Here is a 72,089-nt window from a genome sequence, read left to right as displayed (position 1 = left end):
CATCCTTCTGCCACTGACGTAGGCTGATGCTCGCCATAGGACTGAACAGAGGATGAGGTGAATGGAAGAGTTGTTCTAGGAAAGCTAAACTTTTTACTGTTGCAGATCACTAAAAAAGAGACATTGAGACAACTCAGTGATCAAGAAGTCAATTTCTACTCTCCAACTGGCAAGTACAGCATCTTCTGCAGACCTCTGGAGAATAAGAAGGAAAAAGAATATTGTCTTCTTTAACAGCAAAGCTAAGAGTTGTGCTATCTAAAGCAACACAAGAAAACTATGTGACTATCCACATCCTTCCACCCCAAATTCCCTCAGACTACATCCAATGATACTCTTGGGCAGAAAGAAAAATAAAAGCCCTGTTGAATCATGTGCCAGGCATAGCCCTAGAGGTTGTAGGCATCAGTCTGTATATGTCTGTGGCTTTTATTTGTAAGTTGTAATAAACATTTAGTCATGTATTAGAGGAGATCTCAGTAATTTGATGTTTGGTATCAATATTTATGCAATAATTAGATGGGTTCTTGGTTTGATGACTCATTTTTCTATTAAAATCATACTAAATTTTTGTGTTTCATAAATCATTTTCCTAAGATGATTTCCAGTAAATAATTGGAAGTGTGCTCTCTTTTCTACATAGTTCAAAGCGATTCAAGAACAATTTTCAGTTTTTCAACTAAACATCCTCCTCTGAAATAATATAGAATGAATGCCATATATATAAAGAAAATGTAAATTCTTAGCCTAGCCATTTAGGTAATATATAATCAAAATTCTGAGTCACTATAGCTGGTTGGTAACAATAAAGGCAAGGTAATAGTAACTCATCACTTCCCAGAGGTCATGGTGGACTTTTGAACCACTTTGTGTAAGGTCTCTGAGTTGTATTTAATATTATTTTCTCTGTGCTTCCTTTCAGGAATTTTGGAACTTGATTGGTTTAATAGGAATAGTAGAAAATAGGAGAACCAAATTTTACTGTTACAAGGTCACAGAAAGGCCTCAATCCTGTCTCTTCATTCCTCCATACTTCATACTTCCTGAAAGTAAGGAAATGTTCTCCGAAAAAATGTCTTAAATGAGAGAAGTAGGTCTTCAATTTTACTGTTTAGTCTGGAGTCAATTAAGTTCCAAATTTCTTGGTTCTAGATCCAATTTTCTCTTGGCTATTATCCTACAAAAAAATGTTACCCCCTGCTTCAAACCGCATACATGCCTTTTATGCTGCCAGAGAAGGAAAGAAAGATACATCAGCGAATGCTCTCATACTCACAAAAACGTTATAGAGTGCATTATTCAAACCTATTATTTGGAAAAAAAGGAGTTACTATTAGTAATTGTACCAAGGCAATGTCCCTAAACAGTATCTTAAGAAAACTGGCATATGTGTTTACTCAACTTATTAGGGATAAAAACCTTTCCTAGGATAGTTGAGAGTTGGAAAGGCAGTCTCTTTCCCTGAGCAACTTGATGTATTCTGGGAACAAAGAAGAATGTGGGTTGCTGTTGTATAGACAACAACTGTATCTGTCATAATTCAGCCCTCAATATATGCCCATGATTTAAAAAAAAAGTGAATTTGCTCTGCAGATGTTAGAAGTAGAAAAGGATGCCTGCTTTTCTGAGAACAAAACTGAAGATGTAGAGCTGCCATGGTGTTAACCATCCGGCCCCCAAACTTACAACATTCACAGATCCAGTCATGAGACACCACACTATCCACAGTCTCTTTTAATGAATACAGAAGATTGCAATCCCTAGCAGGAGCTTCAATTAGCTATTTAAGGAACAGGTATTCTCTGCCCTCACCAAAGCCTGTGCATCCACATGCAAGTAAACATGTAAACATGGAGAGACACAATTTAAGCCAAGTGACCAGGTGAGTGAAATTTACCCTTTCCAAGTTAAGAATTCCAGAATGAATGCCTTCAGACATTCTTCTAGATTCACTCTCCAAATCATAACAATGAAACACTGTCTCATACAATCTAACCATCCCTTAAACCGGAAAGCTTCAAAATCTGCAAAGATTTATTTAAAGGCTCACAAAGAGACATCTAATTAAAATCTTTGTTTTATTCCAAGACTTCGGCTCTTCTGATGGGAACACATGTAACTGCTGTCAGGCAGGAGAGCACTTACCTAGCATATACAAGATCCTGAGTTCAATCCCCCAGCACTACAAAACAAGCAAAATCCCTCATGGGTGGTGATGCTGAATTACTTCAAGTTCATTATGTTTCCAACTAAAAGGGAAATACTCACTGTCCAATCTCAACTTTCCTGCTTGTTTGTTCACTATAATGACTAATGTTCCCAAACTAAGACTTTGACATTCAGCATGAAAAAATACTCTTACTATATTTCTATAATTGAATCTTCATTTCTAACTGGAATAATGGACAATGAAGAAAGGGGAAGGGGATAGATAACTTTTTATATTTACTTAGGTCTGGTGTCTGGTTTAAGGGACAGGGAGATGGAAAAGACTAACACTGGGGAAATGATCATTTGGAGAAGGTACAGGATATGACTACATGATAGTTGTCTTGGTAGAGGAGGATGCTGGTCACTCAGACAGAACTCAGACACCATCACTTAGAGCCTCAATTCCAAAGTCACCAAGGAAAGGAAATGAATCCACATCTCAACTTTTTTTTCCATTTATTCTAGAGAAATTGCATGTGCTTTGTTGTATATTCTTTTTTATTATTATTGTGAAAATACCGTGCTGAGGGGTTACAGTTACATGGGCAAGATAATGAGTACATTTCTTTTTTGGGGGGTGGGGAGTCCGGTCGTGGGGCCTGAACTCTGGGCCTGGGCGCTGTCCCTCAGCTCTTCAGCTCAAGGCAAGCGCTCTACCACTTGAGCCACAGCACCACTTCCGGCTTTTTTCTTTTTGCTTATGTGGTGCTGAGGAATCGAACCCAGGGCCTCAGGCATGCAAGGCAAGCGCTCTGCCACTGAGCCACCTTCCCAACCCCATGAGTACATTTCTTATCAAGCATTGTAGCCTCCTCATTTGTTTCCCCTTCCCATCCCTTCCCATCTTCCCCTCACACTCCCACCACCACTGCTATCCCCTACTCCCTACCCCCCACCAAAGTTGTAAAGTTCGTTTTTCAACATAAGGACTTGTACATCTCATTGTTGCAATGAGTCCACCTGTATCCCTATTTAAATGATTTGGTTTTTCCCTTCCCCTCCACAAATTATACCAACATCAAATACAGTGAAAGCAGGGGTTATACCGTGGGAGAGGGACATACAAAGCAACAAAGAAATCATCTTATAAATATGTTAGAAACAATTGCATGAAAGCAGAAACATTTGAATACTCATCTTGGGGTTCATTTCACCCAACATCAACTCTGACTTTTTCTGCTTGTAACTAGTATATGTCTGAGACAAACATGACAACTCTTGATCCTCTTACCTTGGGAAAAATTGAACACTTCTAATTATGTAGAAGATAATGGGAATTAGACAAGATTTTCAATTTTTAACATAATCAAGAATAATCCCAATATTTAAAAGTGATGGTTTCTAATCCTTTTGCACATGTATTAGAGAGGCACTTCCCTTCCCACAAATATATAGTGTGTCTAGAAAAGAGACAGATCTAACTCTAGCTCAGACATTGGCTTCTACCATCATTTACTAAGCTGGATTTGTGAATCCATAAATGTACTTCCAGAATGACAGAACACAATCTCTCCTAATTAATCTAGCCTATTTTTAAATAAAGCATTTGGATTTGATCCATATGGCATTGATCATATTAAATGCTGGACGCTGATAGCTCATACCTGTAATCCTAGCTACTCAGGAGGCTGAGATCTAAAGATCACAGTTTGAAGCCAGCCTGGTCAGAAAAGTCCCTGGGAGACTCATCTCTAATTAACCACTCAAAAACCAGAAGTGGTGCTCCAAGTGGTAGAGTACTAGCTTTGAGCAGAAGAGCTCAGGGCCAGCACCCAGCCCCTGAGTTCAAGCCCTATGAGTGGCACAACAAAACAACAACAACACAAAAAGCAATTTCCAAAAATCAACTGAAACTTTTAAAAATTGTTTTTATTTTCTTTGCAAAATGAACAGGGGCACTGTTTCATAGTGATCCTTTAGTGGCTCGTGTCCTTCATGCAGCCACAAAGACATGATGTCATTGGAACATAGTAGAGTGCTTTCCAGGAAAAGCAATTTTATAACATGAATTATTGTAAGTGAGAACCATTTTGAACAGTTTTGTAGCTGTCAGATAAAAGGATTTTAATGCAGCACATCGCAAAGAGAATTTGCAAGGAATTCCACGTTCCTGAGGTCTCCTAAGATCTCAGATGAGACCCCATTATCACCACATGATGTCCACCTTCTACTTCAAAGACCTTGCTGATTTCTCTTCTTTGCAGGTCTCCTGCAAAGATCACACACCACATCTAGAAAAGCATCAAGGTAAACACAGTTTTAGGGTCCCATCTAAGTGTATCAAAAAACTGATGAACAAACACAGATAAAATCTTGATTTTTCTTCAATCATTGCCTCAAAAAGCCACAAGAAGCCAAACACCAGTGGCTCATGCCTGTAACTATAATTCTAGCTACTGGAGAGGCTGAGATCTGAGGATATAGTTCAAAGACAACCCAGGCAGGAAAGTCCTTGAGTCTCTCATCTTCAATTAACCACTAAAATGCCAGAAGTAGAGCTGTGGCTCAATTGGTAGAGTGCTAACCTTGAGAAAAAAAGGTCAGGAGCAGCGCCCAGACCCTGAATTCAATCCTGTGGACAGGTGCAACAAAAGGAAAAAAGCTACCAGGATATCTTGTGTTGTTTGCTTTGATACACCTTTTGTATCTAGACTAAAATTGTATATTGCTTGACAAATGGGCAGGTAATTTTAGTGTGAGAACAATTTTCACCAGACAATAGATGATTTGATGCAAGCAATATTCTGCTCAACAGTGGTTCTCAGTGCTGTAAGATGTAAGTCAGGAAGGTACTTAAGGCAGAATAAGCCAAATAACTCCAGTAATAAAGATCTCATTCCCAAACTACCTCTGCACACTCATATTTAAAAAAAACTAAATAAGCAAAATTTTCAACATACAAGTTCACGTTAACCAACTTGCTCTATAGGATTAGGTGGGGGTACCCACAGCTAACAACACTAACCTATCCCATTGTCCTTCATCCCAAGTCATTCTTCACATTCACAGTGTTGAAATAAAGCATCCCTACTGCTGGGGAGCTCTCTATTCTAGAAAGTCCCTCACCCTGCATTACACAGTGACATGAAAATATGTTAATTTAAAAAACAGAAATATATATGATACATTCAAACAAGGTTATAAGACAATAGTAGACATTACTGATTTGTGAAACTGTAGTACTCATATTTCTATTTTTCAAGTATTTCTAGAGCTCTTCAGTCAGTTATGTGCATAAAGAAAAATAAATGTATAGAAAACTAATGGAGTAATTTAATGTTTTGCTGCATTCTCGGAGATCAAACATCTAGATTTTTCTAAATGCAAATTTTATGCAGCTCTTTCAAGTAGATTTACTTCCTATTTAATTTCCTTTTGTATCCATTTCTTTAGAATTTTCAGGTTTACTTTTAGCTAAATAAGATTCTGCTTGGTCCTCTTTAACAAAACTTATAGACATTAATTGAGTGAAGACAGATTAAGCATAATGTGTTATACACAAACATCTTCCAAGTTTCTATTGGTAGCTACTTTACAAAGTGTTAAGCACAGAGAAATTATTTATCTATGCACTGTGTGCAGATGTAACTGTGAAGGCCTAAGTTTTATTTATTTGTTATCTCTTCACATACACCCAAAACAAATCAGCTAAAGGCCCAGAGTTCTGTGTGGAGATGTCCTAGATATGGTAGCTTTTGAGGGCAGGGTTTATCAACTTTCTGCCTCTTCCAAAATATAATATTGTTCCTGTAGAATACTTGATTTTTTGGAGAAGACTGAATACCAATGAGCCTGGCAGGTCAGTTAGCTACAAAACATATTTCCAGTTAAATCACTTAGCCATCTCCTCTAGCATGCTCAGAGCCTACCTATGATATCAAAATAATTCATATATATCTCTATCATACCAAGATAGTGAGGGCTTTCAAGAGTAGGAATTTTCTCCTTCACACAGTCCTTATTAATGTGCTTAGTTCATAATTAGTATGTCTTAAGTATTTGCTCAATGACTCACTAACAGTGTATTGATTGTTTGAATCAATGATTGAACACAGAAAACTATTACCAGGAAAAATGCTTTTTAATAAGGCTGGCATGATAGATGCTGATTATCTAAGGCACCACACTCAACATCCTCCTCTGCCTGCTCCTACTCCTTCTTGCCTTCCTTTAGCAGATATTGATCCCTGAATAACACCATGCACCTTAAAAACTGTTTCAGCCCCTGCTTCTGGAGGATCTGACCCATGACTGGTGGGGGGGGGATACAAGATAAGCCAGATTTAAAAGCAAAATAACTTTATAGCCTCTGATCAAATATTGCATGCCAAAGAGGCCTGGGCTGACCCTGCTCTTCAAAACAAGACCACGCTCCCTTCACCCACAAACACTGCATTGCCCTTCTGCCATTTTACTTTTCTTCCTAGCAAGATCTCTCCCTGGATTGTCCCCTTGCTTACTGATTCCTGTACTAGAAGACAAATTCTATAAAGCAAAGACTTTGACTTGTTTATTGGTCATATCTGAGAGTAACAGTCTAAAATATAGCAGGCATTCAAATTTTTTTACTGAGTGAATAAACTATTATGGATAGATTATCTGGGAATTATATAGGGAACACATAGGAGTCAGATTCTTCATAGTAAAAATTTAATAAGAATTTCTGGTTCCATTTTTTAAAATATTAAATGTACCAAAGTCTGAGAAGCTAATTGAACTCAGTGCCTATATCTAAGAGCTTTTGTGCAATGATGGAAATAATTGTTATATCATAAATTCTGAGCAAATAAAAATTTTAGGCAGATGTAAGAGTTTCACCTTCCACCTTTCTTTACTTCTATTTTTTTTGTATTGGTTTCCTTGTAACTTTTTTTCTGTTTGGCTTTGTTTGGCTTTTTGGGAAAACTTCAAAGGTGTTTGTTTCACAGTCTCTTTTCTGATAGACTAGACAGGGAGTATCTAACAGAGCAAAAATGAAAAAGTCAGGAAAGAAAGATGACAGTGCTCAATGAAGATTTAGCCTGCTTATTACAGCCCCTTAAAAGTGTGTGTTTTAAAGTATAGTAACATAAGAGATGACTTACAAAGTTTTGGAAGTAGATCAAACCATCTAGGAGATAGTTTAGGACAGGACATTTCACCCTTGTCTGTTTATTAGTTTATATTCTAAAACATCACATTCTACCTCTGCATTTTGCACGTCTTACCTTTGATTTTCTACTTCACACATTATGTTTCCCAATTACAGCATAAACTTTGTAGTACTATAATTCTGCTATAATTCTGTTGGCCTTCCCTGTCATTTTGTGTATACTGTTGTCATAACTGTTACTTCTACATTCATTAGCAACAATGCCTTACAATGTTAACATTTTTGCTTTGCAATAATAAGAAATCTTTTATGAAAATAAGAAGGGCAAACCCATATTCTTTCATATTTACTAATTTGCTATTTTCGTATTTCTTATTACTTTCAATAAATCCAATTTACATGCAGTTTCATTTTTCCAGCCAGGAGCTTTCAGCTTTTCTTCTTCTTTTTAAATATTTGTAGGATATAGTATGACATTTCTACACTATAAAGTATTCAGGGTCAGCTCCGGGTAACTGGCGTTTTCATCATCTCTAAACATCTATCATGTGACTGAACACCCAAAATCCTCTCTACTTTTGAAATATGCATTTAATTATGATCAACCATAGCCACTCTGCTCTAAGATGTTAGGAGTTATTTCTCCTCTCCAATCTCACCCATGTAACCATTAGCTATTCTTTTCCTATCTCTTCTCTAGTGCTTCCTAGTTCCTGCTAACCACCGTTCAACACTCTCATTCGATGAAATCGACTTTTTAAGACTCTGTTATGTGCTAAAGGCTCAGCTGGTAGCCTTACTGAAAAGAGACTGACTACTTAGGGCACAATTCACCAATAGAGGGTAACTAGTTAGTAAAGTTGGAGTCTTTAAATATATATCTCATCCCAGCCATCCCCACACCCCATCTGTCTGCCATGAGTTAACCTGTTTGTTCCACTATATGTGTACCAGAAGCAACAGAGTCAAGTAGAGTGGAAACTATGAGCCAAAATACAATAAAACTGTCATGTATTTTGTTACAGGGATAGAAAACTAACACTGAATCTCTTCTTTGTCAGAATCTCTTTACTACTTGAGCCACATCTCCACTTCTGGCTTTTTGCTAGTTAATTGAAGATAAATCTCTTGGCTGGCTTTGAACCTCGAATCTCAGATCTCAGCCTCCTGAGTAGCTAGGATTATAGATGTGAGCCACTAGCATCTGGATAACTGCCTGCTTCTCTGCCTGCTCTCCCATACTCATTTCTCAGATCTCTCCATTCAACATGTTGTCATTTCTTGTCCCACCAGTTTTAGTAATGTATTCACTAGATAGAGAATATTGAGTAAAGCTACCAGCATAACTATGTTTATCGCAGCATTATTCACCATAGATAAGATATAAAAACAATCCAGATGCCCCTCAGTAGATGAATGGATCAGGAAAATGTGGCATATATATATGGGGGGGGGTGTACACACACACACACACACACACACACATACACACTGGAATTCTTGGCTTTCGTCAGAAAGAATGACGCCTGCCTCGTTTGTTAAGTGAAGTAAGCCAGACCCAAAGAAACATAGGTCCCATGATTTCCCTTATTTGCAATAGATAGTATACGTCTAGGATAATCTTCACAGATGAGTAGAATAGCTCAATAACTACTACATATGACCAAATAAGATGATGGTAAGTGAAATGAAATCCAAGACATGGACACAAGAGGTTTTTCTTTATTGTGTTGCCTTCGATGTACACCTGTGATTTCTTGTTTCATTTGTATGTTTTCCCCCCTATAGTATATCCCCTGTTGTCACTATATTTGATTTTGGTACCCTGGTATTGTATATACGTTTATCTGAATTAGGGAAGGAAAGGGGAACAACAAAATGGTGAGACAAAGGACAAAGGATGAACCAATGCAACAGTAGTACTCACAAGACAGTGAGTTGGAAATGGTCTGTATAACTTGTGGGGGTGGGCAGGAAAAGTGGGAGAAAAATACTTATTACCCTACTTATGTAACTGTAACCCCTCTATACATCACCTTAACAATAAAAAAATAACAATGTTAACCAGGTATAGTGGTGCATGCCTGTAATCCCAGAACTTGGGAGGGTGAGATAAATGGATCGTGAGTTCAAAGCCAGCCTGGGATACATAGTGAAACGTGGTCAAAAAACAAAACAGAGGGAAGGGGAGACATTGTCCAAAAAGAAATGGACTCTTTACCTGACTTGACCTTTATAATTGAAAAAGTTTTAAGATAATGAAAAGCATTTTAAAAAAGACAAAATGAAAAAAAGTTCTCTCTCTCTCTGTCTCCTTTTTTAATGTCATTTCATTATCAATGTTCTATTTTTGTGGGTGTCCATCCATTGTCATTTTCTATGTAATGTGGCAATTTTCTCTGGTTCGTTTTAAGATTCTGTCTTTGTCCTGGATCCTAACATATTGACCACATCATGCTTGATGTGGAAAAAAATTTTGGGGTGCATTTTCTGCTTGGGGACCTAAGTTTTTTTCATGTGAAAGTTGAGATTTTTCACACTTTGAGGCACATCCGATTATTACTTCTTCAATTTTCATTCCCTCCTCCTCTGAATTTCACATTAGAGCATTTGCTATTTTCCATAGCTTCTCAAAGTCTTACTCCCTTCTTCTTTGTTCTCTGTGTTTTCCAGATTTAATGTGTTGTATTGACCTGTGTTCAATTCCACTGAGTCACTATTCTTTTTTCCCCCATGGGAAATCATTACTTCATTTCTTTTAAATTTAAATTTTATTGCAAAGGTGATACAGAGGAGGTACAGTTACATGAGTGAGGTAATGAGTATATTTCTTTTTGAGCAGTGTCACCCTCTTCCTCATTCCCTCTCCCAGTTTTTCTTCTTCCTAACTTCCCCCCCCTCAAAGTTATAAAGTTCCTTTCCAACATAATGTCTATTGAGTATCACTGCTGCATTGGTTCACCCTTTGTCCCACCGTTTCTGTGACTCTTTTTTCCTTCCACAAATCAGATACACTTATAGACAAGACAAAGGGTACCAAAATCAAAAATAATGACAAAAGAAAATGAACCAAAGGAAAAAAAAAAAAGAAAGCAAAGAGAAATAACTGAAAACCGTACAATAAAAAACCTTTTGTTGGAAGTGGCGCTGTAGCTCAAGTGGTAAAGCGCTCGCCTTGAGCTGAAGAGCTGAGGGACAGCGCCCAGGCCCAGAGTTCAAGCCCCACGACTGACCAAAAAAAAAAAAAAAAAAAAACCTTTTGTTTCCATTTCTTGGAGTTCATTTTGCTAAGCATCATTTTTACATGATCATATGCACATAGCTATTGAGTCATTGTGATCCTTTCCTAAGAATATATTCCTTTGTTCTCACTTTGTGCTTACAATGGTTTTAACTAATCATGCTCAAGTGTAATTATTTGTCTTTTACTATCCATTGAATTAACTTGCATATTTATAGACATATTCTAGTTATTACAAATAGGGAAACCATGCAGTCTATGTTTCTTTGGGTCTGGCTTACCGAGTCTCTATTCTATCATCTCCAATCTGCTATTAAATCTACCCAGTGAAATTTTCATTTCAGTTAATAATGCTTTTTAGTTTTGGAGTTTTTGAATTTTGTGATGAGGAGCAGAGATAGAAGGTGCAGAAGTGAGAAGAAATGTGGAAAAAGAAGACAAGTTTAGTAAATCTATAATAAAAGGAAGGAAGAGGACAAGTGGCTTCAAATGAATATCAACTTTTACATTGTGGAGAAATACCAAAAACTCTACTAAACAATGTCTTACTTCTCTGTGTAATATGAAACATGTTTTCAAATGAGACTAAGAATGAAAGTGAGTAAAAGGCTTTAGGAGGATGAGAATACATTGTTATTGTAAAGTGGTTTTATTAAGGAAATGAGTAGGGGTTATTTGGCATACTTATATGTAGACTGTTTTCATGATTTCTTCACTATACAAATGGAGATGGATGGAAGTTTTGTCAGATCAGTGAGAATAGGAAAGCACTGGTGTGAACTGGACTCTCAGTAGACGAGGAACCACTAGACATATAGAGTGGAAAGTGACGGCACAAAGGAATTGAGCTCTGTGAGAGTGTTGGGGCCACTGAAGTGAAGGTCATGATGAGTTTGTTGTGCAGTGAAGGTAGATGCACCAGTGAGCCTGGTGTAGAGTTGGGAGGCATTAAAGCATCAGATGTTATAAACTGAAGGTTTCAATTTGACAAATTCTATACTGAAGAAACCTTTATACTCTAAATATAGGAGGAATTTGTGGTTGAGAAGGCCAAGGAACAGATGTTCAGGTGTCTAGGGAACGTAGGACTCTGGGCTGGACAAAGTCTATGCACTAAAAGGTAGATTGGTTACAGAAGAAGAACTTTAGAGGAAAGAGAAAAGGAAAAACTAGTATGAAGAAAACACCAAGTAATGATGGACACCTGGAAAAGATAATAGGACCTTTGGAAGTACCTGAAATAAACAGAGATAAAACATGATAGTACACGTTTTGAAGGTCTGTTAGAAGGTGAGAATTCAGTGCTAGAGTTATAGACCCGAATATTTACCTCCTTCTGGCTCAATGCTTCCTGGCAGGAAAATGATTTGTGAAAACTGTGTGCAATTCTTCTGAAGGTCTCTAACATAGGCTTAGGTAGGCGGATGATAAACTTCACCTCAATGGCAATATCTAATCTGCCAAAATCTTTTTTTTTTTGGAAACTCATGCTATATATCTATCAGCCTTGAAGTTCCCCACCTATTCTTAAAGCAGGCCAATATAATAACGTCCTTATTTCTTATATTTATATTGCTGTATATGAAGTATATAATGTTGATATTTCATTATGGCATTTCTACTCATGAATATATGTTCTTATAGTCTTGTCCACCCCCTTTATTACTCTTCCTTATCTTTTTTCCTTCATCACCTTTTTGTCTTTGTTGTAACCTTCTAAAAATCAGTTTAATTATGACTTTTAATACATGTATAAATTGACAAAATTCTCCTTCTGCTCACTCTTTTTTCTCACCTCCCTCCCAATTGTACCCCCAGTATTCTTCCCATTTATAAGTTCATATCATTTTGAATGTAGCTCTACTTCTACATATGATAGAAAGTATTCAATATCTTTTTTCTGATGCTAGCTTATTTTGCTTAATAGTTGTATTTTCTTGCAAAAATATAACTTGTTCTATTATATGGCTAAATAATACAGCACAATGCATATATTGGAGATCTTTTCCAATTTAGATAAGAAGTTAGTTTGGGGGCTACTCTGCCAATCATAATAAATCTGAGTTTGTTTATGAGTAAAGCAGAAGCACCTACTCAGAAGCACTTTTACAATGGGATTATCATGGACAGATGAAATGTATCAATGAGGTGTGAAGAAAGTAACTGTCATCTTCATATTTTGGACTAAATGTAGCTGTGTTGAAGATGAGAATATATGTTTCAACTTGAACTCAACCTGGCCAGCACAGCTTCTTAACAAAGCATCTCAGCCTTCTTCATGATTTCAAGGTAGACAAACTATAGCATGACTTTAAAAGAAAACACTCTTCATTACACAAGATAAGATGCTAATATGATAATATCATATATATTTGCCCCCAAAGGACCCTCGAAAGTTGAAGCCAGTTATGCTTGTAATGTGTTGGGCCCATTTCTTTGGCTCTGATTATTTTTCACAATTACACATTATGACATACATATTCTTTTTGGGGGGGGGTCCAGTCGTGGGGCCAGAACTCTGGGCCTGGGCACTGTCCCTCAGCTCTTCAGCTCAAGGGTAGCGCTCTACCACTTGAGCCACAGCCCCACTTCTGGATTTTTTTTCTTTTTGCTTATGTGGTGCTGAGGAATCGAACCCAGGGCCTCAGGCATGCAAGGCAAGGTTCTACCACTGAGCCACCTTCCAAGCCTGACATATATATTCTTTTTGATCTTCACTACTGCTCTTAAGGTAGGCTATCTGGATAATATGACCAATAAAACCTTGTTTATGCTCTCAGTAACAGGTGCTCAAGAAGGATATGTTTCATGAATTGATGTAGGCAGCATCAGAAGACCGCCAATGTAGTCTGGCAAGAAAACTAGAGCTGTAACTCCTTGAATCCAGGATCTATGACAGAATTATAGTCTATCTTCTCCATTCTGCTTCTCATAAAAAGGAAGAGTTAATATAACACCATGAGTAATAAAACAGACTCACTCTTTAAACTGAGTTTGGAATAGCATTTCCCTGGAAAAGAGAGGCATAGTACTGCTAGGACAGAAAAAATAAAGAGAATTCATTGTCTCACGGTAATTTGCCGAAGTGTTGACTAGATCCAAAAGAGATGCAAGTTTTTGGAGCATTTCTCAAAACACAGGGGCTTTTGATAGTGGTTCTACTGACACTAAACTGAGTACAGTATGCATAGACACAGAGATTCATTCTGTGCACATGGAAATCTATGCTTCCATCAGAAAGAATGACATTGCCCCATCTATAAGGAAATGGAAAGACTTAAAAAAACCGAACATACTACTAAGTAAGCCAGACCCAAAGACACATAGGCTGCATGGTTTCCTTCATTTGTAATAATAGAATATGTCTATGAATCTACAAGTAAACCCAATGGATAGTAAAAGACAAATAATTACACCTGGATACAATTAATTAAATAGCAGTCTAAACATTCATACAGTGAGGACAAAGGAGAATAATCTTAGGAGAGGATCTCAAGTGCTCAATAGCTATGTGAATAAGATCATATAAATTGATGCTAATTGAAATGAACTCCAAGAAATAGAAACAAGAAGTTTTTGTATTGTACTGTTAGTGGTTCTTTTTTTGTTTTTTATTTTCTTCTTTCCACTTTTCTTTGGTTTATTCCCTTCTGTTGCTGTTTTTTTTTATTTCTGTACCCTTTGTCTTGTATATAAGTTTATATCTGGTTTGAGGAGGGTAAAGGGAAGCACAGATCTGCCATCACCAGTCTTCTGTGCATGGCTCTCTGCACTCACAACACTTGCATTGCTTCTTACATTTCCTTTTAAATATGAAGACATTTTTTCATGTGAATCCTAATTTTCTCATTAAAGACTTAGAAAAAGAAGTGCTTTTGCATTTTCTTCTTTCCTCTGTGTCTCTTCCTTCCCTTGTGATTATCTGTCCAGCTTTCTTCCAAGTTTTCTTTTCATTTAGTCTCACAAGAGGTCTTCTCAATTCCTCTGTCTCTGTCCTTATTTAGCATTATAGCTCCATATTCACCATTTGTCCTATGCTCTTTCACAGTCTCCTAACTTCACTAGTTAAAAAGAAAAGCATTCAAGTGCTGGTGGCTCACACCTGTAATCCTATCTACTCAGGAGGCTGAGATATGAGGATCATACTTCAAAACCAGCTGAGGTAAGGAAGTCCTTGAGATTCTTAGCTCCAATTAACCACCAGAAAACCAAAAGTGGAGCTGTGGTTCAAAGTGGTACAGCACTAGCCTTGAGCAAAAGAGCTCAGGGACAGTGTCAAGGCCCAGAGTTCAGGTATGGGAAGATGGCTCAGTGGTAGAGTGCTTGCCTTGCATGCATAAAGCCCTAGGTTTGATTCCTCAGCACCACATAAGCAGAAAAAGCCAGAAGTGGCACTGTGGCTCAAGTGGTAGAGCACTAGCCTTGAGGTGAAGAGCTGAGGGACAGCACCCAGGCCCAGAGTTCAGGCCCCACAACAGACAGAAAAAAAAGGTCCTGAGTTCAAGCCCCACAACCAACCAAAAGAAAAGAATTCACTGAGGGATTAGTCACCATACACACATGCACACACACACACACACACACACACACAATTTCTCTTAGTGCCACACAAGCAGCACTCACACCATCTACATGAAGGGAAACAGTTGAAGCCAAGTGCCTCTTCTTTCCACACAGAAACCTTCCGCAGCCTGGTGACTAGAGAAACATGCTTAAAGAGAAGACAGCTATGACAGGGGAGAAATGTTTGAGACTCAACATTGAAAGATGGGAACTCCAAACATTATTCCTATCCCATATTTCTTCCTCTAATTTTTTATTTTCTGATCTATGTCTTTCACGTTCCAAATTAACTCTAAGAGGTCAAAGAAGAACCCGGTATCAGCATTTTCCTGTCTTCCCTAGTACCATTTTTATATAGTTGTACAAAGGTAAAAGGCCATACTGCATCATCAGAATGGGAAGTGGGTTTCTCGAATGAGGTAGATATTCCTGTGCAGACCTGCTGAGAGGAGACAGTTTCTAGAACAGAACAGAGGCCTGGGACACGGGCTATAAACCAAAAAGGGAGAAAAACTTGGCCCTGTCTATGTGCCAAGAACAGATGGATCATTCAATAATTAACCTTAAGATACACAATGGACATGGGACTAGGCCTTGTGTGGCAACTGAGGGAAGATAGGTAACACTGGCTGCTGGCACAGAGAGACATGGATGGTGAGTACAACAGTGCAGCCACGGCAAATATCAATGATTGGTTACTCTGTACTCTACTTCCTCCACGTGGGATGAAGAGAGAGAATCAATGTAGGGAGCATGCCTGATGTCTAAGTCCTGAACAGTGATAAGAGGAAAAAGTAATAAGAGAGCAGAAGAGTTTGTCCTACTTGGGGGAGGAGAACAAACAGACAGAGCAATCAGTTTCTACTGAAAACAGACTATAGGAGAGCTTATTTTTTTAAAAAGAAATATTGATACTCATCCTTTGATCCTGGACTCCCCAAATCTCTTTCATTGAAGTCCTCAGCCCCAGTGCAGAGGGAACCTGTTTGTCTTGTCTGATTCTGAAGGCTTCACATGTCTTGAGATCATTCTCTAGCATGCTATCCAGAAGTAACCAATTGCTATTCTAAGTGGCCATCAGAAATATTACCCAGACATTTCTCATCTCCCAACTATTGGGCAGGGAAAAACAAATACTACTTATTGATGGCATTGCTGGTTTATTGCAATGGCCAAGGTTAATGATTTGTTCATTTAAATGACTGCAATGAATTTATTACTTTTACCCATAGGGTCCAGAAGCAAAGTTTAAGAGATCTGAATTTTCAAATACATACTCAAATTTCTTCATGACCTTCAAATGTGAAAACATAGTTCATCCATCCATGAATTAGTTTTTTTTTCAGTTTAGTTATTAGCTTGTAGGAATTTGCCCTGTAGTGTAAATCTTAGGCCTAATCAATGAATCTTAGCTTCTCTATCATTTCCCTTTCTAGAGCCCCTTTCTCTAGGCTAGCTAAAACAAAATCCCCACTTAGATCTTGAAATCTATTGAAAATTGAATGTTGAATGAGACTGTTTCTGAAATTTTTATCTTGGGACACTTTTCTAATGAAACTGTAATACATTGGTAGTCTAAATATCTTGACCTTCAGGGAACCCAAGAGACAACCCTGTAGGCAGCCCTTGGCCTGATTCAGTTGAGTCCCAGAGCTGACATTATTTATGGAAACATAAGCGATTGGTTGGATGAATGCCCAGGGACCTTGGCATTGTAGGTACTTAAATAAATCAAATGATCCAGAAAACTGGTATTATGTGAGACCTCCACTTGAACTGCCCCCTCCCCCATTCCCACTGGCAAATATAAAGGGCAGGGAGAACTCTCATCCATTACACTGGAGAGAGCAGAAGTAGGGAACAGAAGGTAGCCCAGGAAGGCAGGCCTGGTGTCTAGAGACATGAAGGCTGTTTAGATCTCCATAGTAGGATACAGAAAGAGTCCAAGCCCCCCAGAAATGAGAAATGAGAAATGCTGCTTATATAATTTCTGGTACCAACTTGGCTTCTAGAACTCAGGCTGCTTCCCAGGACCTTTCCCTGAAGATTTACTGAAGCATACTTGCATTTTTAATAATGTTTTGATTTTTTACTGTTTCTATCATTTCACCAAATAGCTTTACCCTGTGGCTTGGTTTTCAAAAATCTGCTCATCTTGCAGTCTCAAAGATTTCTCAGAAATTTGCCTTCAGGAAAAATAAATCCTACTTGAATGTATTAAAGAAATGCAACCTTGCCACCTACAAACTCAGGATAAAGACAAAAAGATCTAATTGAATATTGACCAAAGAAAAGCTATCTTGCTTATTCTTTACTTTAATATTCTTTCTTAAAACAAATTTAAGCAGTCTACTCTCTGTTTTATTAAACAGATCTTCCAGCAAGATCAGCAGGAAATAGGAAAAGCCGCATTAGGATATTTGGATTGTAAGTCTCCAAAACCAGAACTACATCTGTTTTCTGGTGCAAGAATGGAACCTTGGAGAGATTAGGGATTTTTGTATCAATTATCACAACAGCTACAGATGCTGGGATTTAGACCCCAAATGCTTTCAGGGTGAACTCCACCTCCTTAAGAGTTAATTAGATGTTATGCACATAAATAATCTCATGTACTCTAATTCCTAGCCCTGTCGGGGTAAACCTGGACTTGTAGCCTCATGCTCTGTTTCATCACTAGGTGTTGGTTTGAAAACTAAGAGTAGCTAATGAAAGAGTCAGCCCCAAAAGAAAGCAAGCACTCTGTCTGTCACCTCTCTGACCTTTGTACCTCTGCCCAGAACTCTGAAACAAAGAATTTCCCACCTGCACTTACCTTCAAAATATCAAGCCACAGACAAGGTGATAGTTGGCAAGTTATGGTCTTTTTAATTGAAATTCAAATGCTGATGAAGTAAATTCACGGTTGCAGAATGGTGGGGGTTATAAGTGAAAAAGAGTAAGAATGAACAATGTCCCATATTGTCATATTTGGTTTTTTTAATGGCTCTAGGGTGTATCCCCATGTATTTTTGGGATGGTGGTCAATCACAGCACTCAATCCACTTTTGGTTACTTTTTTTTATTAGTCTTTTTTATTATTATTATTTTTATTGTGAAAATACTGTACAGAGGGGTTACAATTACATGGGCAAGATAATGAGTACACTTCTTATCAAGCATTGTAGCCTCCTCCTTTGTTTCCTTTTCCCATCCCTTCCCATCCTCCCCCCCCCACCTAAGCCTCCCCTACACCCACCAAACAAATCGTTTAAATAGGGATACAGGTGGATCCATTGCAGCAATGAGATGTACAAGTCGTTAAGTGGAAAAACGAACTTTACCACTTTTGGTTACTTTTAAAGGAAACTGCCCTTCTCCAGTGGCCATGCAAAAGACGGGCACTAGGGAATCTCATGCTATCTCATCTGTGAGTCCTACTACCACAAGCATGCCACAACTCCCAGGGGCCAGGTGAGCTGACCTTAAGGTTGCACAGAGCCTACCTCTATGGGAATCTGGAATGGAAATGCCTTCCAAAACAAGACAGGATTGAGCAAATAAAATTGTGCAGTAGAAGCAAATGTAGAGTAAATGTGTAATCAAGAAATAACGGGACCCAGAGAGCCAGTCAGGAATGATTCAAACATATGAGTAAGCATAAGCTGCACCACAGAGAGAAAGGGAGTCATGAAGCCAGTTCTGAGGAGAAGGGATATAATGAAAAGATGCCAAAACAGGAATAATTGGAAAGTCACTGTGAGGGTATTGAGGTAGACAAGAGTTGCAATCTCTCTTACTTTTTAAGGGCCTTAAATCTCAGAATCAGGTAGGAGATTCTGTAGGAGGTATAGTTCCTATACCACCTTTGGCTGAGAGACTCTTCTCTCCTCTCCCCTCCTCTCCTTTCTTCTCATATCCTTTGCTTTCCTCTCTTTCCTTTCCCTTCCTGCCTTGCTTTGCCTTGCCTTGCCTATCTTCCTTTCAACATTCAAAAATCTCAGGCACAGATACACTGGGTTAAAGCTTTTCTGATGGGCCCATTACTATGCCCTTATGTGACAAGAATCAAGGACAGTGTAGGAACACTCAAAATGAAGTTACTTTTAACTGTCAAGTATAATAGAAGTGGTCATCATCAGCATCGTGAGATGGAGGCAAAAGAAGGATAATTAAACTGAGCCTTGAAAATAAGCATTGTTGCAAAGGTTACAAATGCTGCAGTGTTACCAAACTTGGAATCAATTTCTATTTTGTTGCAGATTGTGTCGTACAGAGATTGCTGAGATCTACAAAATGAAAAGCATTAATAATTGGTATTAATAGCTTGGATAAATTAATTTGCCTATTTGCCTAAAAGAAAATTAACCAAACAATTCATTAAATGGAAACCTTGCAAAATAGATAATACAAAGCAGATACTTCTTATTGTTTGCAAAAATGAGGCATTTGAAGTTGAAAAAAATCTAACCAGTTAATGCAAACTAAATGAAAGTCTCTATATCAAGAAAATGAAGCCAATTTAGTAAGGTGCAGAAGGAATATCTCAGAAACCATAGGAAGGAGAAAGGTTAGTGCAGAAAACATAGTAATTGACTTGAAATGAAAGTATGAGGTAATACAAATTCCTATTTGTTTGTTGTACTTACTGACTACCAAATACTAAAAAATGTCCTTGCCTGATACTCTCTGGATGCTGAGGAGGTAGGAGAGGAATGAATAACAAACTCAAACCGAAAATCAAATGCTGGTGAGGCTAACAACTTTATTGGATCCAGTGCAACAACCATTCCCCACTGGGGAAAGCGATGGCTTGCCTGTGGTGTGCGGTGTGTTCAGAGCAGGCAGTTAAGGATCCTTTGTGCCACTGTTTAGTTTACAATCAAATCTGGTCACATGCCCAGACCACATTCAGTTTTTCAAAGACTAAGTCAGAAGCTCTGATGATGGTTAGACTAGAGGCTTCTTCCTTTATTTTCCCTCCTCTCTGCCTATTCATTTTTATTAAAAATTCTGCCAGAGACTAGTATTTAACTGCTCTCTACAAAGGATGAATACATACCAGCCTTAGGAAATTATCCTAAGAAGGCAGGACTCTTGATTACCCAGGAGCAAAACAGGGAGTGGGAAAAACTTGATTTCTAAGTGGGATCATATATTAGTCAGCAAAGTCCCTTTCTGTGCCACCATATAAACTAGTCATCTTTACCCTGCATGAATGATCTGAGCATCAACCACAGATGCTCCATTCAAGAGAAATGCAACCAGTAACAGCCGGTCACAGTTACCAACCTGGGCTCATGTCTCCTCTGGGCCAAAAGTCTGTGTGTAGGACAAAGCCATTTCAACTCTGGCTGCTTACAAATGCTCAAAGCTGCAACAACTAAGGCTCTCAATGTGTCACCAGTTATAATAAACTGTATGCCCATATTTAGGGTACTGCTAAACCCAGCAGAGCAAGCATTGAGAAACCCTTCTTCCTGTGTTGTTTCTCTTCTGGGCTGTTTAAATCTCAGGTTATGCATCCCCTCAAGGCACTGTACAGACTTCTCAATGTAAGAGAAGTAAATGCTCATTAGAATTCTGCACATGTGTCCCGGGAGCTGCATCCCACTTGCACACAGCACTGTCCTTGCATCGTTAGCACAAACACTTATCCACATCTGACAAGGGACATCAAACTACTGCAGGTAATTGCATTTCCAGAGCAGTAGATAATGAAATGGGAAAGATTCGGCCTTGCCCCACGCCTTGCTCAAAAAGTAGACACATAGCATTCTTCCTTTCTCATCCTTCCCTCCCCTTCCCCCCCCCCAAGAAGTTGGATCTCAAACTATTTTTACTATTTTCTTGCTAACATGGGTTAAGTTTTTACCATATTCCTCTCTTTGCCATAGGTACTTCATTATCTTAATCATGGATTATGTTTCCATTTAATTAAACTCACTTTTCACTTGGAGACTTTGCTTTAAAAAGAAATATACAGATGGTGTGTAAAATTATTGCACTAATCTATTATATCAAAGAGCTGTTCTCTGCCTCAGGTTACAACTGAGATATTGTTGCAAACATGACCAAAATCTGTCTTGTCTTTTTTTCAAATTCCTGAATTTTTTATATGGTTTGTATTGTAAAAATACTGTACAGAGGGGTTACAGTTACATGAGCAAGGTAATGAGTACATTTCCTATCAAGCATTGTTACCTCCTCCTTTGTTTTTCCCCTACCATCCCTTCCCTCCTCCCATCCCCTCCCACCTCCACAGATACACTCCTCCCATCCCCCACCTAAATTACAAAGTTCGTTTTTCAACATAGTGCATCTCATAGTTACAATGGGTCAACCTGTATCCCTATTTAAGCATTTTGTTTTTTCCCTTCCCTTCCCCAAATTAGAGAAGTGCATATACAAGATGCAGGGCACATACATCAAATACAGTGAAAACAGGGGTTATACTGTGGGGGAGGAACATATAAGGAAACAAAAAAAAAACACATTGTACATTATAAATACGTTAGAAACAATAGCAAGAAAGAAAAAAAAACCATTTGTGTCCCTATCTTGGGGTTTATTTCGCTTAGCATCATCTTATATGGTCATATGTACATAGCTTTTGACCTTTTCTGCTTGTCCCAGACATATACTAGTTATTGCAAATAAGGGAACCCATGGGACCAAGTCTTTCCATTTCCGAACAAATGAGGCAATGTCATTCTTTCTATGGAGGCATAGAATTCCATGGTATATATACCACATTTTCTTGATCCGTTCATCTACTGAGGGGCATCTGGGTTGGTTCCATATCTTAGCTATGGTAAATGATGCTGCCTAAACATAGTTGTGCTGGTAGCTTTAGTATGGTCTTGTTTGTGATCATTTGGGTAAATGCCCAAAAGTGGGACTGCTGGGCCATAGAGGAGCTCTCTGTGGAGTTGTTTGAGGAAACTTCATACAGCTTTCCAAAGTAGTTGAACAAGTTTACACTCCCACCAACAATGCAGTAGGGTTCCCTTCTGTCCACATTCCCTCCAGCATCTGTTGTTGTTAGAGTTCTGTACGGTATTTTCACAATAAAAATTTTTTTAAAAAAAGAGTAAATTGAAGAAAGCTGAAGAATATATGAACCCAAATATATATATATATATATATATATATATATATATATATATATATATATGCTTTAAACACGAGACCAGTAATAACAGAACAACAAAAAAAGAAAATACACACTAAAAGAAATGTGAGTTTAAGCTGGGCACGGGTGGCCAGGAGATCGAGATTTCAGGATATAGATTCAAAGCCAACTTAGGAAGAAAAGTCCACAAGACTCAATTTCCAATGAATACCAAAACAGCTAGATTGAATACATGCCTCACATAGTGGAAAACCAGCCATGATGGAAAAATCTGAGCAAGAGCTCAAGGACTTGCATTCAAGCCCTGAAAAAGAATATGCTTACCTAAATTTGGCAAAATGCATTATTATTTTCTTTTTCAATATTTTGTACCTCTTTTTATTCAGAACCTGGGTGCTATCTTTGAGTTTTTTGCTAAAGGCTAGTGTTCTACCATTGAGACACAGCTCTGTTTCTAACTTTTTGGAAGCTCTTTGGAGGTAAAAGTCTTCATGGACTTTCCTCCTATGGCTAGATTTGAACCTGAGTTCTCAGATTTCAGCCACCTCAGTAGCTAGGATTACAGACATAAACCACCAGAATTATTCTTTTAGCGTACTTACATCTTCATTTTCCTTTGGTGGCTAGGATATAAAAGTACATTCAGCTGGGCACTGATAGCTCACACCTATAATACTAGTTACTCAGGAGAATGAGATCTGAGGATCATTGTGTGAAACCAAACAGATAAGTCTGTGAGAGTCTTATCTCCAATTAACCATGAAAAAGAACAAAAAAGGGAGGCCAGGGGGTAGGCAGGGGAAGTAAAGTTGCAGCAGAACACTAGCCTTGAGCAAAGAAAAGCTCAGGGACGGAGCTCAATCCCTGAGTTCAAGCCCAGGACTGGCACAGACACAGACACAGACACAGACACAGACACAGACACAGACACACACACACACACACACACACACACACACACACACACACACACACACTTGAATGTTTTTCCAGACTTCTGTGTGTCCAAAAAGGCATTCTCAGCCTGTTAAGTAATTCTAATCTAACTTCATTACTCAAAATGAGGATAAATACTTATCATTCAGGACCAACACATTTTTCTGACTCAAGATTGATTTCATATTTAGACATAACAAATGACTATTTCAGGGAATTCTGCAGGGGACACACGTTAAGACAGGAAGAGAAAACAATCTGCAGACATTGCCTTCTTGATTGGTTTGCACTGGAGCCTAAAGGACTGGTGCTCATGACTTGGATTATAATCAGGATACCACATACTCAACAGAGATAAGAACAAAACCAAAGCAAGCAGATGAAGCTCCCTCACTTTGAAAGCAGTTTCCACATTTGCTGCCGCTGCTCACCTACAGATGCTAGCAACATGTCTGCACACGACAGAGGAGCCTTGAATCTTGGATAAATATTTCTGAAGGTTTAAAACTCATTCATCCAGCATGCATTTATATATTTTGTGTTCTATGAGTCCGTTTCTTATGTATTCTTATGTTTTTTGTAGTTTCGCCTCAGATCTTTCAAACTTTGTAAGGCAGTGTTGGCTACACAAAACTAGTTCTGTAAGCCCCAGACTCTAGACTCCCAGAAAAGGCTCTCTTGGAGAATAATTTGGGAAGCACTCCATACTCTCTCCCCTCTTTGCAGATTTACAATCAACATGAATCAAAGAGGGAATGATGGGAATTGCACTCAGCAGGCAAGCGACTGTGTCTGGCTCTGCTTCTAGCTGGTTGTGTGCCTGGGCAAGTCTATACAGCTCTAGATGGCACAGCTTTCTTGTCTCTCGCTTGATAGCTTTGCTCTGCCACCTTCCCAGCTGCCTCCCCTCACAGCCTCACAATGTGAGAATGGGTAGCAGATTTCTGGTGAACCACCCATTATCATAACCTGTGTTCTTTCTCATTTCAGTTATCTCCCCTGCAGTATTCACCACCACATAGCCCTCAGGAGACATGGTGCTCACCTTCTGGGTTGCACTAAGACAAGGGTGACCACATCTTTACTGCTGTATCCTGGGTGAAGATCTTATTTTCTTGGAGAGTTTCCAGCAGCATCCCTATTTCCTTAAACTCTGGATAGGCAGCCATGGCATCTGGTGACCAAAGGACATGCAGGAGATGACAGCCAAAAGAATAGCAGAGACTAGAGCTAGACTTACTGGCTTAAACCCTACTGAAACCCAGTCTCCCTCTGAACTTGCTGTTGTGTGAGTCAAGAAATTTATATATATCATCTTGGTAGAGAATCTCTGTAACCTGTAACTGATGTCATCTAATAGATATGGCACTGTATGAGACATCTTCTTTGACTGAGGTTCATATCCTAGAAACCATGTCTCTAGGTACTATTTGGGACTGGGGAGGGGGGGAAGGCGGGGACTGATTTTTCCTCTATGCTTAGACCTGTTTTTGTCCTTTGCTTTGTATCACTTCTTATTGCCTTACAAGGCCAGCCATGATATCCAGTGGCCTTATCTGGGCTTATCCTGCCGGCCCAGCAGGGACCCTGGTCTCCCTTCTCAGAGCTGCCACCTGGCTCAAGCCTCTCAAGAAAACTCTTCACCCACAGCCCCACTATGCTGCCATGTCTTTCAGGTTCTTTTCAACCCCTTAGCTAGGACTGATTTTTTTTCTTTCTTTTTTTGGTTTGTGGTGGAGCCTGAACTCCCTCAGCTCTTCAGCTCGAGGTTAGTGCTCTTCCACTTGAGCCACTTCCGGCTTTTTCTGCTTATGTGGTGCTGAGAAATCAAACCCAGGGCCTCATGCATGCAAGGCAAGCGCTCTACCACTGAGCCACCTTCCCAGCTCGGGACTGATTTTTATTTTTAAAAGTCCTCATGAGGAGGTTTAGGAGATGTATGATGATTACAGCCTAGAAACTGTACAGTCTTGTTAAAATACAGATTCTCAGACGTGACAAATGGTATTTCTGGCATTGAGGTGTATGAGCTTGATTTTTTCATAGCTCAGACCATAGTTCTCATACCCTGTACCCCAAAGCAGTTTGGCCTCTAGTCCCATCATGTGACAAAACAGAGACTGAGGCAATGGGGGAGATTAGGAAGAAGAGAGAATATGGAAAACATGATAAAAAATGCTGGACTGAGCTGTGTATGGGGGCACACACCTGTAATCCCATGTACTGGGAGGCAGAGATGGGAAGATCACAGTTTGAGTCCAGTTTAAGCAAAAGTTACTAAGACTCTAGATCAAAAACAAGATGAGTGTGTTTCTAAAAACTTGTATTCCTACCTATTCAAGAGGTGGTGGAAGAGGATTGAAGTTTGAAGGCAGCCTAGACAATCACTGAGCCTATCTCGAAAAAACAAGATAAAAACAGATGAGCTGGGGATGTGCCTCATGTGGTAGAAAACTGAAGCACACTGAAGTCCTGTTTTTAATCTCCATTACTGTAAAAGAAAAGAGAAAATGGTGAGGAGAGAAAGAGAGTCAAGGAGGGAAGACATTTTGAAACCAAGTTATTTCTATTTCTTTTTCACTAAGGTCAAATTAAATCCGTCTCAAATTTTGGATACTTGGCAGTTTCACAATCCTATGCAACAGACTAGATAAATAAATCCACAAAAAAGATTCCTGATTAGATTTAGTGTTTGGATTTCAGGTTTTAAATTTTCTTTTGACCCCTGAGTCAACTTATATATACATAGAGTTATCAGGGTAGAATGTAAATAGTAACCTTTGGTTACTATTATCAACCCAATCCTTTATTCATTTGTTTGGTAACTGGTATTACTTTTTTGAGGGGGTTATTAAAAATACAGTTTTTCTGATCTTACGTAGAAATAGAGAATATGACTTTCTGGGGATGGAGGTCTAGTTTGGTTGGCTTATAAACTTGGACATGTGGCAGAGGTACCTGGAGACCTTGTTAATATACAGATTGGGCCCTCAGAGTTTCCAATTCACTGGGTCCAAAATGAAGCTTGACAATTCGCATTTTTTGGCGATGAATTTCTGGGTGATGCTGACGGTGGCAGTCTGGGAACCACTCTTTGAGAACAACACCCAACCCCAAGTTGGTGTTCCGTAGGTTTGTCATTCATTCACACTTCAATTATGTAACCATTTTCTTAGGTGAGCGGGAATGCATCTGGCTAAGCATCCTAATCATATAGGAGCTAATTTCATTTTTCTTTTTTTTTAAAAAAAGTTCAATATTGGAGTTAGGCTTAGGCATCACCTGAGATTGACTAAATCAATATTCCCAAGATTGTTTTGCTGTTACACAGTAAATCCTGGTTCATCACATTTGAAACTATTTCTTTGGGTAGATCAGACTTGCAAATTCATGAATAACATGTGAAAAATTGCTGGTTATTTTTCTGAAATTCTTTTACTTTTATAGTATCATGATTTGAACTCAGCATTTTGTACTTGCTCAACTCACTTATTTAGGACTAATACACTACCATCTGAACCATGCCTGGTCCCCAGCCCAGAATTTTGCTGGTTATTTTGGATGTGGAATCTGGCTCAGAGCCACAATCCTTTGGATACTCAGCCTCCTCAATATCTAGAATTATAGGCATGAGCCACCAGTGCTTGGCCTGAAACTCAAATTTAATGGGCTGTTTTTATTTGCAAATCTGGCATCTCCTGCCGAGTCAGCTATCTCCCAGGAATTTCTTCCTCTGTATAGCCCCTCCTTTGCCTAACAGAATGTAGATGAATGAATCCCCAAAAAAACATGAGATATGGGGTATAGAAGAAAAAATGAGGATGTTGTCTATGGAAAGAAAAAATAAGCCCCTTGTACATGCATGCACACACACACATGCACACACGAAAAAACAGCAGAAAATTAATTAATCTAGGCAGCAGAAAGAAAATCAGAAAAGAATAATTTACTGTCTGCTAATGTTTTTTTTAAACAGACAATTTGTCAATTACACAGTCAAAAGAAACCCTGAGGAATAAAAAGACACCAAAGACGCTATTAAAATGTTCTAAGGGAAGCCATATATAATTAATTTCAAACAGGCATAAGCTATGAAAACGCAAATACTTCAAGGTGTTGAGTGAAAAGTGGAATAAATCTACATCAGGTTTCAAAACTGATGCTTCCAGGTGAGACTAAGGTTGGGCCTAAGACAGGGAGATAAGTTGTCTGCCCCTCCCTGTTTTATGTGACACTAAAGAGACTCTCCCAGTAGTACATCAAAGGCAAGAAGAGACAACTACAGCCCAACTTCTGACATCAGCACAAAACTACCAGGAGACAGAACTGAATAAATGGACAATCCATCAAAACAGAAGAAAATTCACTGACACCAAGGACAAAGAAAACAAAACAAGCATCTAGCAAATCATGGGCCAGACAAGTAACCCTTATGAACACCAAGGACCCTGCAAAGAAAGTAGCTTTCTTTGTAAGCAGTCTTCAATTCTTACAGTAAGGGGTCAGCAAACATTTGCTATAAAGGGCTAGAGAGTAAGGCTTTCAGACTCTGCAGACCTGTACTTTCTTTACACGATATGTGTATCATGTGCCATTCTGCACAGACAGGCAATCCTGCCATTGTAGAATAAAGGCAAAGACAATACATGAACAGATGGATGTTGGTGGTTGTGTTCTAATAAAACTTTATTAACAAAAAGTAGGTGCTATGATACATTTGGCTTGACAAGACAGTTTGCCAACTCATGGCACAGGAGAGTCCATGCAAAAACAGCAGCATTAGGGGTTCTGTAGAGAGGCCAGCATTCTAATTATGCATGTTCACTTATAGGGGGAAAAAGGTTCCAGGTTCTTTAAGCAGGGAAAAGATATTCATTTGATATTCTGAGATTGGGGTGGAGACGGGAGGAAAAAAACAGGGAGAGAGTGGAGGAAGGGGTGACATTGCCCAAAAAGAAATGTACTCATTACCTCACTTATGAAATGGTACATCCTTTGTACATCACCTAACTAATAACAATGCAAAAAGAAATTGTGAGACTCTATTAGAAAAGAGACAGAAAAAACAGCCAGACTAAGCATTTCACTCCAGGTTTAGTTGGGTTTTTTGTTTTGCTGAGCCTGACCTTCAGAGAGGAGGTGGCCTGACAGGGGAAATGTCTCCCGTCACTTCATCTGACTAGGAATCTTTAAGCTGGTGCCACTGAAGGAGCATCACACAATAAAATATCACCTCCCTGAATCAGAGTAGTCTCCTGGTCTTGTCAGTGTACCAGTTTACATTCAGTTCCCCTAAAGGATTCTTCCAGAAAAAGACAAAAACAAACTAAGCCACGTTAGAAGGAAAGTTTATTTTTAAATCTAGCATGTATCACCCACAGTATGTGGAAACACAAGTTCAGTGACTCTGGTAAACGTTTCATCAGAGACCTTTGTGTCAGTCAACAAATACACAGCATGCATTTACTTGCATAATCCACAGCTTTATTCCCCCACCCATTCCCCTCACAAGTGGCAAATAAATTCCATATTATTTCAACTGGAAGTTTTCTTTTTACAGTTGCTTTTCCTGTCGACTATGCTCAGGAGTGCTATAGCCTGGAGTCTGAGTGTCCCCTGAAAAACCCATGTGTTAAAGGCTTTGTTTCCAATCTGTGGTGCTATTAGAAGGTAGGAGAGCCGTTCAGTGGCAGGGACTACTGGGAGGTTTTAGGTCAATGAGGGAATACTCTTGAAAAGGGTTTTAGGATCCTGGCTCTTCTTTCTCATCACCACACCCAAATATAACTAGGTTAACTAGTATGGATGCCATCCTCCAAAACTGCCAGCCAAAGTAAACCTTTCCTTTTTTATAAGTTGATTATCTCAGATAATTGTTATAGTAATAGAAAGCTAACTGATACATTAGGGAAACTTTTCTCTTGGAGGGGGGGAGGGTTAGATTTCACAGAGATGCTCTGAGTGAATCATAGAAACCAGAGAGTCTGATCCAGCAGCCTCTGAGGGAGTCCATGAGGTCAAGAGGTCCTTTCAGTCTTTTAGGACTTATTAGGCTACTGTAAAGTGTCAGAGATTCTGGCAGGGTCTTCCCTGTAGAACTTTTACTTTGATTGAAAGCCTGGGAGGCAGTCAGTCCTCTCAGTCCCTACAGTCCCCATCCTCAGTGCAAACCACTGGCTTGTTTCAGGGTCCAATGTGTGCTGTTCACCAAGTGCAAGATAGGTCTTCATTCCAAAGTTCACTGCACACACTGTTTCTGCCTTGTGCTTTCGAGGGCTAGTCTCTATCCCTCCTAGGGATGGTGGTATCGTAGCAGCAGAAGCATGAAGACCCAGGCAAATACTGGTAGGGAGGGCACGGGGGCACTGCTGCCAGATGTTCTCTGAGCATGCATTACAGCAAAGACTGCATTTGAGTGGTTGGTGGGCAACTCGACATTGCAGATCATTCCTTCGCAGCAAGACCTACATTCCTGTTACAAAGAAAAAGGAGAGGGAAAAAAGAGAGTGGTTAACAGGAAGAGGAAAGGGGTAAAGTACAGCAAGAAGAGAAGGGCTTTTTCAGCTCCACCTGAAGTGTCCCTGAGAATGTTTCCAGCATGTACTTGGTACCATGCCTTGACTGGATAAGACCATTCATTATTAGAAGCTTCTAGGATGGTGAGGCGACAGAAAGGCATAGACACAAATAGTTCTCAACTATAGTTGCTCATCTGATTCACTGGAGAGACCTTTCAAAGAACTCTTTCTTGCTGCTGGGTGATGGTAGCTCACACCTGTAATCCTAACTACTCAGGAGGCTGAGATCTGAGGATCATGGTTCAAAGCCAATACCAGGCAGGAAAGTCTGTGAGACTCTTATCTCCAATTAACCACTAAAAAAGAAGAAAGAGAGAAAGGGAGAAAGGAAGGAAGGAAGGAAGGAAGAAAAGGAGGAAACGGAGGAAGAGGAGGAGGAGGAATAGAAATAGGAGGAGGAGCTGTGGAGCCTTCAGCAAAACAGCTCAGGGTCAGTGCTCAGGCCCTTAGTTCAAGCTCCAGGACCAGCACGTGCATGCGCACACACGCACACACATACACACACGCACACACGCACGCACACACACACACACACACACACACACACACAATCTTGCTACCCAGATCCTCAACCCTGAGTATCCATTTCAGTGCATCTGAGATGTTCCTCTCCCATTCCCACCGACATACCTTGTGAAAGCTGCCCAAGTGTTCCTTGTGTAACCAGAATTAATAGTCACTGAAGTCAGAGCCATTTTCTGTACATAGAGGCTGCCTCAATTCTAAATCCTCATGAAGTGAATACACTTTCAAGTAACATTTTCTCAAAAGTTTCAGGTGTTCCAGGTACATAGAAAAAGTTAAACTCTCACTTTGATTGACAACATGAGAAAATGAAAGAGGCCAATTTATCCAAAATGCATCTATAGTTCACCTATCCTTTCAGACTCTCACTTCTTCTTCAGAGCAGAGGTAGAAGTGAGACAAGATTTTCTTGAGAAAAGCTGCCACTACTTTTCTCCTTTTCCCCTGGGCAGTGTTCTCGTGTTCTTGGTGATTTTTCACACCAGGCTCTCTAATATTCCTCATTCTCATACATGGTTCGTTTTGAGCCACCAGAGATAGTTTCAAACCTTTCACAGAACATCTGAGGCCGAGTCTCAGAAAATTCCTGTAGAATGGTAATTCCCATAGAATTCTATGCAAATAACTGATAGATCTCTGGGAATAATTATTCTACGGGATTGATAGTTCTTTGGGAATTATTCCTTTTTAGTAACATCTATTGTTGAAGGATAGCACTGTAATGGACCCTTTTCTCAAAACATATTTATCTTTCCTGCTTCTTCTCTGCATAACTTAAGACCACTAGCATAAAACCTTAGGCAGTAACATTGCACATATTCATGCAAACATGCTGTCTTTACCGTATGTTCAGAATCTTGACTGTGACGGCAGCCAACAAAATGGCATTCATTTTTAGATGCACACTTTTTGGTGATGGTACTTCTTCCCTGGTTGGTGAAGTGATGAACTGTCAAACAATATTGGGTGTCTATATAAAAGAAACAAAAATACTTCATTTTCTACAGGAGAAAAGAGACTGCTCAATGATCAATTTAGAAATAACTAAAAAAACTAAAAATCAGGATGATCCTTAGTTTCTTAAGGGAGAAATTCAAGAGCTGAGAAATACAGTGTTACTAGGTAATAGTTTTGCTAACACATCAGCTTCTGAAGTAGACGTGTGCTTTGAAAATGAATATAAATGGACACCCATTCTTCTGAGTCAGCTAAAACTGGGGAAAGAATGTGAAAGCTTTTCATCACATACCATGGGTCTGAAGCTGGGTTTTGGTACCTCACACCTACAATCCTAGCTACTCAGGAGGCTGAGATCTGAAGATTGCCATTCAAAAGCCAGCCTGGGCAGGAAAGTCTATGAGACTCTTATCTCCACTAAACCACTAGAAAACCAAAAGTGGCACTGTGGCTCAGGAGGTAGAGTGCTAGCCTTGAGCTGAAGAGCTGAGGGACAAGCCCAGGTCCAGAGTTCAAGCCCCATGACCAACACAAACAAAAACATGGATCTGTTCATTGAATATGTAAGTATTATGTTTCTGCTCTCTTCTCTCTCCCTCTGAAGTATGTATTTGGAGCTTTAAAATAAGATGAAAACTGGGAGTGTAAAATGAAATGGGTCAAATACTTGTTGCTAATTCATTTCACCTTTGTTTCTTCTAGGCCATATGGCAAACAGGTGCTCCCAACCATCCATCAAGATCATCATTCTTTCATTCATCTTTCTTAGTTGTTATGCCTGTTTTAATCCTTCCAATATACTTGACTTTTCCTTATCAATGTACTTTCAGGTTTTTCCTCTTCTTTCATTAACACTTGCTTCCTGTTTCCCATCTTCCCTGTATAATTTTGTATAATTTTCCCATTTCCACTCAGGGTTATTCTTATTATTTTAACCACTTTTTATTACTTAGGGTTGTTCAAAGAAAATGATTCTAGCCAACATCCTAGGATATTCTGCTTTGGGTCTATGTCTTCTTTTTGTTGTTGTTGGTCATCTGGCTTGGACTCTGGGCCTGGGTGCTGTCATTCAGCTCTTCAGCTCAAGGCTAGCGCTCTACTACTTGAGTCACAGCGCCACTTCCGGTTTTCTGGTGGTTTATTGGAGATAAGAGTTCACGGACTTTCCTGCCTGGGTTGGCTTTGAACCGTGATCCTCAGATCTCAGCTTCCTGAGTAGCTAGGATTATAGGCCTGAGCCACCAGTGCTCGGCTGTATCTGTGTCTTTTCTGTAACTACTTCAAGTCAAAAAGTTGCTTCTTAGTTCATATATCAAAGACCACAACACAATGTCATTGATAGGTTGAAAAAATATGGGAGTGAAGTTAAGAAGACTGAGCTTACAGAACAGCTTTTGTCACAAGCAGTCACATTAGATGATTCTTCTCCTTCCTCTTCTTCCTCCTCCCCTCCTCCTCCCCTTCTCCTCCTCCTCGTAGGGCTTGAAATCTGGGCCTGGGCACTGTCCTTCAGCTCTTCAGCTCAAGGTTAGTGTTCTACCACTTAAGCCACAGTGCCACTTCTGGATTCTTAGTGGTTTATCCAAGATAAGAGTCTCACAGACTTTCTTTGATCAGCCTTGCTTTGAACTGTGATTCTCAGATCTCAGCCTCCTGAGTAGCTAGGATTACAAGTGTGAACCAACAGTGCCCAGCTCACATTGGATTCTTTAAGCTCATTTTCTTTTCAGTAAATCACTGTTAGTACGCTTGCACTTTGACAGGGATGTAGTTACCTTTAAATGATATTAGCAAAAATAAGCATATACTAGGTACTTACCATTAGCCAGGCACTTATTACTCAAGTTCACTCATTTAGTCTTCACCATAAGCCTCAAGATAGGTCATATCGTATAGAGATAAAGAAATCTGGAAATAGTTTCTTGCCTATGGTCACATGGATGAAAAGTAGGATTCTAATCCCAGAAGTTTACAATGTTTTGTATTCTTAATCAAGACTATCTTGCCTGCCAGGATACTTAATATTAAACTTGACAGTACTGCAGAGTACTCTACAAGAGTTGTGATCTTAGCTAAGTGCTGGTGGCTCACAAATGTAATCCTAGCTACTCAGGAGGCTGAGATCTGAAGAATGCATCTCAAAGCCAACCGAGGCAGGAAAGATGGTGAGACTCATCTCCAATGAACCACCTGAAGTAGAGCTGTAGCTCAGGTGGTAGAGCACTAGCCTTGCGTAATAAAGTTCAAGGACAACATCTAGGCCCAAGTTCAAGCCCCAGGACAAGCACACATAATCACAAAGAAAAAGTTATAACCTTTGAATTCAGAAGGAAAAGGAGTCACTGCATCTTTTGGAAAAAAGTTTTCAACTTATATTCCAAACACAGAAGAATTTAAAAACTGGTAGCCACATGAGTTCATGCAAAACACCTCATATACATCACACATGTGAAAACAGCTTGAACAAGTCAGCACAAAAGCCAAGTCAAATAAAAGAAGAAATGTCATTCTTGTCATATCCAGTTACATAGAGAACCTCTTTTAACAACACCATCAGACCACAGAAATGAAGCCATAAGGAAGCAAGGAAACCTGAGATGACAAAGGACAATAGCTTCAGGCCTGTTCATCCCCACAAAATGGTTGACTATCACTCCTCTAAACAATGACAAAATGAAAAGTAAGAAATGACACCCTTGGTTGTAATCCCAGATGGGTGGTGTGTTTGGAGCTTGACTGGCAGATAGTCAACAATGAGCTACATGCTATGTTGGAATGCAGGCTCATTCCCTGATAACTCCTTTAAGGATAACTTCTCAGAGTGGACAATGCAGAAGTAACACTTCCACCCTTTTCAACTTTGATATGGTCTTGGGGATGGACAGCAATAGTCCTGTTTTTGTTTGACCATGTGTCAAGAGATGAAATTCTAAAACACAGAATTAGTCATGCATGCTACGTACCTGTTACAATGGCTTTTAGTGAACTACACAGCACATAGGTCACAGGCATATGTGCTAATTTACAGTGGAAGATTCTCAAGCCCGTTAAGGTCTTCAGGGTGTATTATTTACTGGTTCTACAAATAATTTTCATCTGGGAGAAGGAAGATTATTTCACTGCTATAAATAATTTGGACTAAAGTTCAAACAGATTTAAGGTAAGAGTGGGCCCACATTAATAATCTCTAAGGCTAGAAGAATTCATTTTACTATTATGTTTGTTTGTTATCATTTCTTTTATATCTAAAATCCTTTAAAGAAAAAAAATTATGCCTTAAGACCTGAACAGCCCCATCTCTAATAGCTCTAGGTAGACATTTTCAATCACAAATCTTCCAATAGCATATTCAATCTTCTTTACATTTATGTTTTGGAGATAAATCATTCAAGTTCCCAACAATTTGATTCCTACCAATCTGGTGTAAGGCCCCATTATCTAACAGAAAAAAAAAGGTAGTCTCTAGTTGGTGTCCATTTTTGCTTTTTTCCACAACCATCCATTCTCCAAAGCAATCTTTTAGAACACAACTAGTAACACATACTCCCCAGGTTAAAACTACTGCCTTCCCATCATATTAACAATGAAATCCTAAGTCTATCAGATAAAGAAAAGCTACATGTCCTTGATCCATTTGTCCCTCCTCAGATCCTTTTTCTACCTCCCACTACACCACAGTGGCCAGGCCAGTCTTCTGACTGTTCATTGAAGAAGCTGAGTCAACTCTTAGCCCTTGAAACCTTCACATTTGCTACTTCCTCTTCCTACAGATCTTTAGCTAGCTGGCTTGTCTTGGTCATTTAGGTCTTAGTACTTATATTAATCTCTATTACAGAGTAATAAAAATGATGCCACAAATATTTTTAAATATATATTTATATATAAGACTATATACATACATATATAGTCTTAGTAGTTGATATATATTCCAAACTATTGAGAAGATATTCCTAACTATTGAATCAAAGGCATCCATTTATTCTGTCAACAAATGTTTACTGAGTTCCTAATAAGATCCCAGCACTGATGGTATACAGATAAACTAAATGAACTAAAGGTGACTCAAACGTTGGTTAAACACTGTTCAAAAAGAAATGTACTCATTACCTGACTTTTGTAACTGCAACCCTTCTGTACATCATCTTAATGATAAACATAAACATTAAAATAAAAAAGAATGAGTTTCCCAAGCATCAATGTACCTCAAGCATAGAGAAAACTTCCTTTGCTTGAAGGCAGTAAGTACTACCCTTGCAGTGTATCATCCAGCAGCATTTCTGAAATTGTTAGAATGCCATAATCAACACTGTGGTCTATCTGTTCTGCTAGATAAATACCATTTAAGAAATTCTTCCTCAGAGTGCTCAAAACAGTAAAGTGAGGCTATGCTACAGCCAGTTTCCAAGTTCCTCTCAGGATAGTCTGACATCTGAACAGGCCCTTAGAATAACATTTCTAGATACCATAAGGAACACCATCAGGCTGTAGGTATGCTAATCTATTACACAAGAATCTCTGCTCAAAAGGTAAATGTAGTCAGATCATGAAAGTCATCCAAACTCAGAACACTTACTTTGTGGACACCACTTGTCTTCTGCCCATCGATTGCAATTGTAATTATCCCCTGCATTTTCACAGGTAAAACACTTGAAGCTGTTTGGAAATGGTGTGGCTTTAAAGACAAATGCAAAGTGAAATAGGTTAAATGAGATGGCAATTTCCAATATCAGGCATAGCATCAAATTAGCAACCTTTATTAGAGAAAACAAAACTCATATCATTTTTAGAATATTCCTTCTTAGAGAGTTAGCTTTACTCATCAGACTTTTGGGTATTTTCTTTACTCATTTGTCATTAAGTACTTCTATGAATTTCTATTACAGAGTAATGAAAATGATGACACAAATAGTTTTTAAAAATCCATAGACATTCTATTATTGCTTAGAATTTGGAATAATTAGTGGTTAAAGGAATGGGAAATGGTGGTAGTTATACTGAAAACAGTAATTTGATCCATATTATTTCTGAAACAAATAAGTCCAGATTAATCTGTTTGAATTTCACCTCCTCCGCTAGTTAGTGCCGGACTTTTAACCTTTGAGATATAACAGTAATAATGAAGATCACCACGAATGCAGAGGTACAGTGAGGAATAAGTAGGACTTACATAAAAACATCTAGTAGGTTTTCTACACATCAAATCCTGCTTGTTTCCCTCCAGAGTGCCTCCCGTTATGGCCATATTTATCTTCAAACCATCTCATGGGCTATATGTCTATTATCATAGTACTAGGCCTTGACCAAGTATGTAACCTTCAATATAAAGTCCTTATACTCAAGCCAAAGTGCTAGGGAAAGGAGAAGTTCTAAGTTCCTGCAGTCTGGATAGTTTTGTGTTTATGTCTTTTCCCCCTTGGATCTTCTTCTTGTTATTATTTGGCAATACTGAGGTTTGAACTCAGGGCTTTATGCTTGTTAGGTGGTGCTCTGCCACTTGAGCATGCCTCCAGTCCTATTTTTGAGATGGATATTTTTTGATCTGCTGACTTTAGGCTTCCTATTGTTAGGTCAAAGATGCCACCCTCTGTCCAGCTTCCCTTTGATGGAGAGGGATTCTTATGAACTTTTCTGACTAGACTGGCCAAGGTCTGAGACCCTCCAACCTCAGTCTCCTATACAGTCTGGGAAGGCAAGCACATGCCACTGCACCCAGACTGAGATATAAATTAAGATGAAGTTTTGCAAACTTTTCTGCCCAGGCTGGCTTTCAACTATGAGTCTCTCCTTCTCAGTCTCCCAAGTAGCTAGGACTACAGGCTTGAGCCACCAGTGGCAGCTGACTTGTATCTTGTTATTTTAATAGACAAGAAAAAATAAAATAAACATTGTGATATAGACTAGGATATATGGCTCTCTGTAAAAATTTTAATTCCTCCAGTTTGGGACAATGAAACAGAGAAAAGTCAAGGTGAACTCTAAGCCATCCTAATACCATAATCAGAAGTTGAGGTGGAAAGTGGCAAACAGTGTGTATCTCAGATGGGCAGAGCCGAGGTACTGTTGCATAAATCAGAGAAAATATATCCAAACCTAAAGTTCAGAGGACATGAAATTAAAAATAGTGCATGTCAGTTTGGACTATACATAAAAGTACATTAGGCAGGCCAGTAAAAACAATGGCATTTTCACCTATTAACTAGTATGAAAAATCCTGATAGTTAATAGTGAATGTATAGAATATAAATTGATACAACCTTTTTTATTTAGCAATTTCATTCCAGAGTATCTATTTTAAGATCATTAGCTAATTGAAAGGAAAAATATGTTTTAAAAGATTTTCAATGAAGAAACAATGAGTTTAACACTTAACTTGCTTGTGGGTTTTTTTCTGATATCAGATGGATAAATAAACTACAAACCAGCCAATTTTTAAGCAATTAAGTCCACTGTTTATTACCTATTTAATAAAATCCCTTCAACATCTGAATGTCTCTTTTCTCTTGAACTATTTTACTATTGTCATTTATGTAGTTCTATAATTTTTTCACAATTATAAGCTCAGCAGAGACAAAATTTTGCATTTGTTTCCTTTCACATATGCTGCTGCATTACTTTTACATTATTTACTATTATTATTTTTAAATAGTTGTACAAAGGAGTTGTCATTTAACAAAGCAGTTTATGAATATTCATCAATAACACCCCTTCCAATGTAAAAATTTCCAAGAATATGGAAATTTTATAGTATAAAGGGGAAAACTAATATAGAACTCAGTTTATGTGATCTCAGTTTACTACATGTCTAAAGTCTTATATGTAAAATAAAAAAATCACTGAAAATTGTAGTATATAACTAAGAGCTCCTTTGAAGCTTGATATCATAAATAATTATTTTTACCCTCTTTTATACATATGTGCATATATGTGCATTGAAAGAGATGCAGAGAAAACAATGAGTGTCCTAAATAATAAAACACAAAGCAAAAAACAGTAGGTATAGAGACTTTATTTAGGGGTAGCAAAAAGAGAGGTTCCCACCCTATCTGTGTCTCAGCAGTCTGTGGAGAGTTTTAGGAAAGAGAGGAAAAGAAAATGTCTCCCACATTGAACCCTGTTGACCAACACATCTCAGTATAGCTTCTTGTGTGAATTTTAAAGGCCTTCATGATGATTTTCATTCTCTTCTAGCTGTGGGAATCATAAGCCTTCACAAGTATACAATAATTTTTATTAAAATTTATCTCCAACAAAGCAAGAAGTTTTACTTGTCTAAAAGAGAGAAGGAAGGGCTGTTGACACACATGTACCCAGACACAAATATGCACATATGTGTATAAAATATATTAACACATATCCTCGATGAACATGTGAATATTTGCCTATTTTTAAACTATTACTGGAAAATACCTTGTATAACACTTGCTAGTGGCACTCTTCATAGCATTAATGAAGATGCAAGTCATATTGCTATCCAAATTTCACATTCTAATTTGTTTTCAAAACTGTTAATGGCCACCTGAAAGAATGAGTCTATTTATGGAGAAGCTGCTTATACCCCAAAGCCTTCTCCAATGAAGAAATCAACAAAGAATTTCCTCTATTAAGCTACGATTGGGGTCAGTGTTCAAAATTTGGTTTTAAAGCATGAAACCCTTTAAGACTGTTTTAAGGAAATGGAGAAACCCCTCTGTTGCCATGCCTTCACCCACAGGAGGGATGAAGCATTTTTGTTTTATTTTAGGTATAAACCAAACCTTACAAAAAAGGCCAAGTATGACAGATAGAAAGCAAAGGGGGGCTTCAAATGGACACTGAACCCACAGTCATGAAGGAGGATGGCAAGCACTACTTACGGTCGAGGGGAGGCCTCACATTGTAGAAATTGATGTTTTTGGCAAACGCTCGATTTTCTGAGAAGATAAATATCTGGATGACAGCCACAGCTAGAGCATGACAGATGAGCAGCATTCTGACTTCAGGAATTAGGTCAATGTCATATGTCTATCAGGAAAAGACAGACTAGTTCAGCTTATTAGAGTTTTCTATATCAATGAGAGTATATTTTGCTTCTGTTTGCAAAGCTCCATGATTCTAAATTATTCAACCATCTTACCTGTTGTGTGGAGCTGGTCCCTGCAAATAAACATCATTCTTTTTAGTCAGATAAAGTTATTTATTTCTACTGGTCAGGCCTCTGCACTAGCCAGCTGAATTTCAGAAAGATGTTCTCTGGCCTTCCAGATTTAGGAAGAACAAGTTGCCAGCACTGACTTACTGCTCCCCATTTCATGGGTGCCTGAGGCTAGCTGGTTGACTTTGTGCTAAATCTTGTGGTCTCTTAAATCAACCACAGTTCTAGGCTTGTTCACCTGAAGCCATTAGACTATGTGTCCGTCAAATCTACAATTCTTTCAAAACATGGAAGAAACTACAAAAATTGGGACAGTGAGAAGGATTGTGACTAAAAGGACAATGAGTCTGGGAAATACAATCATTGCTAGATTCAAAAGCACAGATTTATGTAGAGAAACATAAATCACTGTGAACTGGGCTCCTGTGGCTCACATCTATAATCCTAACTTCTCAAGAGGCTGAGTTCAGAGGAACACAGTTCAAAGCCAACCCAGGAAAGAAAATCTGTAAGACTCTTGCCTTCCATTTGCAGGGAAATGGATGGAACTTAGAAGAAATCATGTTGAGTGAGGTAAGCCAAGAGCAAAGAGACAAATGGTACATGGTTTTCCTGATAAGTGGATGTTAAAACTAAAACGTAAGGTGATATGACAAAGTAAACATGACTCAAGAAACAAAGGACCTACACTCATCTGGTCGAATCATTACTAAATGGCCCCATGCTGCTGATCACACATATGGTATATATGTGCACATCGGAGGGAAACTAGGAGGAGGACACAGAACTAGAGGCAAACAGGGGACAACATACAACAGTGGAACCCATCAGCTGCACTGGACATTGATCAAAATGAACTAAGCAACTCAATGGCAGTAATTGGAGGGAGGGAATGAGCGGGAAAGAGGGAACAGATGACACTAAGCAAAAGGAAAGAAATGTACATATCACCCAATATGGAGAAAACAACTGTATTGTCAAAGCTCATAGAACTCATAAGCTTTATAGACCGCGATAGACAATTTGCCCCATGAAGGTAAGAATGTCTTTGTGACTTTAACTAAGCATCACTATCCCATAATACTGTGAAATTTGTCAAATTATGTAATCACTTATTCACAATTAAAAAAATTGCCAGGCTGGGAAGGTGGCTCAGTGGCAGAGTGCTTGCCTTGCCTGTGTGAGGCCCTGGGTTCGATTCCTCAGCACCACATAAGCAGAAAAAGCCAGAAGTGGCGCTGTGGCTCAAGTGGCAGAGCTCTAGCCTTGAGATGAAGAGCTGAGGGACAGAGTCCAGGCCCAGAGTTCACACCCCATGACTGACAAAAAAAAAAAAGAAAGAAAAAGAAAAAGACTCTTGCCTTCCCATTAACCACCAAAATACTTGAACTGTGGTTCAAGTGGTAAAGTGCCACCATTCTTGAATGAAAATAAGCTAAGAAACAGTGTAGAAGCCCTGAGTTCAAGCCCTAGTATGGGCACATGAGAGCACACGTGCTTGCACGCACGTGTGTGCGCACATGCACACACACACACACACACACACACACACACACGAGTCATCATTGAAAAGCCAGGCCTATCTGCTTCTGCCACACTGGGGGCAAGGGCAAGTAGGCAGGGCTGGAACTCAAAGGAACAGCAGACATGTTCATAGTTCCAAGTAAAAGCTATGCCATTTGAGGTCCAGAAGTTCTGTCCTCCAGAATCAGAGCTGCCAGTAAGAAAATCTATAATAGCACTCCTCTTTGACAAAGGAAAAGGACATGAGGGAACAAATGCAAACATGCAACCTAGAGTCCAAAGACTTAACTTCATCTGCTGGCTCTGCTCTTTATTAACTGCCTGACCTTGGGCAAGCTCTTTAAACTCTATTAACCTCAATTTCCTCATCTGTAAAATGGCTTAATAATACCCACACTGCCCACACATTTGAGTAATGGTGAGCATCAAATACAGGCTCAGATAGAATCACATAGGATTGTGTAAATAAAAACACACATAATAAGAGTTCTGGGAAGATGGAGGGATATTAGAGTTCAATAATGTTGCATGGACTTATTTTCTTCTTGCTGAATCAACTGGTCTCAGTGGCATACGGATATTTCAAAGGTATCTCTTCATGCGTTCACATAATCCCTCATATGAACACTGTGTTTAAAGCCAGAGAATAATGTGTGGGTTCTACTTTCCCTCTTGTGAATATGATTCACAATGGCCAACAATTCATATTCAAGAAGAGGAACTATGAGACAAAAGGAATCACAACATATAATTCCTATAGAGGGCTTTTGCCATAGTGCACCTGAGTCACTAAGAAGAATGCCCTTGATGTTAAAAAAAAACAGATAACAACAAAGCCTGGTGAATATATGTTTTATAGTTCATTTCAAAAACTGTTCTGTTACAACTTTGGGATTTCTAAATTTGTGTGTGTGTGTGTGTGTGTGTGTGTGTGTGTGTGTGTGTGTGTGTGTGCGTATGCACTGGTACTGGGGCTTGAATTTAGGGACTTATGCTCTTGCTTGGCTTTTTCAATAAAGGCTGGCACTCTACCACTTTAGTCATACATTTAGTCTAGCTTCTTGCTCATTAACTAGACATAAAGGTCTCATGGTCTTTTCTGCTCAGGCTAGTTTTGAACTTGATCCTGAGATCTGAGCTTCCTGGGTAGCTAGGAGTATAGGTATGAGCTATTAGCACTTGGCTACAATTCCATTATGTTCTTTCTGAAGAAGTAGTCATTTAGCTAGTTTTATTACCCCGCGCAGCTAAGTTGTTACACTGATACAGATCCTGCTTATACTCTTTATCTGTCTACATTGGTCTGTTCTTTAGTCACTATAAATGTATGACCAAGGAATAAACATTTAATATAATATAACATCTAATATAATAAACATCTAATATAATTTTTGAGAGGGAGAGACTAATCCCTTTTTCCAAAACCTGAGGATGATAGTATTCCAATAAAAATCCATGGGTGTTCTTACAATGTGGAAAGTATATCTAAGATTATGGAGTTCAAGATCACATTGAGTACATTCAAATCCCTTTTCTATCATTAAGAAGCTGTAATGCCTTAGACAAGCTGCTGAAATTTCCAGCCTCAGCTTCTCCCCGTGTGGAACAAGCATAGGAACAGTGGATAGACCAGAGGATGAAATGTACACAAAGCACTCAGCTGGGGCTGGGGGTCAGTGGCTCATACCTATAATCCTAGTAGCTACTCAGAGGATCGTGGTTCAAAGCCAGCCCTGGCAGGAAAGTCCATAAAACTCTTACCTCTAACAAACCAGAAAACTGGAAGTGGTAGTGTGGCTCAAGTGGTAGAGGGCTTGCCTTGAACTGAAGAGCTGAGGGACAGCGCCCAGGCCCAGAGTTCAAGTCCTTCAGATGGGAGCAGAGCCCATGGTGAGGCTGGGCGTGGACAGTCAAGAAGCAATGAGGCCACATCACATTGTCACTTAACACGAGCTTTTCAGATTCAGAAAAATGGATACACTGTTTAATTTTGGATGATCTAATTTTGAAAAATGCCAAGAACATATTGTCTCTGTAGAGCAACTGATCCAAAATTCCTACCCTTACTTCTAGCTCCTGGAATAAAATGCCAACAATGATGAATATAGAGGAAGATGGAATTCAGATACATCAAAGGCTTCTCTGAATAAATGAGTGGATGGTAGACAACTTATAAACACCTACAAAAAATAAAAAGCCTAAGAATTAGATTCCTTTTTTGGTTTCTCCATTGTGTAAAACAGCATTGGAGAGGCTAAAACATCATCGCCATTGTGTAAATGAGGAAACTGAGGCTGATCTTCACTACATACTCCCAAGATACTCTGATCAGAAAACTTCCTATACCAAATAAAAGAGGGAACTTGTGAGAAAACACAGTAAACTGCTTGCAAGGAATGTTACTTTCCTATAGAGAAAATGTATTTTCATTTCTATTTTAAACTGAAACAGCATAGCCTCATTCTATCAGAATTCTCCAACACTGCAAAGGTTTTACCTGTCAAATGAAGAAAAGCACTAACTTAAAAAGTGAAGCACTAGATAAAAAAGAGCAAACTTCATAATCTATCACCATACATGTCTCCCAATTACTTATCTCTCTCTCTCTCTTTGAGCATATAGGTTTGTGTTAACATGATTGTTTCAGTTTTCATGACCAAAAGACATTAGGATAATGAAAAAGTAAATGACTAAAGTGAGTTACTGAGTATTGTTTTACATTGTGAGTCATTTCACGAAGACAGTGAACTAAAAATTGTCTGACAAGGTTTTGCTGAGTAGGCTCTAGCTGCAATCTGTGTTGTTAGAGTAAGGTTACAGAAGGGCTTATATTTTGTTCCAAAGAAGGGGGGGAAGATCTTAATTATCATTCAGAATAACCCATTCAGGCTTTTTCTCCAAAGCTGACACACAGAGATCAATGCTACTTCTTCATCCTGGACAAGGGGTAACCTTGAGTTTTTTAAGTAATTTTCAGAATTGTGCATTCAGATCTGTTTCTCCTGGAGTGAAGTATCTCAAAAGAATCAGAAACCCACAGCCTGCTGTTTCAGAGCATGACTTCAATGATTCAGCTTCCCGAGGTAGGCATTTTTTATATATTGTGACACTAAGAAGAAGCTCCACACATACATTTTGGAATGTATGTGCACACTCCGCAGACTCAGTGGTAGCTTGGAACATCCTTCCCTAAAGAGGGCTTCTTATTTTTGTCTGTTCCCCAGGTAGTCGTCTTTGTGAGAAGAAGCGGTTCACGTGCTTTACAAGTTTCTCCTTTGAAAGATATAACTTCTGCTCCAGAATTCAGAGGGCTTCTATTCCCAGAGAAGGAGGAGCTATCTGTGAGGGATATTTGTAGAGATGCAGAAGGGCTGGGCAATCTGGAGGATGGCATACAGCCAGATTTGTAAATTAAGGAAGCCTCTCCTGAGATTTTGTCCCATTACTGCCCAGAGTAAAGGAGTCAATAAATGGTATTTGGTTCAGAAGCATGAACATTTCAAATCCTACATGTGGCATTTTACACTTCCCCAGACAATGTGGAAAGTCCCTGGGGAGGTCTCAGGAAGTAGTGCATCACTGAACTTCTTGGAGGTAGGAAAATGACCAATAGTATTTTCTTTTTTATATTCTCCATATCCATGCTTAGCTCATGCCAGAGACTCAGCAAATGCTTTTTGGAATAGGACCAACACCATTAGCTATGACCTCTACAGAGTGACTTTCTTAGTCAATAAAACAAAGGTTATGGGCAGTGAGGAATTGGCAGAATGTCCAAAGCCAATAAGGAAATGGTGGTCTCAAAGAGAAACTGAAGATACCAAAGTGAGGTGGTGAATACTGACATTTCTTACACAATTGCTAAAAATGAGTCAGTAAGCACAAAACCAACTTCAACTGCCAGTGAGACAAATGAAACTGATAATTTCAAAGAAACACCTTACTATATCCTATATACCTATCAACACTCACATTCACACCTTCCTGAGAGCACCACTTATCCCACAATAAAACACTTTAATGACAATCTTTGATAGGCCTGAATTCCCTTATAAAAAGCATAGACGACAAAGTGAAAATTCAAAACAAGTGTTGAGAAATTTACTCAGAAAAAACATGGAACAGATTAAGACACTCCTCTATAAAGGGACATTTTCCAGAAAACTCTAATTTTCCAGAAAACTCTACTATCTGCAGAGTTGTAGATTGTTTCTGGCTATAAAAGCAAGAAGGTGAATGGTGATATTCTGCTTTAATTTAGGAACAGGTTATCCATGGGATTTATGTTCAGTCTCCCTTTCTTACAGGGGAAATGAGGATTTAGTTTCTAACCTCCTCTGGCCATTAGGAGCCACGTCTCAGATTAGTTCTATCTTCTTGGATGGACTTACTGACTGCTTGTGGTACATGGAGGACTTTCGCTTGTCCACATCGTGAGAGTAGCAAGACCCTAAGTTAAAAGTTTATACCAAGTATTGTGCTGCATACTATGCATACAATGGTGAAAAAGGAAGACCAAATTCCTGTACTCTCATAAACTACTAGCAGCATAAAGTCAATGTCAGCCACTGATAAGATGTGCCTGACAAGATTTATTATAATCCTCTTTGAGGGGAGAAAAAATAAAGGGATTCTGATTCAGATAAACCTACATTTTCAAGTTTAGAGTTTTATAGATACATTATATAGATTAAGGGTAACTGTATAAGTAAAGTATCTTTTACTTAGATGGAATTTAAGAAATCTTTGTGGGTGAGAGAGACTAGGGTTTGAACTCAGGGCCCCATACTTACTAGGCAGACCCTCTACCACTTGAGCCATAGCTTTAGACATAGATTCAAGAAAACTTAGTTGCCTAGTTCCCTTCTTGTCTCTCTCTCTCCCACTCTTTAGACTCTTCAGACTCTCCTCTTAAGGATGAGAGTATAGATCATATTATGGGATATAACTGTTCAGCTGTATTAATTAAAAACTTAATTGAAACAAATCTAGCACTGTTGAGTCCTGTGCATTAATTTCTTAAAAGGATTCAGAAATTCTCCCTACTGCAACCAAGTTGGAAGTTGAAATAAATGACTGCCATATTCCTTCCGCTTCTAATCATTTATTATTGTTATGGGAGAAGATTAATGAAGAATTCCAGTTATGTCATAAAGAGTCATAAATGTAACATAATGTTTCCACAACGTTTTAGGTTCTTATCACACTACTTTCAAGAACACAAACAAAAAATAATACATCTCAAAGACATGTCTTTTCTATTGCATGCAATCTGATCAAAGATCACATCTAAACTGTGTTGATGTTAAAATAATTTCATTGTTCAAATCAATTTTAAACCCAATTTTGAGTTTAATACAGGGAAAATAGGATGCAATTTGAGTGGAGAAGATTCAGGTAAAGCTATCTTTTTGAATATGATTCAAATTTTAAGGAGAAGCTAACAGATGCTTCTAAAGTAGTGGCTTTTCAAATGTATTTTTGTTCACAGTATGGTTTTGCTTTTTGAGAATGTTTTCATGACACTAAAGAAGTATGATAGTAGACAAGTTGTAAAATCTTAAAATGTTGAAGAATTAGAAACAAGATTCACTTTAATAAGAATCAGTATTGGTTTGTAATAGTTTGTCTAACCATTTGGACACATGAGGAACATGAGGAACTGGTATCAGTTTGCTTTCTGTTACTATAACAAATACCTGAGACAAGGAACTTGTAGTGAGAAAAGCTTTATTTTGGTTCATAGTTGTGAAAGTTTCATGCCAGGATCAGTTGGCTTTCATATTTGGGGGACTTGAGGTGAGGGAATCTCAATGGAACAAAACTGCTCATTTTGTGGCCAGAAAGCAAAAGAGAGAAAGGCTAAGTATCTGAGGTCTTCTACGCCAATTGGGTGAAGACCTCTCACTGGGACCCACCTCCCCATCCTGGAGAACAAGCGTTTAACACATGAACCTTTAAGGGACATTTTAAGATCCTAACTATGCCAACAACTAATGGCTCACTCCTGTAATCCTAACTACTCAGGAGACTCAGATCTGAGATCATGGTTTGAAGATGGCCCAAGCAGGAAATTCCATAAGATTCTTATCTGCAATTAACCATCAAAAAGCTGGAAGTAGAAGTGGAGCTGTGGCTCAAGTGGTAGAATGCTAGTCTTGGGCAAAAATGCACAGAGACAGCACTCAGGCTCTGAGTTCAAGCCCTAGAACCACTGCTGGAAAAAAGAATCCCAACTAGAACTTAATAAAAATAGGTGAGTACTAGTGACTCGTGTCTGTAATCCCATTTACTTAGAAGGCTGAGATCGGGAGGACTGCGGTTTGAAGCCAGCTTAGGCAGACTCCATCTCTAATTAACCAGCAAAATATTGGGCTGGAGGCATGGCTCAAGTGGTAAAGCACTGGATATAAGCAAGCAAAGTAATAATAATGATGATGATGATGATGATGATAATGATGATGATGATGTGTTGGTTCAATTTGAAAATTTCTTCCACGTAAGTGCTGTAACTTTGACCCAATTTGCTTTTATAAATGGCTCAGCCAGTTTATACCAAGGCATGTATACATTTAAAGATCCTAAGATATTGAGTAAAATCTATTTTGGATGAAAGGACGGTAAAGATCTCACAAACATGGGGTCTTCTATGAATATGCTCTCTGCTGTGCTGTCCTTTGCTGTGTACTTGCAAGAAATCCAGGCAGGCAATGCGAAAGGCATTAATTCTCAGTATTTTAGAAAGGTAAACTCTTCCTAATGCTTATTCTCAAGTTAATGAGTCCTGTGAGTTATTATACAGAGGCTACAAAATAACAAAAGAATCAGACCTAAAATTTGCTTTGAAGAGCTCTAGAGACATCTGTCATTTGACCAAGTCTTTTAAAAAGCCAAGAGCATAATATTGAAAGTAATTCAGTAGAGATTTTTCTGTTATAAGTAAGTAATTGAGAGATTTATTTATTCTCTGTGGAAGAGGGGTATCTTTAAACTTGAGAGAAAGACCTAATTGGACAGAAGATCTACAAGCTAGCTACAGGCACACAGATGATTGTGCTATCACTGAGCAGATCATTGAGCAGACCTACGTGGAGCTAAATAAGCAGCAACACAGGATGGGCACAGGAGACATTATTTTTATGTTCCAAATCTTTGCTTGCTTTACTGGACTCCTTTAATAATCAATCAAAGCTCTCATAATAGAATTCAAGGCTGAAATGTTGGACAGCTGGCTAAGGATCAGTTACTCTACATTGTCGAATAGAGAGAATGGTGCCGAGGATACATTCTCTAACACATGGCACTAAGAACTTGGCTGGGAAAATTTAGCATTCTGGGTCATTCCATGTGTAAGTTGATGACTCACATTCTTTTCCTTTGTTTTACCTCAGCTGACATAGAAAAATGTGCACAGAAATAAAGTGCTCCATACATGTTTCTTACTTTAATCTCGCCAAATATATTCTAATATGACAGGATGTACAAAAGCAAAAACCACAGATGATTGATTCATTTGCATGTACATGTGAGTATGGATCTGTTTATATATGCATATACACATACACATATGTATTTTATTGAGTGGATTAATTGCTTAAGTGCTATCTTAAGCAGGATTGTAAAAATAAACTTGGAAGTCTGTTTAAGAGACTGGATTGGCAGTATTGTAGTTGGATTGCCAATCATAAACACATAGGCATTTTTCAACTGAGAGACTTGTAAGAGCAGAATTACTATGATGCATTTGTTGTCCTGTCTTCTTTTCCTGTCCTAAGGTTTTATGTCACTTGCCATTGTTTATAAAGCAGCCACCTGCTCAATTATATTCTTGAGTCTCTGTCAAAAAACTTATCACACAAGTGAAGGAAGGTTTGTAGGCATCATTTTGGAACAGAAGGGCATTTGAAACCAAGAATAAACTATATGCTACGGTAAACAAATATTGTGCTGACTTTTGCATAGTCACAAAACCCAGAACAGATTAGTCAAAGAACTTTCTGGAAGCTGACAAGCTTATAAAAGCAGTCCTAAGGAAAAATTTTCTGCATCCTGTATATATAATAAAGTTACAGTGTGTCACTTGCTGTATAAATTGTCACTATTACCACTTGGAGCAGAAAAAACTGTACATATATAAAGATAAATGTGTGCATAATTTCATATTCCCAGAGGAAACTGAAAAATTATGTGCATTAAGAAGTGTTTTAATTGCAACTGGAAAAATGGCATTTAATGGTTTATGATGTGGTTCACAATCCTATAAGGGTAAATCAAGTAAAAAGGCTGCTTGGTATAATGGAGAAAAAAAATTGACCTTTGGAAATACCAAGGCCTGGGTACAAACTCTGTCATTTCCTAGACCTTCTCAATTTCTTCAAAACTTGCTTTTCCTATCTGTAAAAGAGATTATATATATGTACAGTATATATCTTCTCTCTTTCTCTATATATAGATACATAGTTATAGAAAATAGATAATAGATATTATGTATAGTATGTTATATATGCAAAATAATAATACTATCTGTCTAATATATATTGCAGAGTTATTTTTGGGTCAAATTATGAAGTCAAATTATGAATCAATTAGAACACCAAATGTAGACACTGTCCATTTATGGATGATCATATCAGACAATATAATGAAGCTCTTTCAATACCCTTGAAGAGTTAATATGGAAATTCAATATACGTATTTTCAGTTCTCAAATTCTATGCTTATCTGACCATAAGAGACAGGAAATAAATCTTCTCTGAAGATAAACTAACAACAACAAAAATAACAAAAAAATCCTACTCTAGAATGTTGTAGAAACAATGTTTGGGCTTCAGAGCATTTCCATATATTATGTGGGAGAGGGGGTTTGTTTGTTTTGTTTTGTTTTTCCCTGTCCTGAGGCTTGAACTCCATGGCCTTGTATGGGCTCAACATTTTTGCTAACAGCTGGCACCCTACCATTTGAGTAATGCCTCCAGCCTGGTTTTCTGATCAATCTCTCTATATTTTTGCCTATACTCATGAGAAATCTTCATTAGTTTTTGTAGCATTTGCTTTAAGAAGTAACAAGCTCAGTGCTGGCATGCATATCATTATTTCACTGCCTGAAATATATACCCTACATTGGAAGACCAATTCAAATATTTCTCATTCACAGAACCTTTTTGTGCTTATTCTAATCCGTGGCTTTGCATTTAGCCTGAGAACAGCTTGGAGGCTGTTTGTGGACAACAGACAGTTCTCCCTTATTTAGCACTGCTTGGCAGAGCAAGTTCTCATCCATCATTATAAATGGGATTGCCAATTGAAAATGTTTTCTTTCTTTACTACCAGCAAAACTTCCATTTCCATCTCAATTGTTTATTTAAGTGACCAATCTTTTATCATTCTGATAAGCTAGTCTTGTGGAGACTATGAAAACTCATTTTCTATCATCAAAGGCCCCCCAACAAAGACCTAGTACATTTGCATGTGGCTCCATACAGACTTTCAGGGCCTTAAACACACCATAGCCATAATATCCTCTTGAGATGAGCCAGACTAGTGAAAGGGAGATGATTTTGCTGGGCTCTTCCCTTTGTTCTCCAGACCCACCCCAATCCCTCCTTTTCAGTTCTATCCTTGGAAAGCAAGCTATAAAATCCACTCACACAATTCCCTTTCCATTGGCTTCTACTTTCCATTTCCCTTTCCATTTGGCCAACAGTGTAAAATCATAGATTCAAGGTTTGGATGACATTGATACTGGGTATCTATTCTTGCTACCTCCCTATCAGGTGCCATTTTATAATACTCCCAGATGCTAGTAAACATTTCCTCCCTTTGTTTTCTAAGGTCAAAGAATTATGGTAGAAATAGATCTTCTGCTAATCTTAGTCTGCTACTATCTATTATTGGTTTTGTGAAATCCAATCTATGCCATAGAGAACAGCCCCTTGTTAACTCTCTCAAATAATACAAGTTTGATCATGCCATTTGGTTCCTGCGAGGACCCAAACTAAGTCTTGAATCAACCTCTAAACATCAGGAAAATAGCCACTCTGGGCCTGAGTATCATGGCTTGCTATAACAGAGCTATTACAGGAACAGCCGCAGTGAATAAACAGTAGTTTTTTCACTAGTAAAGTGTAAGAGCTGCTGTTCTGATCTCTTAGGTGGTAGGAAACCAACTATAGTCAGTGATCCAATCAATCAGGGGAAAAGGAGGATTTCAGTAAGAGAATGAAAACACGATTGAGCACTAAGCCAGAAGATAAATCTGGTTGAATATTTTATAATCTTATACGAATATCACAACTCCACTGAAATTTTATCTTTTCTGCTCCTGTCATCACTGAAACACATCATTAAATAAGTAGGGAGAGATGAGAAAGATTGAATTTCAATGAAACAGCTGAGGGAAATGAGTATACATTGCAATGAACAGAGATAGCACTGAGGCACAGAACCTCAATAACTGTATTCTGGGTTATGCTTTCTTACTGTATTTTATATAATAGATGTGTAGGGGGTATACATTTATTTAAATATAAACAATTCAGGGAGTACTAACATCCCTGTTAATGTGTGATTTGCCTTATTTTTTCCCTAAGAACATTTATATCAAAAAATCAACAAGAGGTTAGAGACTTGACTCAAGTGTTAGAACACTTGCCTAGCAAACACAAGGCCCTCAGTTTGCACTCCAATACTGAAAAGAAAAAAGAAAAGGGAACCAAGCAGCTAAAAGTATTAGCCAGAAAAAGCACAAATCTAGAAGCACTAGATTTTCACTCAACAATGAGCTTCTCTTTTAAATTTAAAAGCTTCCTCTAAAATATTAATTATCTGAAGGTTTGGTCCACAGTGCAGCATTGTTCAAGGGGTGAAACTATGAGAAAATGATTGAACCATGAGGGCTCTGATCTCCCCTGTGGATTAGTCCACTAATGGTTCAAATGTGATGGGCTATTGGAATTGAACCTTAGGAGGTCACTGAAGCAAGTGGGTTCTTGAAGGCATGCCCTTGGCTGTATGGCTTGTTCCTGGCCCCTTCCTCTTGCTCTGTTTCCTGGCCTTCATAAGCTGAGCAGAATTACTCCACCACATACTCTTCACCATGATGTTCTGCCTCACCAAAGCCCATATACAACAGAGCCAGTGACCATGAAGGGAAACCTCTGAAAGCATTAGCTAAAATAAATCGTAGCTCTTTTAAGCTGATTTTTCTCAGGTATTTTGTCATAGCAATGAAAAGCTGCATCACACAATACTAAATTACATATTTCTTCTGGTGATCTCTCATCTTCCATAGTCCTAAAAATCTTCTCTCTATGGCAGTGTTCTCTCATTTGCCCAAGAAAGCCTTTTACTTTACCTTTTTCATGTACTTATACTCACCGTTCTTAGGTTATTCTTCTCTTTCTCCTCTTCTTCCTCCTCCTCTTTTCTTCCTCCTCCTGTTCCTCTATTCTCTGCTTCTCTCATTCAAGGACACCTCAAAAGGAAAAAAAAAATTTTTTAAAGTTCAGCTGAAAAAGGACATGGAAATCTCATCTATATTCTATACCCATTTCCAGACCATAAAACTCCTTATTGGCAAAGTGTTCCTTGATAGTGCCTAAAATAGCCCCTTTAACTTGTGCTTCAAACAAAGCACATATTGAATGTCCTTTTTTTTTGTTTCTTGTTGTTTGAAAATGACATGTAACCACAGACACTAAAAGAGTAATTCTTATCTTTTTTTCTCTTTCTTTAAAAATGGGTGCAAGGACTCTTCTCACTAAAAGTGGCTAATAAAGACTTGACTATTTTGATAAAAAAAAAACAAACCCATCTATGGGAGGTAAGAGGACTACAGACCCTATTTAATATATGTAGTATGCCAGATAGAGAGCACACTGTAGTCCATGCTGGCTTCATAACCAATTATGTCCAAAGACTTTGCATCCATGGAATCACAATGCTAGGCAATTGTTCTTAACCATGCGTGATAATCACTACAGCAGTGAGCACAGGCACTGTTTCGGGGCCTTCACCTCTTTCCCACTCACCACAGCTGCCCACCACACTTTGTACAGGACACTCAGTAAGTGAATTTGAATAAGGGTGACTTTGCTCTGACTCAACATACTAAAGTCCATTCCCTTCACTCCAAAACAGCAATTTCCATTTACCCTTTGGTGCCTGGGCTTGGGCAGCAGGTAATTATCCAAACTCAAGGGCTGTGAAGCCTCAAATTAGCACATTTACTACAGTATATGATTCATGTTCAAAGAACTCTCCCATCCGAAACTAATTAACCCTCCACACATGGCTGTGAGGTAAGAGGGGTGCAGTCATGCCAGGATATAAGGAGGAAATTGGGGATGGGGTGGTTACAGGTTGTACCAAAGGTTATTAAGGTTGTTTTCAGGGGAATGAAGTCATCATTCAGCAATTCTACATTTAGTTTGCAATTCTACATTCACACTCTGGAATTCGGATCTATAAGCCACATTTTGCCTATCTTTAGTCCTACAGATTTGGGGAAGGTGTAGACAGAGCCTAGCAGATCTAATCATTTCAAAAGGAAGGAAAAAAGCATTGCCATTTTCCCCTCTGCTAAACACTACTATGTATTTCCATAATAATTTAGCATCAAAAGTCACTGTCCTAGATCCTTTCCAGTGAGATGTATTGCTAAGTTGATTTGGTATTATTGCCTAGAAACAAGTGGACATTGAAGCAACTTCAATTATCTTCTTGGTGAGCACATGGTAAGGCTTATTCTCTTGTCCCCAAAGCCACATCCGCTTGCACTGTCAGCCTTAGGGCTAAGGGTCACTGCCTCTCCAGTCCTGTCAACTGCTCAGAGCAAAATGATGGAAAGCCTCCTTGACACACTTGACCCTGACCCTTCCTCTCCACAGCCCACTTCCTATCTCTGATCACCTTCCCATAGCAAGGGTAGACAGAAACATTTCACCCTTCTCTACTGTAGGCCTTTCTGATTTTGCTGGAATAACCAAACTTTAATCATAAAGACCATATCCATTTTCCCTTGGCTCCTTTTCCTTTTTCCACCTGCCCAGGTTTCAAGCTTTTAGGTTTCTACCATTTCTTCTCCTGACTATGCTATTATAGTGTATAGCATACTTTCCTTAAGGATCACTCTCAAGCTCACACTGTCAACTTTCATTTCTGTATTGCCAGTTTCCAAGTCACCAGGCCTCTCTTCACTTGTGTTGAAACCTCAGTTTTCTGCCATTTTTATATAACATGAAGTGAGTAGATAACTTAATATTTAATTTAGGGGATGTAGTCCTAGTAGATATTAAAATACTCTAACACTGTAATCATTAAAACAGTACAGCACTAGCATATAAATAGTCAAAGGGAACAGAAAAGAGACCAGAAATGGACTCAAATTCATGTGGCCATTTATTATATGGTAATAGTAGCATCTGAAACCAGTATGATAAGGTTAAATTCTAAGAAGTTGAATTGAGACAAGTAGATAGTAATGAAAACACAATATATAACTTACTCAAAAATTCACTGAAGGTCACATTGTGGCTCAAGTGGTAGAGTAACAGCCTAGAAAGCCCAAGGTTATGAATTCAAACCCCAATACCACAAAAATTCAATTTAAACAAAATAATTAAATAAGCCTTATAGTTTATGGTTATTGACATACTATTTGGTTAAAGCCCAGTGGTCTGGTAGCTTGAAAAATCTGAACAGAAAGACAGTCACTGGTGGCTAGTTACACTCAGAAGGTTGAAACCTAAGCATCATGGTTCAAAGGAGTAGGATATAAGAGTCCGTGAGACTCTTATCTTCAATTAACCAACAAAAAGAGCCAGATGTGGTGGTGTGGCTCAAGTGGTAGAATGCTAGCCATGAGTAAACAAGCTCAGGGATAGCTGCAGGCCCTGAATTCAAGTCTCAGAATGGTAACTAAAAATAAGAAAGAAAGAGAGGGGGGGAAGGAGAGAAGCAGGAAGGGAAAGAGAGAGAGGAAGAAAGAGAGAAAGAGAAAGACAGAAAGAGAGAGAAAGAAAAGGGAAGAAAAGAAGGAAGAAGGAGAAAAGAAAGAGTGAACAAATAATACTAAAACAGCCTTGTCTGACTTTGAAACGCATCATTTGGTAGGACCTACCCAACAATCACCATCCTAATTACATTTTACAAATTTCACTAGCAAAATTCCCTGTGATCTTGGTAAGTACTACTCACAGTCATGAAATAAAGCAAATTAGGAATGCAGATGAGGAAAATAAAGGGAAAGGGAACACTGACTTCTTTCAGAATAGAAGGTATGTCCATTCCAGTAGGCTGATTTGTTGAGTATGAATAGCTTTTCTCTCGATACAGGTCAATATGTGCTAAACTGCACACCTCAAGGTCCATTTCTGTCTTGTTCCCCACTCCAAACCCCAGATTCCATGTTTAGAAAGACTTACATAAACTGTGCATAAAAGATAATAGTTACCTATTAGAAACACATAATTGCCTATGAAAAATGTTCCACACAAAAATAACTAAATTATTATAACACATATAATTCTGAATAAATGCAAAAAATGTTATACTCATTGGACCATGTTGTTTTAATATGCTTCAATGAATAATTGTTTTAAGCTCTTTAAAAATATTAGAAATAGCTCAGCACTTCCTGGGACCAGATTTGAGATTCTGAGGTTCCCCAGGCAAGACATACCCTGTGGCTGCAGCATAAAAACCTCACTGGTCAGAATGCACAAGTATCTATATCCCACTCTCAAACCAAAGAAGCAGTAGCTCCCTGGGCCTATGGATTAAGGGTAAAATTTTCTGATCCTCAGCATAATGAATATGTGAAATATATTTTTCTATTCTTACTCTACATTTCCTATAGAATCAAGTCTTAAAAATCAACATATAATATTGGGTACTTTACTGTGCCTCCGATTCCTCCTATAATAATAAACAATGATGATCTCAAGTGAGTGAGTCAATTTGTCTCAAACTCTTGGAATCATGCCTAGAAGACATGATACATTAATAAAATTAGCTACCCACCTGCAACATCTTAGCAAGAAGCACAGTTAAAGCCATTTCTCTGGAGCCAGTTGTCCAACATTATCTCCTGAGTAGCTATGGAATGCATCCTGTTACCATTTTCTTTGGACTAATTAGCTGAGGTACAAATGGAAATTACTTATTTTCATAACTTCAACTTTATTAGTGTTGAGTGATTTACATAACCCTGCAGCTAGGAGGTCCCAGAGCTACATTCCTTTCTTTGGCAAATTCATACATCTTCCTCCAAAGGCAGTATTTTTTCATCAGAACTTGTCTGAGTAATGACTTTGGGCTAGGCTGGGCAGGGAATGTTAATCACTTTTCCCACCCTCAGTACAAGGGTTTGAAGTCCTGGGAGCAGATGAAGACAAGGCAGGGAGAATAAACCCACCCACACCTGGACAGCATAAGTCACAGGAGATTCAAGGTGGTTTTTTTGTTTTGTTTTTTAATGGTAAAATAGTTTCTCCCAATTAGACTCCAGAATCTAAAACCTCTCCATCTCTATTTTCTTTTTCTTTTTTTGTTGGTCATGGGACTTGAACTCTGAGCCTGGGTGCTATCCCTCAGCTCTCTGGCTCAAGGCTAGTGCTCTACCACTTGAGCCACAGCACCACGTCCTGCATCTTTGTTTTTTGATACAAGAGGAATAATAAACACAATATCTAGAGAGAAGTAAATGAGAGAAAACAGAATACAGTCCCCAGTTTCAGCGGGCATTTACCTTCTTCCTGCTGTGTCTCTGTTTAACATTTGTACAGACTAAAGAGCAAGATGAACTGGGAAAAGATATCCCAAGAAAAGATAACTTAGAACACTCCAAATCATCTGCTTTTAGAGAAGAAAATGGAACAGCACCATGGGAAATGACACCTTTGCCAACTTCATCATCTTCGCTCACAATTTCCATCATTGTACTCCTTTCATTCGAAATGCACATTTAAATTAATTTCATAAAGTAGTCCCACTTTAACACTGTAAGTACACTAAACCCATTTTTCAACCAATAGTTAAAGGCAATCCTTCTGTTTTTCCCATTGCTAAAATCAAGTGCCATTTCTCAGTGACTTTTACTTTGCATTATTTCACTGATAATCTATTGAGGGCTTGGGAAGTGTCAGGGAATTAACAACATTAATTCATGTAATTTGCACACCATCACAGGGAGGTGGAACTCTTGCTATCTCCACCTTACAGCTGAACAAACAAAAGTTCCAAAAGAGTGTAAATAACTTGCTCAAAGTTACAAAGCTAGTTAATCAAGTAGAAAACTGAAATTCAGGTTCAATTCTAAACCTCTTGGTTTAAACTCCTACACTATACTGACTTTAAAACTTCTTAAATATGTCTTACCAAGAGGAATATGCTTAGTTTGTGATAGTCTATCACACATTTTCATTGTTTGCTTTACTGTGATTCTCATCTTCTGTACAATGCCTTCCTACCAACAAGAGAATGGTCATTTTAAAACAATTGTATAAAGTCATGGGACCGGCTAAGAAATGATGTCAATTTGTCATACATATTTAAATATATGCAATGCCTATTTTGGTATTATTCAAATTTTGGGCTTCTATTTAAAAAAGGTTTTCTGGAACTTACCAGCTGCTTCCTTTTGTGATCTCATTAATTCTTTCCCAAGCAGGCCTCAAATATTTTTCCAAATCAATTGCCTTATACTTATACCTGGTCATGGATACTAGTTGTCTTCTTTTTCTTTTTAATAAGTTTTTACTTGTGAGAATACTGTACAGAGGAGGGGTTATAGTTACATGAGCAAGGTAATGAGTTCATTTCTTATCAAGCATTGTTGTCTCCTCGTTTGTTTTTCCCCTACCATCCCTTTCCTCCCATCTCCACAACTACTAGTTGTCTTCTTTTCTGATAGTCCCAAACTGACTAGGGAAGAGAATCAATTTAACTTCCTTCCATCTAATTTTTTTCCTACAAAATCTTGCATTTTGATTCCTCCTTCAACCTCCTAACCCTAACCATTGCTCAATGAAATGGGTATGATTAAGCAAATTCTGAACCAGCTCAGAAAGTCACTCTAATTGTTCTAATCCAAGTGATGTTCCCAGCTTACAGGAGGCCAGGGTAGCCTGACTGGAACTCCAGTTCTCTTTAGGAGGAGGTGAGTCAGCAGATGGCAATCACTATTGTTGTTTACCAGGTTAATGTGAGATTGCTCTAGTTTGGGGCTTTAGATCTTCATTATTATCTCTGATGGTTTCTTTAATTGGTCCACTGGGAGAGGAAGAAAAGAAAACCTTGTGTATCATTCCAGAATACCCCAGAAGCCCATGTATCAGTTCCAGGGCATGGTGCCATGTTTTTCAGTGGGAAGAACATGTGTCCAAGAGATATTTGCCTCCCTGCTCCACCATCTTTAAGTCATTACATGCCAAAATCTTTCAGCACCAGCAATGGGCTGGGCACAGGGCATGGGCCCAAATGTTCACTAAAAATTCTGGAATATGGGAAGGAGAATGAAGGCCGTCACATTTTCTTTCAAGAAACATTTTGTGGGACAATGTGTTTAATAAGAAGAAATAATATTTGCACAGAGGACCTGCATGGCCTGTGCTTCACCCTGATTAAACAAGAATAATTACTCATTTTTCTTCCCATTAACTCAAGACAATAGGAGGTTATAAGTTGATAAGAGAGAGGTTGAAGTTGAAGGGATTTAAAAAAAAAAGGGCCAATCTGATCTCAAATCATCAAAACAATGGCCACAGCAACAGCCACCATTCTAACAATTTGGCTGTTCATGAATTCCTTCAAAGAAAAGTTCAAAAACTTAAAAACACAATGCCTTAGTAATGCCTTCTAGACAGTTACACATGTTATTATTATAATACATGCTATATTATGCTATTCATATATTTAACTTTTTCTATACCTTAAGACAATGGAAGTGTGTGAAGGGAAGCTGTTTCAAGTATTCCTCAACAAGTTTGGGGTTTGCTGGGCCTGCAGAAGGATAGATTTCAGAAAAGTTGGCAAAGTTCTATAGCTGTAGCTTGGTCACACATTGATAAATGTCTTGCATGTAGTTGGCTAATGATGCTGTGTATTGGCTGAGAAGTGTCATGTTTTGCCATGGTTGATATAAATTTATCTTTGGAATTTTTATTTATGGAAAAAGCATTAATCAAATAAACTTTTTAAATTGAAAATGTATGCACATATTATCATATAAAATGGTGTCTATCAAAATGAGCTCTAAGAAATAGAAACAAGGGGTGGGGTTGGTTATTTTGGTTTTTGGTTTGTTTTGTTTTCTTTTTCTCCTTTGTCCCTGCTTTTGAGTTCGCTACCTTCTGTTGTGTATGTAAGTTTATCAGTTTAGGGGAAGGTAAAGGGAAGCACAGAAATGGTGTGACAAAAGGTGAACCAATTTAGCAGTGATACTTACCAGACATAATGTTGAGAATGAACTATACAACTTGTTGTGGGGGTGGGAGTTGGGAAGGGAAAACTGGGAGAAAATGAGGGAAGAGGTGACGTTGTTCAAAAAAATTGTACTCATTACCTGATTTATGTAACTGTAACCTCTCTGTACATCACCTTTACAATAAAATTTTTTTTAAAAAAGAAGTGGGGCAAGATAGCATTATAGAATCATCCACTGTTTGACTCTGTGAATAAAAAGAGATAGGTAACATAGGAGAGATTATACTCTGATGAGTGAATAAGCATCAGGCACTACCAAAGTGATGGCAGGATAGCAGAAAACCAAGGAGAAACAGAAGCAACAGAGAAAAGCAGCGAACAGTTCCAAACTCTGGCCCCAGCTTCCTGGAAGACACAACTGAAAACATAATCACAAGGTAAACCAGACAGCCTTTGAAAGAGGCAAGCAATTTAATTACAAGATAAGTCCATACCTCCATAAGCCCAGTGCAGAGATTTGGTAAGATAAGAGCTATTTCAATGTTAAAGAAAGACTTTCTGTTGTTCCCCTCCTCTTGAGAACTATAGCAAATTGCCATCTTGAGATAGCACCTACATTTTGAAACTGAGTTGATCTGGGAAATTGAAAACAAGGAACATCACAGCCCAGGAAATCTTGGGCTGCCCTAGTACAATGTTGGGTGGGAGCTGGCCAGAACAGGTTTCTATGATGAGAGAAGGCCTGACACAATTGTGTAGAGATGCTCAAGCAGTAGGGAGTTCTGATGGTGGAGCATAAAGCTATCAAAGCCTTTATCTCTCTGGCAATGAGAGAGTCCCTTTGCACAAAGGTCCATCACAGAAACAAAGCACTGGGGCTATGATTGGCATAGAATTTCACTTCAAAGGCCTGACTCCTGGTTGGGTTAGAGGGACATGAGCCCACCTCCAAATAAAATGATACAGCTTCTTCTTCCACATAGGGCAGAGAACTGACTGCTGGACAGGATCTGAAAAAATTGAAGCTCATCTCTGGGAACAACTTTCCCACCTGTGATTTTTTTTTTAGGAAAGACAGACCTAAGTCCAGACTTTGTGAATCATACCACTTTCATATCTCCCTCCACACTACAACAAGAACTGTTGGTCAGAGTTTGAGGCCATTAAGGACCATGTCTGGCAACTGCATTTTGGCTTTTCTTGTGTTTGCTACCTAGAGGAATGGAGGTCTCAAGTTCATCCCCTCAGAACCATTAGACTTCCACAGCCTTTTGCTCAGAAGAAGGTAACTGCTGAAAGAGGTCTGTAAACATTTGAGATCAGCAGGCATTGCAGAGAACACAGCCCAGAAGTGGAAAATTGAACTTTCTACAAGAAAGTTCAGCTATATTGCCTCAATCTAAGCAGTTTCAAGGATTAGGCCAGGCCCCTTAAGCATGAGTATTTCACTACTGAGTCAGACTCCCCCCCATCCCCCCGGCCCAGTGCAGAAATTGTACTCCAACATTGCTACTACACTGTCTTACTTAATCACTGAGAATAGTTCTACTGAAAGACTACAAGAGACCAAAACTTCTTGCCAATGATGGGGCCTGAGATTCACAAATCCCAATGTAGAAATGCAAAAATTATGAACACTTGACTTCTCCAAAATTTAACAATTCCACAATAACAAACACTACAGTGAAATGGATAAAATCTCAGATGAAGAATCAAAAAAAAAAGATGATAGGAAAGACCAATAAGATCAAAGAGAACATGAATAAATGCCTGTGTAGACTCCAGGAGTGCTAGTGAAGAGCTTGATGGATGAAAGAAGAAAGTGAGAACAAGAGAAACTCAGTAAAGAGTTTCTGAAATCCTGGAACTGAAAAGTTTAAAAAGTTAAGTAAAAGCCTAGTTCAAAGTCTCCAGTAGACTGGATCAAACTGAAGACAGAATATTAGAACTTGAAGACAAGAAAGAGGTCTTGGAACATGTCGAGGAAGACAGAACAAAGAATTAAAAAGGGCTGAGTGGATCATTCAAGACACTTTAAAAGATGAAATCTACTAATCATGGACATAGAAGAAGGCTAAAGGTGACAGCTAAATAAAAGGAATTAAGCACTGTGAGATTTGACAGTGGTAATGCCTCACAAAAGCATCTTATTAAAAATGGAGTAAAACAATAAAAAATTTAAAATGTAAAGTACTTAAAATAGATTAAGTGCATCCACACATAGTATTTCTTTTGATTCTGACAACCCATGGTGAAGTGGGTTAGCCCATCCCTTAATTAACCTCATTTCTTAGCCAACAGTGTTTTCCAGGTATGTCATAGACTCTAGGGCAGTAGTCTTAGTTCTCCCTTTCCTCTGCTCTGTAATCTTGTTACCATGCCATGCTGCCTTCTTGCTAAATATCATAGGATTCTTAGGAGAAGAGGAAACATGGCACTTAAAGGGTGACCTGTAAAGGATATTTGGTTAGGGACAAAAAGTATTTACAATCTTCATGGGGGAAAAGCAGATGTTAAGATAGTCAAAGAAACATTATTAAGCTGGGGACTGATAGTTCTTGCCTGTAATCCTAGCTACTCAGAAGGCTGAGATCTGAGGATTGTGGTTCAAAGCCAGCCCAGGCAGGAAACTCCGTGAGACTCTTATCTTTAATTAACCATCAGAAAACCAGAAGTGGTGATGTGCCTCAAATTGTAGAGTGCTCACCTTGAGCTGAAGCACTGAGGGACAGTGACCAGGCCCAGAGTTGAAGCCCCACAACCGACAAAAAAAGAAGGAAGGAAGGAGAGAAAGAGAGAGAGAGGGAGGGAGAGAAGGAGGGAGAGAGGGAATAAGAGAGAGAGGGAGAGAGGGAGGGAGGGAGAGAGGGAGAGAGGGAGGGAGGGAACACTATTACTAGTAAAGACAGTAACTGAATGAAGGGGTCTACTAACAGGTTCAATGGGTAAAGAAAATACATTACATATACACAATGGAATATCATTCAGCCGCAAAACATGAAACCCCATTGTTTGGAATAACATATCAGACACAGCAAGACTAATACTACATGTTCTCACTTAATACATGGAATATAAAAATGTTGATCTTGGAAGAGGTAGAGAAAGACTAGTCAATGCAAAAACTAGAAGAAAGTATTTTGAAGGCTTTAACTACAATATTTGAGAAAACAGATGTCTACCTTACTTTGAACATTATTAGTTGTACACATATATTTAAATATTTCATGGTACCTGACAAATATGAATAATTTTTATATCAATTTGTAAAATTTGAAATTGTTCTCGCAGAAGTAGAGACAGTGGCTACTAGAGGATGGGCAGGGTTAAGGGAATTGGAAAGGAGAGAGGAAGATTAATGGGCACAGAAGTGGATAGGAGAAATAATCCTTAATGTTCTGAACATTAGGTACAATCATAATTGACACTAATTAATTGTCTTTATAAAAATAGCTGGTAGGGAAGATTTTGAATATTTCCAACACAAAGAAACCAAAAGAGTTTGAGGTAAAATAATGCCAATTACTTTGATTTGATTTTTATATATTTAATATATTGAAATATCACATTGTACCCCAATAATACATAATCACTAAACATCAAATAAAAAGAAGTTTATATTTATCATAGACATACAGCCAAATATATGTACACACACACACACACACACACACACACACACATGCACATATGCACACACCATGGGAGGGAAAGAGGAAACAGGAGACTTGGAGGATGACTTGTAAAGGATATTTGGTGAGGGACATATATGGGGGGAAAGATGGGTAAAGATCATGAACACACATTTGGAGGCAGAGAACAGAGAGGGAACGAAATGAGAGAGAGCATGAAATGAGAGATAGTAAAATGGTATGGATACTGCAAACAGGTCGAAGGTTGAGTTTGAGAGGAAACATAAATTACCATTGAGAATTTTGAAAATCAGAAGTTGTGTTTTTGGTTTTTCAAGCAATATGATTTTTGTGTAAGGGAAACTTTTGTAATCAGCACAGAACTGAGGAAAATTGATAATGTGGCAGGGGCACTGAAGGGGTGAAGAGAGGAGGAGTCTAAGCTTCTGGCACTCACATGTGGGTAGCTGAGACCCAATGGACTTGGATCATGAGGTGGACGTGCCTGACTCTGATGCCCAGATTCATCTGCTCATCTGATATCACTGAACAAAAGGGAAGCTGAAAGAGCCTGGTTACTCTGAAAGAGAAGGATGACTAATGTTTACTAGCTTAAGATGGATTAAGCCATTTGGGGCTGGTTGATTTAAAACTTGTAAGAAACTCTCTCTCTGATTCAGGAATGACAAAGGGAATGTTACCTGCATTTGCCTTCGTTGAATGGGTCTTGCTGCACCTGGAGGCCTGACACCAGATTGGACTAGATGGGACTATGGATTGCTTGAAATGAAGTATATATAATAAGAAGGGTGCAGTACTCTGTTCCTTTATCTCCATTTAAATGAGAATGAACATTGCTTTTTAAAGGAAATTTCACTTGAGTATAGAGTTTCATGGCTTGAAACATCTAACAAGCTATTGATCTGGTCCAACCACATCCAAAGGCAGAGAGGACGCAGGACCAGCCTGGTCTAAAGTCACAGCGCAAATAAAACCAGACAAAAGGCCTTTTTAGCGTTATTTAATAATCACTTCATGCACTTAGATTCCCTGTAAGCCCTTATGATGGCTCTAGTGCAGCCAGTCCATATACACCCTAAGCAGACCAATGCCATGGACCACAGCTTCTAGATACTCAGTCAGGAGGGAGCAATTGAGGGCCTTACGTTAAGCTTCTGCCTGTAAATATAAAACTCAAGTAACTTCTAACAAGAAAAAGATCTAGTTAGTAGTCTATCAAACTCCTTCATATTTTAACATTTGCTTATTTTTTTCTTCCCCTCTTTTTGTCTCTTTTTGAACACTCTTCCTAAAGCTAAAACAAAAGCAGAAAACAATACCTCCAGTAAAAACAAACAAACAAAAAACACCTTAAGAAAAGGTTCAGATATGCCTAGAGAAGATGGAGATGTGAGGCCAGTTTGGAATTCTCACTGTTACCAAAGAATTATGACCCAGAAGCAGGGAATCATTAAATCAGGCAGCTCTTACTTGTAGAGCAGCAGATAACATGGTACTATGGATGTGTTGCCTGTTGAATTAAGTCTAGGAGAAATCAAACAAACAAACAAAAAGAGCCCAACAGAACCCACAATAAATCTTTTTTTTGTCGGTCGTGGGGCTTGAACTCTGAGTCTGAGCACTGTCCCTCAGCTCTTCAGCTCAAGGCGAGCGCTCTACCACTTGAGCTACAGCGCCACTTCCAATAAATCTATTTTTTTGTACTTCAGTCATAATGTGCCCTCCTCTCTTTTCCACATGGGCCTGCCAGCACCTTCACTATGTTTATCAACACAGGCAAAGCATCTTAGCTGAAACAAGAGTATTCCTCTTCTTTGACAGCAAACACTGATTACATCTTCTGGAGGAAACAGGTAAACCAGAACCCACCTTCTCACCAACTTACAGAGAGACAGGCTTTTTGGATCCCTTTTCACATTGTCAGGAAAAATAAATAAAAGTGATCATCTGTAGCAAGTTGTTGCTGAAGTTATATCTCTTTATGTCTTGGATGGAAAGATTTTTCTCTATAGTGTTTTTGTGTATGCCAGTACTTAAGCTTGAACACTTTTCCTTATTTTCTTTACTCAAGGCTTGCATTCTATCACTAGAGCTAAGGTTCCATTTTCAGTGTTTTTCTGCTTAATTGTAGAAAAGAATCTCATAGAGTTTCCTGCACAGGATGGCTTTGAACTGATGTTCTCAGACCTCAACTTCCTGAGTAGCTAGGATTATAGGCATGAGCCACTGATGCCTAGCTTTCTCTATTTTGTGAATTATGCAGTAACTAAAAGAGTTTCTAAACTAATAATGGTGATTCTTACCATTAATTTAGACAAATGGCATACAAGCCAATACATGTCTCCACTGAAGGATGGAAAATGCTGAGAGGAAAGTGGTTTTGTTTACAAGGAGACTCTAACATATGAATTAGCAGTTCTCTGTGAATTCACTAATTCCTGGCTATCCAGAATGCCTGGTTTAAAAATAACAAATTAAAATGACCTTCCACATATTCACCTACACTGCTAACACAAATATATCTCAGTTAGAAATCTGTGGGAAAATTACATTAGCGACACATGTGCTGATCTGAGCACTAGAGCCTGTCTTTTTAATCGCCCCTGTTAGGAATATAAAATCTCCTTAATAAATCACACAGCTCTCTCTGCTTCATGAGTAATTCACCGATGTGTAAGATCTGGATTTTACAATAGTTATCAGCATTGCCAGCTAGCTGCTAAGAGTTATTGAGATGAATGGACTTGGTTTAAGAAGTAAAATATCTTGTGTTGCTTCTAAAAGCCATCTGCATAATGCAGAACTTTCTAATTTCCATCAAAGATCTATAATTATGCTAGGACAATCTGAGACTCTTGGATCACCTCACCTGGTAAACCTGATGTACAGACTTCCCTTTTCCGTTCTTCATCAATGACCAACACTTTAGCACGACTGTGGGCAGGAGAGCAGGCCTCCCAGCATGCACTCCTGTGCCCTGCTTGCCACCCATCAATGATTCTGACATCACTGTATCCAGCAGGAACTAAAACATGGGAAGCTATTATTTAGCTCAGGAAGAAGCAATAAATAATCTCCCGATCACAGTAATAAGCAGACAAGATTGGAACTGATAGATGTATATTTTTATTCTTAAGGTAATTAAAAAGAAGGAATTTCTACCCCCACCAACTTCTAAAAGGCTGCCTTTCATTCTATTGGGGAAGGTAAAAAGTACATTTTGTGCAGACTGGCCTTTGATGGATTTATTAATAAGGCCTGTTTTGGCTAGAGTAAGTAGACAGACACATTGTGGTTGAGAAAGAAAAGACTATATTCACTATTAGTAGGTATGAGCTCCTAGTATATCTAGGAGCTCATAAGAAAGACCAGGCTGTCTTGTGACTAATATTCGTATAAGGAAAAAAAGGCATTTGAAGAAGTTCCTTGAGTTTAATGTGAAGAAAATGAAATTTCAAAGGCAAGGTGAGTTTGCTGCCCATCTGGAATTGCTATAGAAGCAGGTTCTTTCACTTCATCCACTGTTCTGTGAGCAGAAGCTGCCTGGCAAAGTTGCTTTTGGTGTTTCCTGGAGGCTCAAAGGCTAGCCTTCAGTAGCACCATTCTATCTCCTAGCATAGGAAGGAGGAGAAAAGTGACAGAAAATTGACTTTCAGTTAATTTTGTACTGACTGTAAATCATTGTGGGGACAAGATGTTGTCCTTTAAGATATCTTAGATTTTTAAGAGATCAAAAATACATATTAAAACTCTGGCATTGTTGAATGTAAGAACAATGAACTACTATCCATATGATTCCATTAAAGGTACTGAGGAAGCTTAATGGCTTTTCAACCTGGGTGTTAGTATTAAATCTCTAACCTAATGGAGCACAGAGAGTTATGCTTTAAGGCTCAGAGTTTTGGATTTAATTGGAATCTGTGGTACCTACTCTGATTGTAAACATAGGATCTGATCTTCACTTAGGAAGTGCTTGATACTATTTAACCTGAGCCCAAGGCTTAACTTCTTAGAATCTTAGTTTCTCCATTACTACCTGGAAAATATATTTAACTTTCAGGAAAGCTGTGGTCAGAAGCAAATTATAAGACATAGTAAAAATTAAAAAGAATGAGCACATATGCAATTCCTGCATATAATAAATGCTCAAGAAGTATCAGGTCCCTTCTAGGGCTTTTTCTTTCAGTTGTAGAAATTAATGTCTGGAAGCCAGGAGACAGACAGTGCCAGGTTGTGTACAAGAACAACACAGTTGGAGCTTTCTTGTTATCGGGTGGCTGATTTAGCTAAGCCACCACCAGCCCCTGTGAAAAGCTTTCCACACAGCCGCCTGCTGAAGTTGCTCATTGCAGGCAATGGATAATGAAGTGCCCGGCAGGCATGAGATTTGCTCACAGAGCATTAGCCATCTCTTCCCATTCCTTTGCATATCCCCATGCAAAGCATCCTGCTGCGGACTCCCAAAACGACTGCCCTGGAAGCCAAAAAAGGAATGCATGACTTGTTTCATTGCCTGTGGTAATTGACACCCACTTTCCTTACCAAAAAAAAAAAAAAAAAGAAGCAACATTCCTGACTTGAAAAAAACAAAGTGAATGAGGAATAAGAGACAGGAGAAAATGGCCAGATGGAAGAAGAGCTACAGAAACCAAATATAATAAGCATCTCTCTTTACTAACAGGACACTAACAGCAGAATTCTAGTCAGCTCTGAGTTAACAGAGCCAACTTGCTACCTATTGCCTAGAAATAGAGATTAAAAGCATTCCCCCACCAAATATAATTCCAAATGCATTTGCAAAAAAAAAAAACAAAATCAATTGGCATAGGAGTGTTCCAGCTTTATTCTGTGTGTAACACTGATGAAATTTTCTCAGCTCAGGAGCTTTGGCGACTTCCTCTACCAATGTTGTCAATTCCACCTGCAACCCACCAATCCCCAGGTGCATGTTGAGTTCCTCTGCTCTCTACACATCATCACAGAAATACCATTTCTCATGTTCTACCAAATGCAAACGTAGCTGAATCGGTCCACTTCACATTTTCACAGACAACTCAACTATGAAAGTAGATGACACATTTCAAAGTAAAGATGTTTGAATGGCTGCCTGCAAGATCTTTTATTATGATCATCACACCGTAGAATCCCTAGGATGGGAGTCAGGCTAGAATGTAGGTAGGCTCCAGGGAGGTCCTATAAACTGCTAGGGAGCCCTGACTAGCCTGAATACCTCACCAAAGTGAAAAATAAGACATAGTTTGTAAGTTTGTGAGTCAAAGGATTGAAAGAGAAGCAATAAAGTCAATAGAAAACATGAGTAAGTGCTAGCAACAGGTCTGGAAATCAAGAGGTCATGATAGCTAAGAGGTCTGGGTCAGAATCCAGGCTCCATTAACTGACCAATAGAAACTTCGCTTCTTTTGAATGCCCTAGCATCTTTCTGAAACAAATGAGAGATTCCTTATTTTGTCAGGTCCAAGTTAAACATTGCTTCACTTCTCCTTGAGCTCACCACACTGTTCTCTGTTCTCTTAAACATGTGTTTATTAGCATTATGTTTACTATCGTGTGTTTATAAAACTGCATCTTTATTAAACAAGCAACACAAATACTTATTTGTATATATTATCAAAAGTGTTATAATGAAATTTTTCCCCTTCTCTTGACACAAAACTCTTTGAAAGCAGGAATCATCTCTGTCTGTGTCTCTATCACACGCACACATACATAGTAGTACTCAGGAACTCTTACTTTCACTTGGTTTTTTTGATCATGGCTGACACTTGCCTACATAAGCCACACCTCAACTTCTAGCTTTTAACTGTTTATTTAGAGATAAGAATCTGGAGTACTGGTCTGCTGCAGCTGGCTCCAAACTGAAGTTCTCAGATCTCAGCCTCCCGAGTAGCTAGGATTATAGGCATGAGCTATTGATGCCTGGCTAGAAATTATATATTATTACTGAATATTATGTTGAAGATTCACAAATGAATGTATCTCTAAATTAATAATTAAAGGCGAAGATTAATAGAAGTAAAAGATTAGTTAGGTCTAGAATGGATAAATGTAAGGTAAAATACTGCCTGACAAATCACCTTTCCTTTGTGACATGTTCCAGTAGATTAAATAAGTGGATTGATATACATGATGTAGATTTTAGCAAGACAATACATAACATTTTTTATTGTTGGGGAAATGGTGTTCAATTATGAGCTGCTGATAATATTTTTAACAGATAATCCTCAATACTAAATGTTTAAGGACCTCTGTCCTTACTTACTGTTTAACATTATTAAGCACTCGGATAAAGATAAAGCTTCTTATCAATCTAATGATAGGACAAGGCCTAGAAAAGCAACTACTATGTTTCTAACTGTTAAACAAGGGAAGGGGTAACAATGATCAACAAGAAATGTACTCATTGCCTTACTCATGTAACTGTAATCCCTCTGTACAGCATCGTTACCATAAAAATTTTTTAAAAAGTAAATGTAATATCTGATATACTAAAGCACAAAGCTGAAGTCAATATTAAATATAAAGCATTGGGGCTCAAACAATCAACATAATAGCCACAGAATAACAACAACTTGCTAGATAGGAATAAGTAAATTTTGCAAGAAATTTCAAAACACAATGTTCTTTATTTCCTTTGCTTTTTCTCTCTCTCTCTTTTTTTAAGATGTCAGTCTTGGAGTTTGAATTCAGGGGATGGGTGCTGTCCTTGAGCTGTTCTGCTCAAAGCTAGTACTCCACAATTTGAGTCACAGTGCCATTTCTGGCTTTTCGGTAGTTAATTGAAGATAAGGGTTTCATAGACTTTCTTGCCCTGGCTGGCTTTGAAACATGATCCTCAGTCTCCTGAGTAGCTAGGATTATAGGTGTGAGCCATGGACACCCACCAATGATATCTTTTAAAACAAAACAAAAAATATGTAACACTAGTGTTGTTGCCTCTTAAAGCAACTAACACACAAATAGGCTTTCTCTTTAGACTACATCTGGATCAAGCAAAATTCGTCTTCACATGTATATTAGTCACAGTTCTTTAGTGAAACAGGAGCAATAACACACACACACACACACACACACACACACACACACACAATCTGGATGATTGTGGTTCAATAAGAGCTTTGGGGGAAAAAAGGGTTCTTGACCAATAGCTGGAACACAAGGGCAGACACCTGTCATCCTAGCTACGTGGGAGGTGTAAATAGGCAGATTGAAATTAGGCAAGAGCTTGAGCAGAAAGCAAGACTTTATCTCAAATATAACCAGTGAATAAAGGAACTAGAGATATGACTCAGCCATCGAGCACCTGCCTAGCAAGTGTGAGGCCCTGAGTTCAAATCCCAGTACTGCCAGAGACAGACAGAGAGAGAGACAGAGAGACATAGACAGAGAGTGACTTTTTTTACATACATATAATGAAATCTATTATAAGTGGCTCATGCAGTTACGGAGCCTGAGAAGCCCATGATCATCCATCTTTAGGCTGTGGATGCAGAAAATTGCTGTGCAGTTCAAAAGCTTGAGAGCTGTTGGACTAATGGTATCAATTCCAATTAGATGTTTAAGTTCTGAGGACCAGGAGCATGGAACCACAAGTCTCACCTCAGCCCAGAAGAAGGAAGGAGAATCTAATCTTTCTCAACCTTCTTGTTGAAGATCCTCAATGGTTTAGATGACATTCTCCTGGGGGAGGGAAATGCACCAGTTCAGAAAGATTCAGATATCATGTCCACTTAGCTGTCTGGATGACTCAGGTTGTCATAATGATCATCTTTAGAGCATTAATTCATATCTGATCAGGAGTCCTACATAAACAGATTGTATCACTTAGCTTAACATAGTCACATGCTGCATCGACTCAGCTTTGAAAGCACCTATGGGAAATAATTTTGCCCTTACAAATTTGTACATGTGTTCAAATAGTTTTTGTGGCTCATGATGACTGGTCTGAGGGAGGATCCTGCTGTTGACACCTTAATATAAGGAGACATCTGGAAAATGAGGCAGAAATAAGCCAAAGGGGCAAAGAGTAGAAACAATGAGCTTGGGAACCATAAAGCAGGGAGCTTGGGTTGAAGACATACAGTCCAGAATGGAAGCAGGCAATCACATTGCCCTGAGCACTCCCACAGATCATTGGTTTTTATTGTAGATCCTGGGAAAGAAGCCACAGAGCAAATTTCAGAAGTACTGTTTTCCTCTTAAATTAATACAACTGCTTTTTCAACGCCAAAAATAAGAAAATAAATTTCTTATATCTCTAAACAGTGGAGACTAGCATTGAAAATTATTTTTTTCTTATTCAAAACCTCTTCCTTCCATCCATGTGTTATTACAAACATATGGTCTTTCCTGATTCTCTCATTTCATATTCTCCACCACCCTCACCTCCACACACACAAAACAACAAAAACAAAAAATAGGCCAGGGATGGAGAACTAGAAATGATTTCCAAAAAATCAAACTTTAAACAAAAAGACCTTACATAAGGAATAAGACAAGCAGAATTTGTACCCAAGAGTTATAAAAACTGAAAGGTAAGGGGAATTTTATAGACCCAGAAAGTGATGAAATGAAGAGAAAGACATCAAGTCTACCCAAAAGGTGATAAAATATTTTATTTGTTTTTTGGTGGTCAAAAAGAAAATAAATCATTAAAATGACTGTCAGAATGCCTCAAGGATAAGGGCATTGAATTTGGTCTGGCTATAAATGTTGTAGGGAGTAATAAAAGAGTTGGTTTTGTTTCCTTAGCATTTGCTTGGGCTGAGCCTTCCTATTTTGACACAGGAATCATGGGCAGCTGTAAACGTCAACCCACCCGGAGGCACATTATTGCCTTCTGAACTAGCACTCTTCAAGAATCCCCGGGCAGCTACTCCTGCTGGTGACCAGGTTTTCATCAAACTCTGATCCTGTATGACAGCCCATCAAACCACTCGGGTTATAGATCATCATCTATTTTATTTTCACAGCTACTAATTGTTTCATACACATCTCTTTATAAAGCATTTCTTTTTCTTAGTCCTAGGAACTGAAGATGAAGGAGAGAGGTCCCTGTCCTAAGGAATTCAATCTACAGCCTAAAGAACCTTGGATTAATTCTGATGTTTAATGATATATTTC

At 38.5% G+C, this 72,089-nt stretch overlaps 1 protein-coding gene across 1 annotated transcript; it reads right to left on the bottom strand.

The window, feature by feature from the left end:
* Nucleotides 1–28,489: 28,489 nt before the first annotated feature.
* Lypd6b (LY6/PLAUR domain containing 6B) lies at nt 28,490–52,289 on the bottom strand. Its single transcript, XM_013028168.1, has 5 exons — nt 52,249–52,289; nt 39,071–39,218; nt 35,791–35,889; nt 31,103–31,230; nt 28,490–29,629 (listed from the first exon to the last, which is right to left on the bottom strand). The coding sequence occupies exons 2-5, from the start codon at nt 39,183–39,185 to the stop codon at nt 29,450–29,452; spliced, it is 522 nt and encodes a 173-aa protein (XP_012883622.1). The 5' UTR covers nt 39,186–39,218; nt 52,249–52,289; the 3' UTR covers nt 28,490–29,449.
* Nucleotides 52,290–72,089: the final 19,800 nt, after the last annotated feature.

The sequence above is a fragment of the Dipodomys ordii genome, unplaced genomic scaffold, assembly GCF_000151885.1.
Source record: "Dipodomys ordii isolate 6190 unplaced genomic scaffold, Dord_2.0 Scaffold5, whole genome shotgun sequence".
In the NCBI taxonomy this organism is placed as follows: Eukaryota; Metazoa; Chordata; class Mammalia; order Rodentia; family Heteromyidae; genus Dipodomys; species Dipodomys ordii.
The sequence above is the reverse complement of the archived record's forward strand: the minus strand, read 5'-3'. Positions and strand labels throughout refer to the sequence as shown.

What these genes read in the sequence shown, in the direction of transcription:
- Lypd6b (XM_013028168.1), bottom strand. Translation starts at nt 39,185, where the DNA reads ATGCTGCTCATCTGTCATGCTCTAGCTGTGGCTGTCATCCAGATATTT. An exon ending in AGACAAGTGGTGTCCACAAA is followed by an intron (nt 31,231 to 35,790) that starts GTAAGTGTTCTG and finishes TCTTTTATATAG; the next exon opens with ACACCCAATATTGTTTGACA. An exon ending in GTCAAGATTCTGAACATACG is followed by an intron (nt 29,630 to 31,102) that starts GTAAAGACAGCA and finishes TCTTTGTAACAG; the next exon opens with GAATGTAGGTCTTGCTGCGA.